Source organism: Engraulis encrasicolus, chromosome 16 (assembly GCF_034702125.1).
Source record: "Engraulis encrasicolus isolate BLACKSEA-1 chromosome 16, IST_EnEncr_1.0, whole genome shotgun sequence".
Lineage (NCBI taxonomy): Eukaryota > Metazoa > Chordata > Actinopteri > Clupeiformes > Engraulidae > Engraulis > Engraulis encrasicolus.
In genome coordinates, this window is record NC_085872.1 from 41,243,491 (window position 1) to 41,315,579 (window position 72,089).

Here is a 72,089-nt window from a genome sequence, read left to right on the forward strand (position 1 = left end):
CTCCAAACATGACATTGTGTGTTCCCCTGAACAATTCAACGTTGGTTTCAACTTTTGTCTACAGAGTATTAAGGAGTAATTCTGTGAAGCATATAAATGCTTTTTCGCAAACCTCAAAGGTGCAGCAATATTTTTTTGGACAGAAACCCCATTAATTTTAGATTGGCAGAATGAATCCCATTTTTAGCTATTCTTGGTTACATCTCCTCTTCTGAGTATGGTGGCGGGAGCATTATTATATGCGGCTACCTTGCTGCCTCAGGCCCTTGACAGTTTGCTATTATCAGTGGAACAATGAACCCAAGTTTATTGTGATATTTTACAGAAAAAACGTGAGGAAGTCTGTCACACAGTTGAAGCACACAAGAGTATGAGTCCTGAAATGTGACAACAACCCATACTTTAGAAGCAAATCGACTTTAGAATGGCTTCATATTAATGAAATACACACTCTGAAATAGCCCTGTCAAAGCCCTGACAAAAAACAATTGAGATTATATGGCATGAAGTCAAGAAAGCTATGCACTCCAGCCATCCCACAAACATTGCTGACGAGAGACAGTTTTCTAAAGAAGAGAGAGACCAGATACATCCAGATTGTTTTGTTAATCTAATCTGCAACTACAGGACACATCTGGTTGAGGTTATTGCGACTAACTTAGGGTTAAAACCTATTGAATGCAAGGGTGTACTTACTTATGCCTTGCTGTCCTGTGAATGTTTACATCTTATGGCCAATGAAAATATGAAAACTTGTAAATGTTTGGGTTGAATTAGTTATATCAGACTCTGGTTGTTCCTTCTTGTGATTTCCGGGAAGATCAGACCATGTTTTATGATCAATTTTGACAGAAATGTAAGACATTTCAAAGGGTGTACAAACTTTTTCCTGGGACTGTATCTCTTCATTGATCATTGACAAGGATCATTATTAATAAATGCATGTTATTTTTGTATGTATATTTTCGCAAGGTCACTTTCCACATTCTATCATAATTTTCAGTTTTTATGGTGCCGTACACCCAAACAAGGTTTCCTGTGGCTGAGGCTGCCACAGAATGATGCATCCACCACCATGGTTAATTGTGGAAACCATCTTATAACGATTCAAGGCCTATCCCTTTCTTCACCTGACAGAAGCAAAATCCATGCATCAAAGCATGTGCAATTGAATATCATCAGATGAAAGCGGAGACGTTCAAAACTCATTTTTGACTTTCAAATGTTCACAGGCAAAGCTCAATACCACTCTGATATGCATTGCCTTTAGTAAAGGGGTTCTTCTGTGATGATGGCCCCAAAGCCCAATATGATGACAAGCCCTAACAACTGTCTTTCTTGGGGGGGGGGGGGGGGGACCTCCAGGTGAGGCCAGGTCAATAACAATCATCTGGGCAGGTGTCCAATGCTTCTTTGGTCTAATGAGGCTAAGCAGTTTCCACAGTTACACATAGTGGTGGGGCTTCAAGTTTAGTCTGTTATTCAGCCTCAGACACAGGGAGTCTGGGTCTGAATCTGGATTGCTGGGTCTTCCAACAACATTGTAACCCAAAGCATACATTTAGATTAGTTCAGAGGTTCTTCAAGGACACTAAAACCATGATATTGGAATCACCTGCTCATAGTCCAGTCCTCAATCCCACTGAGAGTATGTGGTTAATGTCTATGCTCAGCATCCATGCGATTTGGACCAGCTAGAACACTTTGCAGTGAAGAAATGGGCCAAAATCCCTAGTGGGGCATGTGCCAACCTAGGTAGCAACTTATCAGAGCCTGTTGTCAGTTTTGGTTCATAAATGGCACCATATTGACTATTAATGATCAAGGGGCTAATAATTTTGTCCTCGGCATTTTTGCCCTTTTTTGTTTAAACTCATCGTAACAATAGAAAAATCCAAATTCAACTCATTGAACATTATCTCCATCAGTGTATTTATTTCCAGAATAACAGAAACGGTTAATAATGGTCATTCTTACTGAGAAATCAAGAGAAATGTCTAATTTCAGGAGGGGGGCTAATAATATCGTCCTCAACTGTATGTATTTATAAATACATATACATATCTGGCAAGAAAAGAAAACTAGGCTAATTTTGGTTAATCATTTCCACATCAGTAACTAGAGTTCAGATTTTAACCAAGATATGAGTTGTCAGAAAAAAAAACATTTTTTGGTCTTTTTGAATTTCGAGTGCATTGCTACCGCATCCCAAGGGCATCTGTTATAAAGGCATCAAATAAAGGCCTATGTGTTGCAGGTTTTGTGCCTTGGGGCTTGCTGTAGAGTGCCATGCTGTGGAACAGTGTGCACCAGTTTGCTGCTGCCGCCATGCCATAAATAACTTATCTTGGACTGCCGGCCACTGTTAGAATTTCAGGTTAATCATTAACACTATGGCAAATGGAGCAGTGGCCCAGAAGCTTAAGGGTGAGCATTTCCGAAACGGCCAGAAAACCTTTCTGCTGCATGTCGCACACTTGACAGTTGTGAGTTGGCAATGACACAGGCCGTGATCAGGGGCCGCACCATCACTCAAAAGGCACTTGGCCCTAGGTGGAGCAAAGTGGAGGACAAAGTGGTTGAACATCGTTAACTCTACAGTCTGCATTTACATGATCATCATATGCACTAAAGGGCTGCAACTAACGATTATTTCAATAGTCGACTAATTGATAGATCTAGTCACGATTAGTCGCGAAACAAAAAAGACTGGCTCCAACCTCTGACAAACCTTCCTTGCCTCTAGCGCAGGGAAGTGAAAAAAATCTTACTGCTCACAATGAGATTTAAATCATTATAGTATCTTATTTACTCCAAGATACAACGTCCAATTCATACGTGCTGGGCAATTTTAGATTTCAATTAAGTAATAAAGCATTAGTAAAGTAAGTAAAAAAGCATTGAATTAAATGAAACGATTAGTCGACAATGCAAATTCTTATCGACAAATTTTTATAGTCGATTAGTCACGATTAGTCGACTAATCGTTGCAGCCCTAATGCACTAACAAAAAAATCTAAACGTAATGTACTTTCAATGTATTTAAATAAACATATACATATGTTTTCATTCAAACCAGCAATTTTATTTGATTCAAGACATGATATACAATTTTATTTTACAATCATTGAATAAGAATAAAAAGTCCAAGATGCATACATATGTTCTTAAGAAATGCTCGACCACTGGAATAATTTGCCGCTGATTTTAGGATTAGCTGTTGTCTTAAAAGTAGGAGGCACACGCACTCCTATGCTAGTTTTACTGTTAACTATACTTAAATGTGTCTCTTGACAAATACATTCAAGGTATGAAAAACACCCCGTAATCTGCAGCTTGTCCTTGTACTGAAATGTTTGTAGGCCTTAAGTCAAAAGTGTAAACTTGCAATTACATTCATACACATCTCTCTTTTTAAACTTCAAGTTTTTGTTTGCCATTACAGCTATTCTTCTTCCTTGTTATGAATTAATTTGGCAGTTGTAATGAGAAAGGTCAACATTTGACCCATCTTGCTTTCCTTTCACCTCTTCCAAGGCAGAGAAAATAAAGGAAAAAAAAACAAACAAACAAAAAAACAATTCCCTTTGCCTCTTTCAAAATGGCCACTGCTAAGCACTGACAGTACTATGCCGAGTAAGAAATCTGGAAGAGGCTCAGACAAAAAAGAGGAATCCAGATATCTCAAAAAAAGTATAGACATTCACACAAAAATGGTCGTTTTCTCTTAAACCCATCCACAAAACATGTCCATGGGCAATCATATCAAATACTTCAGCACACATTCTCTGAAGCTGCTTTCAGACATGACCCGAAGTCCTGAGGGTCTCCGGAGGTGTGAGAGGAGAAGTTTGCTAACGGGTTTAAATGTGAAACAGCAAATATGTGAACAGTAAACTTTGACCAAAGTATTCTTTAGGAGTTTAAGTCTGAAAGCAGCTTGAGTGTCGTTTCAGGAAAGTGCATCCTTTGAACACTTTTTGCTGCAGCAAAGCACAGCCATCACCATACTTATGAGAGACCCATTCTGAAAGTACCCGCTAAAGTAATCACATTAACATCCCCATATGCAAACCTAGGCAACACACCGATGATTGCTTCGGCAACAATATTAACAACACAGCGCGCCGCATACCTATAAAAAGAGGTGTTCAACAGTTCTTGCACGTTATATCCCCTCAGGAATGCTCCCAGCCTTCTTTCGTCCATCCAGCATGAACACTATTTCTACCAGGAGGAGAAAAACGGTCTCTTGCAGTGGAAGGTTTGAGTGAAGGCATTACCCAGCTGTACCACGCGCCCCTGGCTACCTCCACGGCTGCGCTCCACCACCACACGGGGCATCTGTACCAGCTGAATGGGGGTTTTGCCGTCCTTCAAGGCCTGGGTTAGATTCAGGATCTGGAGGATGGGGGTCAAGAAAAGGGGAGAGAAGAGGAAGTGAGAATGGTAAAGATGGGTGTGAATGACTCACACACAGTATGTTGTCAAAGTCATGGTGTACTTTATAGTGAAAAATCTACGTAACAGAGCATGTAGTGAAGGGGAGTAGGGTTGCCTTGCTGGGACTAAATCCCTGGTGCACTGGGGTACCAAACCATGGGGCTTACTGCTACATTAAAGAGCCAGGCTTGTTAGCGTGACATTGAGAGCACACCCACAACCCTAGTGGTGGTCAAAGGCGTTAGCACAGGAGACTGAAAATGCTTTTCACCAGTACAAACTAAGCATCCTGATACAGACATTAACCATAAACACACACTGACCTGTCCTCTCATGACGGACATCTGTTTTTCGAACATGGTCTTGTCAAAGCCTTTATCCGTCTGAAATGACAAGACAACAAATGTGACCATGAGCTGAATTCATGAAACGGAGTCAAAAAGGAAAGCACGGATATTTGAAGGAAGGCAAGTGGAGACACATTGGACAACTTGTATTACCTTGAACATTTCATACAGGTCCTCACAGAGATCCTGTACAAAGTTCATGTCTGAGATGCGTGGAAGCACCAGGTCTCTGGTCTCCTGTGAAAAGGGCACTTTAGCCTGCGGCAGCCATGCCCAGTGGAAGGGGTCTAATTACAGAGAGAGAGAGAGAGAGAGAGAGAGAGAGAGAGAGAGAGAGAGAGAGAGAGAGAGAGAGAGAGAGAGAGAGAGAGAGGAGAACACAAAACAGGTTCGTTTCAGCAGATAAAGACACCATTATACTTCATCATCAATGGTAAGTGTTCCCACTCTCTTTTTGCTTGTGCATATCCTATGACAAGTCACAAGCTGTGCACAACAGCACAACACTAAATAGGGGCTGACAAAGTGCAAGTTCATTCATACGTACACACACCACACTGACACATTAGTAGGTGTAGGGCTGCTGAACGCCATACTGTTTAGCTACAGTATATTTCCAAACAAATGTAACAGTGACCTGTGAAAGTCTCATACGGCTGTCAGCTAGGCTACACAATGGTATGTTATATTAGGGGTGCTAATATACTCTCAGCCCTGAACACTTACAAGCTCTCCACTCATCTGGGTGTTTGAAAGGAAAGGCCAGTCCATTGTCTATCGCGGCTATCTTGATGGCTGAGTCTTTCACTGAAGTCCATTCCGAGTCCTTGACAAAATGAAAGAAAATGTGGACATTTTAAACCATGTTTTTTTTTGTTGAGAAATGTGATGTTACCATAACATTTTTTTTTTACATTTAACTTGGAACTCATGGTATGTGATCGCCACCCAAAAATCCCCAAATCACTGCACGCCCCAAAACTCACCTTTTCAGAGGCTTCATCTCCAGGCTTCTCATACTTGATCAGCCAGTTATCGTTGCCTCTATCTATAGCGGGCAGAGAAAACAAAGATGTTCTGTTCTGCGTAGACAACGCTTACGGCTACCCTAATTTGATTTTGTGGGCAGAGGGAGACGAGCACTGACATTGTGCATTGACTTTAGTTCACTTCATAAACTGAATGCAACAACACAACGACCTGATGAATGAACAGAAGAAAAAAATGGAATAAAAACATTTAAACATTTTTTTTAAACCTTGTGTAAAAACAAACCTGTATTTCGAATGACGTAATCCAACACCACCAGCCTTTCAAACTGGGATTGAAGTTGCTTCCTCATGTTTTCAGGGAGGGGGTCTGCTTCGAATTTCCTCAGCCAGTAGTCAGCTTCATGGTAGCCCTCCACAAAGAGCTGGAAGGAGCCTACCTGCAGAAGCAGCACACATACACACCGGACATCAGCAGACATCAGCTTCAACAGACTGGCTTCACTTCCTCATGTGATGAAGTGACACCAAAGGGGGATCCACTCTATTTTCAACACAGTTAAAGTGAGAGCCAGCTTCGACCCACTATTGAAACACCAGAATATTTAACCCCCTCCAACTGCACATACACACACAGACACAACGTGGGACAAATCCAAATCAGCACCACATACTGTTCTTTGGGGCATAAAGAGGGATAACATCCCACAGAGTAAATGCATGTTTATCAATGGTGTCATGATGTTTGGTCAAATATCAAAGGGCACTGAAAAAGGATGATGACAAAATGTGGCACTGTCCTCACTTATATAGATACATATTTAAAATGCATGATGTGAATCTTGCAGGGCGTCTTGAAATATGCAAATGTTACCTTTGGAGGTAGCCCGATGCGGTGAAATCGCCGACCTACTTTGGGAACCTTCTCAAGTGCATACTTCTTGCCTCTCGATTTGGCCCGGTCGATGGCATTATAATGAAACGTCTCACTGACCAGATTAACAACCTGAATGAAACACGAAAGACAGAATTGAAAAAAAAAACATTCCAAGGCAAGAACATTTACAGGCAAGGAAAATACTTTAAGTTAATTCTCTGCTAGGATTTCAATCTTGATTATAAAGCATTTAAAACAAAGACTTTGAACATGCTAATAAATGTTCTCATTATCTGATATAACTGTTAGACACTCCCTGTTGCAGTCTCTCTCTCCCTCTCTTGCTTTCTTTCAGACGACAGTCATACAAAGCAATGACCTCACAAACGCAAAATTAAGTTAGGAGTGCCTCAACACCAAATGATTCTTAAGCCAACCTTTACCTTAGTTTTGGGAACCACCTCCAGCCCGAGTTTTTGGTCAACGAGAGATGCAGCGGCCTCCGAGAGGTAGCCCTGATTGGGGATGAGGCAGCCGCGGCCAAAGCAGCAGGGGCAGCACACTTTGTGAAAGTATTTGGTCCATTTGGGGTTCAGATGTCCATAAGGCTCTTCCGACTTTGGTTTGAAAACGCCAATAATTTTCTACAGAGGAACAAGAAGTGCATTAAATAATCCAGTGTTGCAGATATTGGACGAGTTTCACATTTTTTTACAATGTTATTTTCTGGTTAGTCATGAATTAGCTGAATATTGATGACAATTTACTTTTCAGCAAAAAAGCTGAATGGTCCCCATATAAAGTTACTATGGAAATATGAAGGCAATGGGTATTAATGTGCAGGATGGTCTGAAGCTGGGTTAACGGGGTATCACACAGCTGTTACACCAAGCATAACTGGAAGCACGGGAAGGCTATTATGTTCAACATCAGCTCCAGACACTCTCCTCTGAAAAACATCATTCTCTTTAAGACCTTCTCTTTTGGCATCTGCCACACTGGTGCTTGCTTCTTAGGTCTAAAGTGGGCTCAAGCGACCCTATCCTAAAAGATTTGCAAGAGCACACATGAGCTGGATCTGTGGTTTGACATGCCTCGCTTCCTTCAGTTTCTCTCAAACTCTTCCTGTTACCGCTCTCACACAGTATTCTTGGCACTTGTCAGGTTTTCTTTACTACAGGAAGCTGTTGGGGGCCTACGGGCTGACGAGATACATACAAAATCACACAGAAGAGAAACAAAACAACCTGCTCTCAGGGCTTGGAAGATTACAGACAAAAAAAAAACCTCTCTGAGAAAGAACGCAGCTGTCCCAATAGCCAAACTATCTTTCAAGCACAAACAAACGTGTACACCCCATTTTTTTAATATGATTTTTTAAACAACTTTGTCAAAACAAAATGCTCACCCCTTTGGGATCTTTAACAAAGTAGCTCCCACTGGAACCCTGGGAGATACGCTCTGGAAATACACCATTCTCAATGGCTTGCTCTGCCCGCTGGACAATCTCAGCAAAGACAGGATCCTCTGGGAAGTGGTTGAAGTCCCCACTGCTGCTTCCTGTCAGCAGAGAGAGGGAGAAAGAGAGTACAGAAACGGTTAATCACTTGACAGTTGCCACAGAGGTCAATATGTAATGAGGATGTAGCCTGTATTGTGTAGACACAGCTTTAAATTTAATTAAACTAATTCTTCCAAGTAGTCTGTATGATGTGAAAAGCCTTTGAAAGCAGCACCACATACATCCCTCATCATGTGACCAAAAAAAGCAGTGGGTAAACATTAGGCCCAGATCAGGCAGCAGAATTGAACAGTAACAGCTATATGTCGTTTTTATCCCTCGGTCAGCTGACCAGGAGTACGCTCCACACGGCTCCAATTAAAAACACACCGGACATGGCCCAAGGAAAGTCCCCGAGTGGAGAAGAGAAGACGCAGGCTGAATTATTAGGCTGCACCAGAAAAAGGGGTGGCCAGAATTTACAGGGGTATGGCGACAAAAGATTGAAGCGAGAATGAGGCAGATGAGACAGATAACACACTATGTTTGAATCACCACTGACTAGGCCTACTGCTGACAAGAGACACCTTATTACAGCAGTGTGAAAGTTCAAGAGGATGGTTCCACACACAGCCTATTTTCACTTGGCACTGTATCCAATGTGTTTGCATACTATTTTTGTTGCCCCATTTTGCATGAAAAAATAGCTCATGTTCTCTCATAAAGGCACAGTATTTTTCAACCTATTTACCAGCCTTTCTATCAGTTAGCCTGTGTCTTACAGTTTTTTTCTCGATTGGTTTGGCTCATTTTTCTTAAAACTGAGATTCCTATTACTATTGGATCAAACATTCTTACACTTCTGCACGACAGCTCAGATAACTCGCAAAATGACATACAGTCTCCCAAAACAGCTCAGTCTTGCTTCAATACTAAACCCTCTCCCACATAAATAGTCAGTACCATAAAAATGGCATAGATCCTTCTCAATTGCTTTGGCTCATTTGCATTCATTTAGCCCTTCTGTCAAAATAAACTGGATCCTCATCACATGCTCATATCGCTCCAAAAACAGTTTACCCATGTGTCAACACTAAATTTCTTCCTAAAAGAAATCATCAGTACCCCCAAAATACATTGTCCCTGCAAGCCCATTGTGTAAGCATTGCAAGTCAAAAGGATTAGATGTTTTGTCACTATGGGACTACGTCCAGCCAACAGATTTGGACTATGTATAAAATGAAAAAGTGAGTGAAACCATTGAAGTTTGACAACACAGAAAATGTACTAATTCTACCAAGGACATTGAACAGTAACTTTCTTGACTGTACATTATAAGCTTACATAAAGTAATGCCCATATATTAGAAGTTTCTCATTGGTTTGGTTCATTTCTCAAAACACAGATACAATTCTCAAAATAACATGGACAAATAAAAAAATCCCCAACAATTTTAACAAAATGTTGTTTGAAGAAATGTCAAGAAATCAGCCAAATGACAGAGAAAACTGTAGTATACACGGTTCTAAAATTATTTTCTACAAACTACTGAAATTGCATTATCACCTGACCTGTCAATTACCGTCATGAATTTACTGTTTCATGAAATTCTTAAAATATTATGTCCTTGACTGCTTTGACAATTGTGTAGACTATTTTGCATATGACGACTTACACAATGAAATCATGCTGACATGTTTGGGAGAGGGCAACCATTAGGCTGAGAAATGTCTAAAGCAAGATCAATTTATTTGGAAAATGTGCTAAATGTATGCTTAATGTGTTAAATGTAGGGTACTTGTACATAGCCATTTGCAAAGATGTACTTAACATTTGAGACATGTGCAAAGCATTTGAGATTTGATGAAAGCAATGAGAAATGCCATTCTGTTATGGAAAATGTTAAAGTTGGTTTGGGGATTTGTCCATGTTGTTTTGAGAATGTCATCACTGTTTCGAGAAATGAGCCAAACCAATGGAGAAAAACTGTAAACACCCAGTTCACCTGCTCCAGTCCAGACCGATACCCCAAATATCCTAATAATGGTAAAGTTAAGGCTACAGGAATTCCAGAGTCTATGGCATACGGCTTTCAGATGCAAACAGTATATTACTTTCATCGAAACAGTTTAACACCAAATGTCTCAGCATGCCTCTCAGAACATTGGAGCTGATGGTCAATACAATATAATCCACCATTCAAAGTTTCTGTGTTGGTGCGTCATATCAGAAGTTTCTTCAACTTGTCATGTACAGTGCCTTCAAAAAGTCTACACACCCCTCTTCAAATGTCAGGTTTTTGTGATGTAAAAAAATGACAGAAAGACGAATAAATTCACAGCTTTTTCCACCTTCAATCTAAACTATTAACCTGTACGATGCAATTGAGAAACAAGCATAAAGCTTTAAATGGAAACAATAGAAAATACAAAACTTCAATTAACATGGTTGCATAAATATACACACCCTTAAATTAATACTTAGTTGCAGCACCTTTGGCTTGTCTGGGCTATTCCAAAACCTCAATATTATTCTAGTGAAGCCATTCTTTAGTAGATTTAGGCGTGTGCTTAGAGAAATTGTCATTCTGAAAGATTAGTTCCTCTGCATCTTCACCTTTCTACCAGGGGGCCGAAGATTTTGTGCCACTACCACGGCCCCTGTGGAAATGTTCATAATTCCCTCCTCCCTAATGAAGGCCCCAGTTACAGCTGAAGAAAAACAGCACAAAAGAACAATGCTGCCACCACCATACTTCACGTTAGGTATGGTGCTATTGCGGTGATGTTTTGTGCCAAAAATACCTTTTGGAATTATGTCCAAAATGTTCAACCTCAGTTTCACCTGACCATAACATATCTTCCCACATGCATTTGGGAGATTACAGAAGTATTTTTTGAGAAATTTACCTCACCAAGATTGAACTTTTTGGTCATAATTCAAAAGGGTATGTTTGGCGCAAAACATCACCGCAATAACACCATACCTAACATGAAGTATGGTGGTGGCAGCATTGTTCTTTTGTGCTGTTTTTCTTCAGCTGTAACTGGGGCTTTCATTAGGGAGGAGGGAATTATGAAAATTTTCACAGGGGCCGTGGTAGTGGCACAAAACCTTCGCCCCCCTGGTAGAAAGGTGAAGATGCAGAGGAGCTAATCTTTCAGAACGACAATTTCTCCAAGCACACGCCTAAGTCTACAAAAGCATGGCTTCACTAGAATAAGATTGAGGTTTTGGAATAGCCCAGACAAGCCCAAAGGTACTGCAACTAAGTATTAATTTAAGGGTGTGTATATTTATGCAACCATGTTAACTGAGGTTTTTTATTTTCTATTGTTTCCCTTTAAAGCTTCATGCTTGTTTCTCAATTGCATTGTACAGGTTAATAGTTTAGATTGAAGGTGGAAAAAGCTGTGAATTTATTTGTCTTTCTGTCATTTTTTTTACATCACAAAAACCTGACATTTGAGGAGGGGTGTGTAGACTTTTTGAAGGCACTGTATACTATGTCAGTATTTATGTGAAGTATAATAGGTTTCCTATCGGTAAGCTTATTTAATTTTACAACAATATATTTTACTGTCACTTTTAGCTTTTGATCACTCCTCTTGTCATGTTACAAATCACAAAATGGGGCTTCAGTGAGGTCCTGCCCCCAGACAACTCAATGCACCTGCTGTGACGATTACATAATGTAACCCGATCACCTAGACTTTGAGTTTTCAACTTGCCACGTATTGACTAAACACTCTGCTAATGCCCTTATTATTTTACACTCAATTTGTCTGTGTAAAGATAAGTATTTAGTGTTGAGCCACCATGTGCATTCTTACACATTTTAGAATCAACTACTGTGACAAATAACAAAAAGTGGCATGGAAGAACACTAATGCTGCTGGTGAAAATTCACAAAGTACAATTAAAAGCCTTGATAATCTTGTCAACTTTAAGTTCTCCCTCTCTCCTTATCTGTCAGTTCAACTGGTCAGTCTGGCCGTGGCCTCCACACGCTGCAGTAAGTCCATTAGGCAAACACAGAGCTGCTCCAATGGGCATTAAATATTCATCAGAGGGCTTATTTAGGCCATGGCCACACTCCCTTTCTAATCCTCAATCCTCAGCAAAGCACTGAACCAGTTTGCCCGTTCACCTAGACTTTCTGAAACGTGGAGGCTGTTACAAACAACACCACAAGGCTTCAAAGTGCAGGCCAACTGATAAGTGGAGCAGGGGCGGTTCCAAACATTTATTCTTGGGGTGGCAAAGGGGTGGCGAAGTGTATTTCAGGGGGGCATTCTCCTACACTAAGGGAAAATGATAAACACTATATAATCGACACACACACTTATGTGATACAGTGAATCCCTTAAAGTGAAACCCTGCAACCTAAAGTTCTATGTCTGAAATGATGTCAAGCATTGGCTATTGGTCACAATCAGGACTCTTAATCGGGGTGGCAAATCATATTTCTGGGGGGGCAAATGACACCCCCTGCCACCCCTGAAGTGGAGTGCTGTTGATGTGGTGGTCTATATGACATCACTGGCATTCTGAACCAAATGTGCACTAGAGGGCAATACTGCACCTGCTAGAGATACATTTCAACAGCCTCATCAGTACTTTAAAAAGTACAACAAATAAAATAAAAATGCATTTATGAAATGATAAAATCATATTTTTGTCACAAGAAATAGCTTAAACACAAGAAGTGGAGTTCAACACGGTACACTATTTGCTCTACCAAGAAGAGCCACAAAGTGTAGCTATTCTTTACATGCACTGAAGCAAGAGACAAGACAGTAGTGTCTACTTGGGTTGGGTAAAGAGTGCTATGAATAGGAAGGTGTGGTCATATAATCAGGTTTTCTTAACTTGTGCATAACAGAGAAATTCCATCCAAACCTTTGTGTGCGGACAAAACAGTTGACAGAGAGAGAGAAAGGGAAAGAGAGAGCACATGACAGGATCTTGCGTGCTATAGATAAGGCTGATTGATTTACTGAGGGGGCTCAGAAAAGGGAATCGTCACAGGGTGTAACAACAGGAACAGGTATTCTTGGAAGATGCACTGTTGTTACTGGCAACTGTGGTTTGAGACTTCCAAGTCCAAGGTGTCCCCAAAATGTTTCCTGTAAGGTAATATCTCCCTTGTCCAATGCATCAGTGTTCACAGAGACTGGTAAAAGAATATGTTTCCCAAAAAGTGTTGTCTGTAAGTGTGGAAACTGTTCTGTTTATGTGACGGTCCAGCTGGGATAACAAAATCATAGGCTACATTATGCTTTTCAAGGTAGCAAAGTAGTACAATGAATCTAGTGGACTCCTACCTAGACAACATTTCCTTCAGCCATGACCATGCCAAGTTCAGTTCTGTTGGCAAAACAAATTGCTCTTTGTTGAAAGCCTTGCAATATAAGATTCCTGATCATGGAGGTAGGCCTATGCATTTATCAATCTTGATAAAATATGTCAGTATCAGTGATAGTGGTCAGTATGCATGGTCTTCCACCATAGCTTGTTTTGCAATAGCCTATATCAGTCTAATCATATGAAACTGCCAATAATATAAAGTCAGACCATGTGTGGTTACCATGGAAACGACCGAGCTCTATTTTGTTCTATCCAGAGCTCTCCATAGGAAGCTCTATCTAACGAGGTGGCAAGTCTATCCAATTTCGAATGCTACCGGTTTCTTTTCTATGCAGAATAAACATACTTTGTTCGTCAATTCAAGATTGTGAATGCAAATCTCTTTTTTTATCATTGTTGAAGCATGGGGGCAAATAGCTAAAATGGGAATTATTTCAAAATTTACCAATGTAAGACAATGACATCACCATGAATAACCTCTGATTCCTCTTAAAGAGAAACATGCATCAATAGCACCCAAGCACACACACAATATCAACTGCAGAAAGGAAATGTAACGAATCAATTATTTATTCGATGCTTTTCCCCGGGTTTGCGGTAAATTCAGGACATTTTCTACTAGGAAGTAACGTTACCTGGTGAAGCCAAATGTTCTTTATCCGAAGACGAGCTGTTCCTGTGACGTCTCGAGCGTTTGTCTTTACCTCCTCGAGGTGATACATTTCCGGCCGGACTTGGTAACAAAAGTGCCTCTTCGCCAGAACCATCCGCTTCGAGCTCGGTTAAAACACTTTCGCATGAGTCTGAAATCCGAACTGCTCCTCCTGGATTCAAAGTCAACCCCAGAGTAGGTTCAACACGACTCCTGTCAAACAACACCGACGAGACATCGGGCAAAGGAAAGTTGGTCTGTGCTTGTGATGCCTCCGGGCTGTCTAGCTCTTCGTTTTCATTCGGATTACATTCTGTCATCATTTTTGCTGAAAAAAATGTTATTATCCGGTACCGCAAGAACGTACGTTAACTTCCAACCCCGATTTAACGTTCTTTTATCGCTCCATTTCCTATATATTTACAGCACTTCATTACCTGCACATTGATAACGCAGCAGCAGGGTAAGGTTTACACCCGTTTCATGTCCACATCATCTGTCAGCCTGCTTGTTTCCTCTTTTTACTGCGTCTGCGCAGACCTTAGGGCAGGGGAATACCTGATAACAATTTAAAGGGACAGGCATCGGTTTAAAACTACAGTCACTGTCCCATCTGCTACCAGTTTTACACTAGGGACAGAACTACTGATTCCTAATAATTCTTTCACACTAAACGTATAATTAAAAAAATATTTGTTATTAACATTTTTGTGAGCTGTGTGAATAGTGAATCGGCCTACATCTGGTCTGTGGTGAATATTCTAGATCAGAGGTTCCCAACCTTTTTCTTAGGGGACCCATGTTTTTACTATTTTAAGCTTTGGTGACCCAAACACGCGAGCGCCCGCACGAGACGGAGTCACAAGATGCCCTCCGTTTCCTGTGATAACTTATTTTAGTTATTTTATTCCTCAATTCGTCTTTGGTCAAATATTGAAAAAATGTTTAATGTAGCACTTACAATTTGTTGCGTCTATGCATTTATTAGTTAAATGCTTTGTCTTTTATTCAACATGGGCTATATATATTTAAAACGAAACCCCTTAAAATCAAGAGGGCTCCGCGACCCCCTGTGGATCTTTGGCGACCCATAAGGGGGGTCCCGACCCATAGGTTGGGAACCACTGCTCTAGATAATACCATCTTTTTCAAAACGTGCTGCACTGAATGAAACCTGCTGATGTCTGAAAGTAAATGTAGTGGAATAACATTGTGTGACACCTGGACATTAAATATCGACCTTATCTTTTTAATTTTAGTATGCAGCGGTATCAACCCTGCCACGTTTGGATTACTCAGGGTCCATATCAAAGGTCAACATATAGGCTCTCTAGCTTTAGTCTCAAAGTTACCTGTGAAACTCCCACATTGGTGTCACAGCCAGTTGACTAAAACCAAAGGCTGCTGCAGCAGCTAAATTCTTGGCTGTCATTCTTTAGTCGTTGTGGTGTATTTTCTCACCATGCCTTGGAATCTTAGTGGGGGCTCTACTCCTCTCGGTCCACAAGTTTGAGTGTACTATTTTAATGAATGGCCAGCAAATTGATGAAAAATAACAACATAATAACCACAAGTCATCTACTGTACTAGGTGGCATCACACTTCAAAGCTATGGCAAAATTGCACAACATGGCCCTGCCGTGGCCTAACGAGCACAACACGGCCCTGCTGGGGCCTAACAGTGGGGCACTGGGTTACTGCGCTAGGGACCAGGTTCGATTCTGGCCTGACCAGGCGATTCTAGCCTGTACATTACATGTTTTTGTTTCAACAGCAATAAGCACACTGAGCACTTTCTCTCCTATAGGCCTACTGGGTAATATTTTTTTATGAGAAGTTTAACCATTACGATATTATCCCAGTGAAATATTTAAGCCATTTATTTTGATCATCATTTGCATTGAGAAGTATAAAACAAAACACCATTTAAAAACAAAGCATAAAAAATAATAAAAAATAAGTGTACAATGGCAATAATTCAACAGCATTACAGACATTCAGATATAATTCATTACTTAAATCCTCTCATTGGTATTTACTGTATAAATTTTAATATACCGCAGTTACATCACATGCACTCTGAACTGAATATTTTTTTAAAACGTTGTGGCCTGAGCATGCACACACACATACCCACCGACGCATAGACCACATGTTTTTAATTTACACCATCACTGGTGTGATGCTGCATCCTATGTTATGATCTATATTGTTTTTGTGTATTGGTTTGAGGTGATCAGAAATTCTTCTTAAAACTAGACCATGACCTCTAAGATAGTGGCCAAGGCAATTAGGGAAAACTTGAACAGTGCTTTGATGGGGTTTCCAGCTGTTTAAAAACATGATACTCTACCCTACCATAAAAAAATGTAGGAATTATAGAAAGTCCCACCACCCCATGAATGATTGTGAAAAGTACATGTCAACATATTTGGCACCGTTTTTACAAGTGACACCAATTATTGAAAGGCTGCTTTAACCTCAGGTCCATTCCCTAAACTACAGCAAAATGTTCAGGTATTTATAATCCTGAGGAATAGCAGAAGCATGTTTTGGCGGTTTGATGTTTTTTTAAATCATTAAAACAAAATCGTTGAAAATGCTTTGCATCACCGTAGACTAGAAAAGGACCATATTGCACAAGCTTGGAAACTGATATTTTAAAACCATACCAGTGTTAAGTAGTTTGTAATATTCTGTGGCCCTACACAATGGAAGTAGAATTGTACATCATATAAAACTATAGAGAAGCACCACTCCTCCTCTTCTTAATGCAATTATAGCCCCCTGAATGTGGCAAATCCAATTCAGAATGGCCCTTCACCCTATTAACTTGAACTACTGAAATTAATTACAGTATATGTGGCAATATGTGGAGTACCATGATATTTTGTGTTTATGTCAACAAAAATGCTTTTCTGGCTGTAAACATCTTGTGGCACTTCAGACATTTGAAAATGTCTTTGCAACCTTAGTAGCTTCACATGCAACCTTCAACCATGTCAAGACTGTGCACAATAGATACAATGGGAAACCAAATCAGAGGTGTGCACTTAGGAAATTGAAAAAGGAAGTTGCATTGGCTCTATCTTCATGGTCCAGTTACTCTTTTATATATTTTCTTAAAATCAGTAACAAAATATCCCTGTCCCACGCCTTTTGGCAATATGTCCATAGAGCTGTAGTGCTGATAATTCCACCCTTACATACAAAGAGTGGACAGTGTGAACTGCAGCCATCAGAGATCCAAATCACTGTTTCATAGTATTGATACTGGGAGATCAAGCAGTCTGATACAATCCATAGTCCCGGCAAAAATCTCAATGCTGTTCAGCAGAAGAAAAAAACAAACAAAAAAACAAAACAAAAAAAACAAAAAAACCCTGAAACGCTTCCACTCCACTGTCAAGCTCCAAATATGTTTTGTCACTTAAGGTCCTCATTCATCCAGAAACAAATATATGACCTCCTCCTTAAATCTTCCAGAAAATCTTCTTCCTATAGAGGATGTAGGAGATGAGTACCCATATGGATGTGGCTAACAGGTTTTGGGCCAGGTGCTCCGCGTGTGCCTGGCTGTTTGCCATTTTCCAGCGGAAGGGGAAGTAGTTCTCAAAGACCTCGTGACCCACATACACCAAGATGGAGTTCATACCTGATGGGACAGACAAGAAGAATCAGTCACTCAGATTTCAGCAACTTTTCTGAGTACTGCCCTTAGTGATCTCATGCAAAAGAATAATGGCAAACACAGTTATTCCATGCATTACAACACCAAAAAGGACACAGAAGCAATTTCCTATTAAAAAAACCCCACCATTATAGCCACCATTATGATTTACTTCTCTGACTGTTGTCCTGTACACCTTGCTCTTCTTCTCTGTTTTATCTAATTTATTACTGTCACAGTATTACACACTGGATAATGTAACAGCACAATTTGGGAGTAAAACACAAATACCTCGGGGCTCATTTATCATTTGTTCGTAGAATGCCTTCTAAATTGTGTCCTACAAGTGAAATATAGAATGGTCGCAAGTATAGAAAAATCGGGATTTATCAAACGTGCGTTGGCTGCTCCTATGCACACCTCTGCATGATAAATCCCACACCTTCCAAATCACTGTGCACACGCGCATTTGGGGTAATTTGCATCCCGAAACGCCTCCAAGTAACCATATATGGCATTAAAATACATTCAAATGCCATGTTAATTCGAAGGCGCCACCCTGTTTGGACACACATGAACACACGCGCCACTTGAAGCGCTGGCGGGAAGTGCGGAGATAGAAACATTTCCGCGGCAGAAATGGAGGTGCTTTCGACAGGGGGAGGACAGTGTTTCAAAATAAATAAAAGAAGGAGACACACATGGAAGAAAACACTGTCAAATAGCACACTGTCATACTCCATTGCCATTCAAAGCTAACTGTACCTTGCACGGTCAATATTATTTGCAATTTCATGTTTCTTCCACTCGCAAGCATGATCTCAGGTGTGCGTAGATTTAGGCACACTTCTATGTTCAAGTACATCTTCATAAATCCCACACTTTGCTCAGGAATGATCACACGCATGCTTTACGCACAGATCTGTGCCTAAGAACGCTTGATAAATGAGGTCCCTCGATTTTACTATGTGTTCTTATATTGTCTTCTGTTGTCCTGTCTTGCACTTAAATGTCTGCATGTCTATGCCTATACCTACTGCATGTCTATGTCGATGTCTGTCGCTGGATATGTTTATGTCCTTGCGTGGAAAAGTAAGAAACTTAATTTCAGTTCTTTGTCTGACGAGTGCATGTAAAGTTTAACTAATAACAAAGCTTTATAAGGTGTGAGTGGCAACAGGGACCTAAGAGGAATTGAAACTTGTGGTCAGTCACCTGGGTAGAAGAAGGGAGCACCAGACCACCATCTCTTCACGTCCACGAAGTAATACACCAGAGCAAGAGCAATGAAGGCAAAACAGCTTAGGGTGGTCACATAGGATAGAGACCTGCAAAAGACATGTCAACATTTCAGCTGGTATTGCATACCACTATTATACTGTAATATAGTATAGTATACTGTAGTATAGTATACTGTAGTATTAGTATAGTACAAGATAATATAATTCAGTATAGTAGCAACAAAGAGTTTAACAAAGATCTGAAATTTTAGGGTTTTGGTAACCAGATGTTTTGTGACACCATATATGACAATGACAAGAATGCCCATGTGCAGAAAAATATGGTTCTCACCTCAATCATGTTTCAATGTCAATCAGACAGTGCATTTGTTTGAATCATGGTTAACTTAATTCAGTGCTATTGTTTATATATAATTATAAAAAGGTACAAACCATAAGTTTTTATTGATGGGGATGAAACCGTGGTCTCTGGAACACTTAGTCAAGATAGCAGACAATACACCCTGTACAGCATGGAATAAGGTAAAGCAATGTTATTATTGCAATTACTTTTTTTCAGTAAGGTGTTTTCAGTTGTGTGATGCTTAATCAATATATAGAACATACAGATATTGAATACTGACTTGAACTTTAAGTTGTTTATAATGTAATGTTACAATTAATATCCTATTTAACTAACTGCCATCTACTCTGTGCATATACTGGCCTGCTATGAGTGACATATCTGCATACTTCAGTGATAAAGAAGGATCTAACTTCTGCTTCATTAGATGTGTATACAGATCACCACTGTTCTTCACATGCGTTCAGTGACACACTTGCTTTTAAACCATTGATGCCTGATGTTGTGTTGCGCAACATTGGCCCTGGTGCCTGGAGCTGCATTATGCAACATTCAGGCTCATGAGATTTGAGACAACTTTAAAAAAAATCTCTGTTTGTTTGAGATAAATGAACACATTCTAATGAAAGATGAGGGTCTTAGCATTTAAATGAAACTTAGTGCAATTTTTTATGTGCTTCAGAAGCTGAGATATTTAGGTTTGTATATGCTGAGGGCAGCTTTTCTTAAAAGGGCTCAGGCATTCAGCACCTTTTTTTGTAGGTACCTTAGGAGTCAATGGGTTAATTGCTTTTAAAAATGCCAATAAACATCTAAGGAGTAATATTTACCAGGATAAGCCCCCATATGAGAAATCTGGACATAATTCTGTTGTGTAGATCACGGTAGTGAAGAAGAATCTTTCCAGCCTGAAAAGCAATCAAAGCAATCAAATTTAGGTCATGGTGCAGATCAGCATACTGTTGTAATCATTGTTAGGGAAGCCAACTGGCCAACTGGTCAACTGACCTGAAGACCAAGGAACGCCATTAGGATAGAGTTTATGCTGCCCAACACTCCCTCTGGGTCATATGGCACTGTGGTCTGGTAAATAACCTGGAAAAAGAAACACACAGCGTTATTAACTTCTCAGAGGGGAAACTGGGCTAAGTATTATGGCAGATTTGATCAAAGGGAAATGATTCTCAACCTTGCAAGCAGAAACTGTGCAGATGGTGTGTGTGTGAAATGACAATTTGTATACCCTTGATGATGGCGTCTGGTAAATGTGAGATTGTCCCAGCAGCCAGCGGTCGATAAAGCCTGCAGCTCCCCCTGTGCACTTTGGGTATTGTCCAAAGTCGCCTATTCCACCTGGGCCAAGGTACCCACTGGTATGGAGTGAAGTAATAGATAGAACACAAAGACAAGAAGAGTGACACACATCATTAAGAGGAATTCTTGGATAGTAGCTTGGGTGATAACGCTGGGCAATTTGGATAGTGAACACTAACTCTGTAGTGAGATAGTGAATTACTGGTAGTGGTAGGTAAAAAATTTTCTACATTACAAAAGTCAGGTGTTGATTCTCAATGAGGCCTGTTGGCTGCTTTTGCAAACACAATAAAACCCAAAAGGTATGAATGGAATTGTCTGATAAATAAAGCAGTTCCCCTGTAGAGTTTCAGCCAAATATTTTCAAGATAATTACTCAAACGTCTGGCCAACAGAGAAACAGTGTCAGTGCAAACTGACGTATCCATGCCAAAAAGTCAAGAGCGGTCCACAACCGGAAAGTTGGTTTCTGATGCACACCAAAACACAACTTTTTTTTTCTCTGCGAACCCTGGCGACAACACAGGCATCAGCAGGTTCGTCCAGGTCACTCATGGAACCAACATTGTATGAACACGAGTTGTTCACTGGCAAGCACTCTGGTTCCCATTGTAACGGGTGTGGGAACCAGCACCAGCACCATCACCAGCGCTGCCCTTGGCAGCCTGAAAACAACTTGAGTGATGCTATCTGCACTTTCAAAAACCACGAGTTGGTTCAAGCTTGTTTCAGCAAGACTGAAGCTGGCGTGCATTGAAACAATACAAAGGCATCAATCAACAACCCAAGACTATAAAGCACAGACCATCATCCTGACACATTGTTTGCACAAAGCAGGGGTTGCTGCTAACTTACTTTGGGCAGGCTGGGACAGGAAGGAGGAACGTCAGGCATAACCACAGCACTTCTAGGATGATCACACACAGCCAAGCAGGCCAGTAAAGGAGGAAGTCACACACTGGGTACCACCAGGCATCCTGCAGTGAAAAAAATATAATATATTTAAGGACACAGTGCTAGTCTAGTTCAATGTAATGGTTAATGAAACACCACCTGCTACAAACTGAGAAAAATAAACCTCTTACCATTGGCAGGTTATCAAGCCGAACTCTGGCCACCAGAAGATCCAGAGAGGCAACAACAAAGTAGGTAAAAGCCAGCCGTTGTAGAACTCCAGGGATACGCAAGTTTTCCCAGGACACTGGAAGAAATCAAGTGCAACAAACACACCAATGTCACAAACAGATGAAATATGTAAAGAATCTGGTGGAGGGGTTTCGAAAACCCTTTGGGCTGTATCAACTGAATATAGTACATACACAGTAGACATGATTTATAAATGAAATGTACCAACTGACTATGCCAAGGTATCTGAAAAGAAGTAAAATAAAACATATATACAGTAAATCTAAAGGGTTGTGAATGTGTGGAAGGAGATGGATACCATGGAATAAAATCTCCCATATATGGCAATATTTCACAAGAACTGAGCAAGACTCACTGAAGCCACAACTTCCTGCTACTCACATGGCCCTTGGCAGTAGTTTGGATTGATGATGAACAGGCCAATGACAAAAAGCTGGGTGCTCCTCCACAGGCACTTCCCCAGTAACTGGGAGCGGAACGCTCCTCTGCGCAGTGAGCCACTGACAGACAGAGCAATGGAGGTGCCCATAATGAACACAAACCTACAGAGACAGACACAGAGTCAGGATGTGACCTGAGAAGTGGAGATACTTAATAGGTGGGACTACTTAAAGCCTGGGGTTATTTACACCTAACTCATGGGAAATTGTCCGGTGCAAGCACAACACACTTGCATGTGCTGGACATAATGCCAAACTCAGACTTACCATGGAAACACTAAATCTGCAACAGTCAATCCTGTTTAGAGACATAAAAAGGAGTTATTATACTAAATTAAGTGACAAATTCAGATGGAATTGAAGTGGACGATTTCAGTGCACTCACCATTCCAACTTTCATGTTTAAAAAACCAGTATCTCCCTCCTCCATAGTTCACAAATATCATTATTACCAGGGACAACCTGCAAAGACATGCAGAGTGTAACTGGCGGGAACCATGAGTAATTCGAAAGAAAACAACAACAATAACAACAAACAATGGCTGGTCAACAACTTAACAATAAGTAGTATCTGTCCATATATTTTCCACACATGAATTTGACTACATTAAAGAATGGGGTAAAAAAATGCAACACACCCTCGGAATGTATCCAGTGAGCGAAGCCTTCTTCCAGCAGTAGCTGGCATGATCGCTTCCACGGAGGGCTCTATCAAGGAACTTGATGGCCCAAGCTCCTATCGATGAGAGAGACAGTGTGTGTCAAAGAGTAAAAGAGTATGGTATACACTTGCCATTAATAATTACAGTAGCCTACTTAAGATGAAATCAGAGAACCAAAGTTACTTACTGAGTTAATGAGCCTGTCAGTCTCCATTGCGCTGCCCCAGCGCATAAAATGGGTTTTCACCACCTCAAGTCTGGAGCAAAGGAAAAGGAAGAATAAAAAAAAGAGGCTAAAGTTGTGCCATTGGATTCTAGTGAACCCCACTACTGAGAAGGTATGTGCCATTTATGGACTTGTCGTAAAAGGTAGTTATACAAAAAATGAAATCCAGGATGTTTTGGGATCACAACCTGGATGAGAATCTACAGTACAGAATTGAAATAAAACAACCACTCCCTCCAGGAGACACCTAGTCAGAAAAGTAAGGTCAGGCTATTTTCTTCCTGGCGGCTGTTTTGTAGAAGTGTTGACTGACGTTCCAGTATGAACTATCAGATGTATGTGTAGAGTGTGGTCTCATGTAATGATTTCTCAGGATGTGTATGCTTTGTCATTCCTGACTGCACAGTTGCATCTACTGTAAAACATTTACAACAGACTTAGTGTAAAATAGCCATGTATATTACCTACCCCATTATTGTATTTGCAATGGCCGCCAACATAAACAAACCGATGTAGCCAAGGAATGCAAATAATATCGCTGGAGGGAAACAGAATACAGAAACACATTTAAAACAGAATTCCATAATTAAATACCCAAAGGCTGTTAGCCAATGCAACAGAAGCAAGACAATAGAGCGATGGCTCTGGGGGACCTATCTTTCCTTGTGATCGACTGTGTCAGGTCTCAACCTCTCCTGTATAGTACACAATGTTGGCATCCATCTGTAGCTAAATGCCAAAGACGCTTCTCCAGCACCTCACATTATACATACTAGATTGCAGAGTCTTCAGATTAACACAACATTTAGTTTTTTTTTTAAATAAATGGACAAAGACACTTGTTTTCAGTACAAGCCATGTTGGTTCTTTAAGTAATGCAGAGATAGCCGCGTCTCCAAAACCATTTGAGGTAGGATGATAAAACTTTGTATTCTTTCAGTTGCCATGACAAGGTGCCTGTCTGTGACAAATCAGGAAAATCTAAGAGGGTCACCTGGGAAGGGCATGTGAATTGACATGGAATGACCATTATGTAAACAGACAGATCTCATACATCACATCACCGTATCTGGGTCTACTGCCATCTACTGTTCAAGCAAAGAAACAATTTATGCTGTTGCTTTGGTTGATCAATAGATTGCAGTAGAGCCACATACAGAACTGCGAAAATATATTTTTTCTTGTCTTAAATGTTTGATCAAGTGTTTCTGTACATGGGGGTCATTGAGTGCCTACATGGTTAAATTGGGGCATGAAGTAAGGGGTACTGTAGGGTGATTTTGAGCAAATCATACAAACTGACATGGAATGAGTTTTTAAAGGAGATTTCTAAAACTCATGTAAACAAGAGGCTGAAACAGATGTGTTTTCAAAAATGTCCACATATGTGGAAACAGCGTTTGTGGAAGAGGTAATTCTGATGATTAGTAAAGCAAAGATTTTTTTCTCAAGAGAAACAGATCATTACATAGAAATAATCCCAGGAAATTATGGAAGACCTTGGTATAGATTAGATTGTAGGGTATAGATTAGAAATAGAGTGAAGACAGAATCACTGATAAACAAATCAATTCAGTTAAAGGGACACTGTGTGAGATTTGTAGTTGTTTATTTCCAGAATTCATGCTGCCCATTCACTAATGTTACCTTTTTCATGAATACTTACCACTAGCATCAAATTCTAAGTTTTCATTATGACTGGAAAAATTGCACTTTTCATACATGAAAAGGGGGATCTTCTCCATGGTCCGCCATTTTGAATTTCCAAAAATAGCCATTTTTAGCTGCAAAAATGACTGTACTTGGACCATACTAGAAAATATTTGTTTATTACTTGGTAAACTTTCATGTAAAGATGAAATCTGGCAATAGGCAGCCCAGTTTCAATGAGCAGCATAGTTGCAGTACCTTTTTTGACCATTTCCTGCACAGTGTCCCTTTAAATCAAATAAAAGTAAGCCACTACATTTGGAATAGTGACTACATGGGTGGTTGACGTTTAAGGGCGTAACACACACACACAAAAAAAAGTTTTTTCAATTCCTGAAAAAAATGATGGAAAAAATTTGAAAAAATAAAGCTTTTAGTGGTCCGTGGAATTTCGCCTAATTTTTGCCATTTTTGGGGAAATGTGCCCTTCGGTGTGACATCCTTGGTGTGATATTTCTGTAAGATACAATAAAATGATTAATATTCTGCACAAACATATTCCCCATGCTCTTTGTACTATTGTTCGTTTAACCTCCACCCCACACACGCCTATGCATTGTACAGGCAGACGACTGTGATTTCACTGCATGGTTTCACTGTGGTACTTGTAATAATTGTGTGAATGTGACAAATAAATCTCCTGGTATCCTTATATCCTTGCATGATACATGAAAACCAAGTAAGGATTGAGTAACACATTGCATAAGCATGTCACACCGCAGGACATGAAGTCACACCACAGGAAATTCACTGCAGTGTGGCCATTTTAATCCTTTTGTATAAATGACTGACCTCTGAGTTCATGCTAACTAGATAATTATATTGTTTTGAATCTTAATATGTGTTTTCATTTATAAAAAACTGTTTTTCCTTCTATAAGTGCAGTCACACCACAGGACACCATAAAATGGACCTAAGCATTGCGTGACAGAAACATTGCAATATGTATGACATTAAGAGGTGAATAGTGACCTTAAACTTCCACACCACTCTCCAATAACTGAGGTACTGACTGGTTAGGAGCCTGTCTTTAAGACCCTTGTAGTAGCCCGTTCACAAACATTGACATACATGTCACCCCACAGGACGCAATTTGTGTTACGAAATTGAACTTGTAGTTAATATTACTGTCTTGAGTTTTTTTCACATTCACATATCTTAATACAAAGTTAATATTTATGCAATCATGCCAAATGCTTCATACATTATTCAAAATGTTGTTGGTTAATTTATATATATATACAGTGCCCTCCATAATTATTGGCACCCCTGGTTGAGATGTGTTTTTTAGCTTACAATTATTTATTTTTTTTTCTAAATAATATGGGACCTTAATGAAAAAAATCCAACCTTCAATACAAGTGCATTTATTCAGTGGGGAAAAAATCCCACATAAAGAAATAATTATTTGACATCAAATAATGTGTGTCACAATTATTAGCACCCCTGGTGTTAATATTTTGTACAACCCCCTTTTGCCAACAAAACAGCACCTAATCTTCTCCTATAATGTTTCACAAGATGGGAAAAGACAGAAAGAGGGATCTTCAGCCATTCCTCTTTGCAGAATCTCTCTAAATCATCCAGAGACCTGGGTCCTCTCCTCTGTACTCTCCTCTTCAGCTCACCCCACAGGTTCTCAATGGGGTTGAGGTCAGGGGACTGAGATGGCCATGGGAGGAGCTTGATTTTGTGTTTGGTGAACCATTTCTGTGTAGATTTGGCCATATGTTTAGGGTCATTGTCTTGCTGAAAGACCCAGTGACGACCCAGCTTCAGCTTTCGGGCAGAGGGCAACAGATTTTGATTTAAAATGTCCTGGTATTTCAAAGCATTCATGATGCCATGCACCCTAACAAGGTTCCCAGGGCCTTTGGAAGCGAAACAGCCCCACAGCATCACTGACCCACCCCCATACTTCACAGTGGGTATGAGGTGCTTTTCAGCATGCGCATCTTTCGTGGTACGCCAGACCCACTTAGAGTGTTTGTTGCCAAAAAGCTCAATCTTGGTCTCATCTGACCAAAGCACACGGTCCCAGTTGAAGCCCCAATACCGCTTGGCGAACTCCAGACGCTTGCGTTTATGATTGTGAGTGAGGAAAGGTTTTCTCCGTGCATGCCTCCCAAACAGCTTGTTGGCGTGTAGACAGCGCCTGATGGTTGATTTGGAGACTTTGTGACCCCAGGATGCTACCATTTGTTGTAATTCTGTAACAGTGAGCTTTGGAGATCTTTTGATTTCTCTTACCATCCTCCTCACCGTGCGTGGTGGCAAAATAAACTTGGGTCCTCATCCAGGCTTGTTTACCACTGTTCCAGTTGTTTTGAACTTCTAAATTATTCATCTCACAGTGGATATGGGCAGCTGCAGTTGAGTGGCAATCTTCTTGTAGCCTCTGCCTGACCTGTGAAGGTCGACGCACATCTGCCTCACTTGTATGCTGTGTTCCTTTGTCTTTCCCATGTTTAAGACTGGATAAGAGAAATGGCCTCGGTGTCACGTCATATTTATACCCCAGGGAAACAGGAAGTGATGAATTACTAATTAAATGTTCCTACATACTCTGGTAAACTTTGTAAACTACTGTAGAAATGACAGAAATGCTTCAATTATATTTATTTCCTGGGAATTGTTAAGGGTGCCAATAATTGTGGAACAGGTGATTTAATGAAAAATAATTATTTTTTAGTCAGGGATTTTTTTTATTTTCTTACAATTCATTTGAGTTCAAGGCTACATTTTCCTACAATTTTCAGTGTGACAGTATTCTTCTGCAATAAACACTGAATTTATTTTAAGGCTTTTAACACATCTCAACCAGGGGTGCCAATAATTATGGAGGGCACTGTATATATATATATATATATATATATTATATTACAGGTTTCATTAATGTTACAGTCACATCACAGGATATTTGACATATAAACCTTTAAATAAATCTTAACAAAAATGTTTCTTCTCATATAAGACTCATATGAAACATAATGTGCCACATCTTCTTTCTTTGACATTTGTTTTTAAGAGGAAAAATACAGCTTTATAGGTTTTTAACCAATGTTACGAAAAAACAAGGCGTCACGTCAACCACCCACATATTGAATAATATAATTGACCTACAATTGAGAAAGTGTTAAAAGAACAATACTCACGCAAGTAACTGTTAGCAGGTTCTGTTTCAGTAACTAAGGTGCAGTTGACCTCTGAGGGATTATTGAGATTCTTCACCCACAGTGAGTATTTCCCATGCTCACCAAAATGAAAATGAAGCCTTGGGGGGAAAATGATCGAGAGATGATTTCAGGTAGCAATCTAGCCAGCTAGTCAAATCTTTCTGTTTATTTTTTCATGCAAACCATTTTCCTATGTAGCTCACTTATAAAATGTTTGTTTGTGCAATAGCTTGGCTTGAGTTTCAACAAGGAATCCATAAAATCCTCTGTATCACAATACATCTCTTTGGCACAGGAACTTCAGAGAAAAAAAAACTTGGAATAATGCAGTGATAATCCACAGACTGTTTTTAAGCAGGGGCAGGCCTATGAAGAGGAGTGAAGTGATTGTAATGTACCATAAAGCTCATATGAGACACAACACAAAAACGGCTACTGCTAACTTCCATATATTTTAATGCAGGAATGCAAACAAAACACATGATGAAATAATGGGATTTCAAGAAGTAAACTTCTCCACGAACAGCGAAAAGCCTAATTCTCAACTGCAAGAAAAGACACCAATCCTGGTAATATGTGTTGACCACACAAACTCCAGTGAACTAAAATGATTGGCTATGTATAGGCCTTGAGAGGACATGTCTTCAAGAAACTGTTGCATTTATGAGGCTCACATGTTTACAACTCAGACAACCTCAGCCTTGTGACAACAGTCCCCACCACTGCCGTGTCTCATTACATCTCAACTTAAGCATGATGGCTGACCTGCACTGCTCGAGGTTGACAGGAGAGCTGTTCAGTTGAAGAGTGATGGGATGCTGAGTCCCCACGGTTAAGTCCACCACGCTGGGCTGTCCAGCTTTTGGTCCTGCTGGTACTACACCAAGAGGCTGGAACAAGCACTGATAAACCAAGACACTTATTTACACACACCCCTTAGGAAAAACAACTATGGCCTATTTCTATGGCCTACTGCATTACAAAAACTGCCACTTAACTGCAGTGTTTTAGCAAAAGACTACTATTATACAAGTGCATTGGAGATGAAACAGACTGCGCAAAATTGCAATGCTGCATTTTCTTCCATTTGGAACAACATTTGGTTTTTAAGCTAGTAGAGGGGCTTATGCCACATACAGCTCCAGGCCTTTTTATTAGAATACCATGAAAAAGTTGATTTATTTCCATAATTCCATCAATAATGTTAAACTGTCATGGATTGTAGATTCATGGCCCAGTTTTTTAACTATTCCAATCATTATTTTTTTTCTTTTTATATACGTTGGCCTTCCAGCTCAAAAAACTCATGAATTGGGGAATTCGCATTATTAGAATATTGTTATAAAATCACATTTTTCTTCATCAAAATTCGGGTCACATTAAATCAGTTGAAATTTGGTACTTTCTACATAACATGCAATGGTCAATACTTGGTTAGGACATTCTCTGTCTTCATAATGGCCATGATGCGTTTAACATTGAAGTCAATGGCAAAAACAGCGCATGGGAGTTATGGAAGCCCAGATATCCTTGATGCTTTGCTGTCAGCTGTTCTTGTTTGTTGACCTGGTGCCCCACACTTCCCTCTTCAATATACCCAAAGATTTCCATGCCACGTTTTGGTGTTAACTCACCAGTTTAATTCTAACTCAACAGAAATTAAACCCCATTCATTTTCAATGGGGTTTCATTTCTGGTTATTTAGAATTAAACTGGTGTGTTAGCGCCAAAACGTGGCATGGAAATCTACAGGGTATATTGAAGAGTGAAGTGTGGGGTACCAGGTCAACAAACAAGAACAGCTGACAGCAAAGCATCAAGGATATCTGGGCTTCCATAACTCCCATGCACTGTTTTTGCCATTGACTTCAATGTTAAACGCATCATGGCCATTATGAAGACAGAGAATGTCCTAACCAAGTATTGACCATTGCATGTTATGTAGAAAGTACCAAATTTCAACTGATTTAATGTGACCCGAATTTTGATGAAGAAAAATGTGATTTTATAACAATATTCTAATAATGCGAATTCCCCAATTCATGGGTTTTTTGAGCTGGAAGACCAACGTATATAAAAAGAAAAAAAATAATGATTGGAATAGTTAAAAAACTGGGCCATGAATCTACAATCCATGACAGTTTAACATTATTGATGGAATTATGGAAATAAATCAACTTTTTCATGGTATTCTAATAAAAAGGCCTGGAGCTGTAGGTATGCAACTATTTAAATGTTACAGAAAGTATATCTGGAAACTTACATAGGCGATTCTATCTGTAGTAACCTACCTGATAACAGTGGTCTGACAGCCACGAGACAACCATGTCACTTTCGAGTTCATTACTGACTGTCAACGTCGCTTCGTCCATCTTTAGCGAAGAAGATTTTCGATGAGGATGCGAGGCTGAAAATGTGCAAGAAGACCAACAATTCAAAACGGTCAGCTTGGCTTGTGATGTGTGTCTTGCATTTGAACTTTCACGCGTCACGAGTGTCAAATGAGGACACAATTTGCATTATGTAGGCTACATAACACACGCGACACTCCAACTTTCACTGACTTGAACTACGTAAAGTCAACAGAACTCTCCAAGGGGAAAGCATTACCTCCATCGGTAACAAACGTCATCTGAACCCATTATGCTAAACAAATGGGACGGGGCAGCCTTTGATCTATGGCAGCTCACCAACCCAACAAAATCCAATTCTGATAAATGTATTCACGCACCAGCGGAGGGAGGTTGTGCTCATCACCGGCATGTTCACGGTTCTATAGTTTTATGCTTATGAATGTTAGTAAGCATAACTCCTAGCCTATTTTGACGAGTGTTTCAGGTTTGCATGTGAAGATCCAAAGGGATTTTTGGCAACGCCAAAATTCCATTCAATTCCATTTCACCTATTTAATACACATTTAGTTTTTCTATCACTTTAGTTAATTTCTGTAACTCATTTTAGAGTTCCTTAAATTGGCTTCAACATTTACTTCGAAACCTGGGCGAGGGTTAATGAATTTAGCCGAAGACTTCAAAAACGCTTCAAAGCTGTAACTTCTGATCTGCTTGAGGCTGTCATCTGACTTACCAGGAGTAAGCACCGCAGAAAGTGGCACTATGCTCATGGCACATATAAGTACAGTCACGGCAGATATATACAACCGCGTTTCTCCGGTTGATTGAGCCATTTCAGGCAGTTTTCCTTCTGCCTTTCGCCCCTCTCCTTCCCGATGCTTCTGCTTTTTCTTTATTTTTGCACTCCTTTCCATAACATCCACTTCCTAAACTCGGGTAGTGGAAGCGCCGAGGGTCAAAGTACAGCCGTCTCAATCTCGAGAGGCCGTACCATACACAAAATTCGTTTTCACAAAACAGACGAGGAAAATCCATAAGTACAAGTGGTAACTACTAGGACCATGCATCATTGAATTTCTATGGATTGTATCTATTAACATCGTTAAAACAATTAAATGGAATGCAGCGTATTTATTGGCGTTGTAGTAAATCTTTCAGGCACTGATTGTAACTCGTCGGTTGCCGTATCTCTATCACTGCAGCATCTGTGATCCTAGTCCGACTGTGCACCACCGAAGCGCGCCTCTAATTCATCCATAACGTTTCAATACTATATTGAAGGCGGCCACGGCCACCTAGAAAACAGACCCCATCACTAGGTCCCCTGAAAATATAACTTTGTTGGCCCTATTGCAACTGTAATTTCTTTGTAATTGCTTTACAAAATGTGTCATACTTCATGTGAATCTACCTTTAAAATTAAATTATGAATGGCCCCCCGGGCAATATAGAAATGCTTTAGCCATGCTTTAGAAATGCTTTAGCCATGCTTTAGCTCAGGGGTGGGGATCCTTTTTCATTCGAGGGGCCACTTCAAATTCCTCCAAGGGCCGTAAAAGTCCTCCACAGGGGTGATAGTGAAAAAAAATCCTGAGCCTGAACTTTTTTCCCTGCTCTTACGACGACGACAAGATACTGCATAGTGACGTAACGAAGGCCTATTTTGACAAATTATTCAAACATTTAATAGCCTGTGTATGACCATTATTCAAGCCTGCAAGTAGAAGAAAACCCTGAACCAGTAACACTTTCTGAGATAAGAATAACCTAAGCTCTGTCAAGCCTGAAATCAGGCATGGAGCCTGAATACTATCAGCCCTGCCTCCAAGGGCCACTATGAACAAAATCCAGGGACCCTCCCCCCTTTAGTCCTATAGAAGGCAGCCACCTTTAAAACAGATCCTTCTCTCTGAATATCACTTAATTGTATTGCAAATGTTATTTCTAAGATTCCTAAAAACTATGCCATATTTCACGTGAAGCTGCATAACATAAAAAAATATACCGGGGGCCGAATAAAATGGCCTCAAAGACCCTCGAGATGGTTCCCCACCCCTGCTTCAGCTGATCAGGTCCGTTTGACTCTCAATGATGGAGTGTAGCATGGGTTGGCTGTTGTTGTCCAGTAGGCTATAGAGCAGTGGTTCCCAACCTATGGGTCGGGACCCAGCCTATGGGTCGCCAAAGATCCACGGGGGGTCGCGAAGCCCTCTTGAGTTTTAAGGGGTTTCATTTTAATACCATATGTAGCCCATGTTGAATAAATGACAAATGCATAGAAGCAACAAAATTTAAGTGCTACATTAAACATGTATTCTGTTTTTGAACAAAGACGAATTGAGGAATAAAATGATGACTAAAATGAGTTTTCGGAGGAGACAGAGCGTATCAAGTGACTTCCTCTCATGCGGGTGCTGGGTCACCAAAGCTTACAATAGTAGAAACATGGGTCCCTGAAGAAAAAGGTCGGGAACCACTGCTATAGAGTGCAGCACTAGTCTACTCTTGTCAGCTGTAGTAGAGAGTCTCCAGGTCTGTCCAAGCCCCTACAGACCCTACTTTCCTCACCAAACCAGGTGTCCAGCGTCTTTCTTCATAATGCTACCACCCCAACAAGGCCCTAACTGTAACAGTGCTCAATACAAGGTGGTAACTTCATCTACAGTAGTTGCAGGTGAGGCTCTGTTTTCATTCTCAATCATTTGTGCTACATATTCTCTCATAACTGGTCAGTATTATTATTTTTTGAAAATAATTTAAAGGTGTTTTTCTAAATGAAATGTCAAAGCTGACAATGAAGTTAGTGGTGATAATGATGATGACGATGGTGGTGGTGATTAAGAAGATGGTGATGATGATGATGAGGGTGATGAGGACGAAGGGCGGTGGTGATGATGATGTTGAGATGTAGAGCTTATTGCACTAAAAGATATGATGAGTGGCCAACTAAATATCACATGTTAAAATATCACGTTATGACAGTGTGTCCTCTTATGACTGTTGTTATGACTGTATGTATATGTGTGTGTGCACTTTCTCACATGAACCCCGGATAATTGGCGCCATACGGCAGCCTCTAGAGCTGGTTGGTGTATGAATGTGGGAATGTGTGTGTACTATGTGTATTTGAAAGCACTTTGAGTCAACTGTATAGTATGTATTCTGCCCTGCAAAGGCAAAATGCAGTAACTACAGTACCTACATATTTTGTCAAAATTGAGTTTAGACTGGAAATGGTCTTCATAACACCTCCTTTATTTTGAGACAAAGCCGTATGGTCCAAATGTGTCCCCTTTAAGAGATATTGCCCAAATGTACAGCAACTACAATATCCAACCAAATACCAAGACTTTGACGACTTTTATCACGTGACGAGATTTGCTCAGTTTCCCCGCCATGTCAGCGATTTTCTTTTGCCACAGCAAATTTCTGTTGCTAAACGCAAAAATGCTCTGCTGTGTCCTGACCAAAACCATCCCTAAACCTAACCTGTCAGTAAAGCAATGTTTCTGTTGCTTTACTTTCAGCCAGGCTTACACTCTGCGACTTTTAGCACGATTTGGCACTCGCACAAGTTTTTGGGAGTCGGGAGATTTTTTGCTCAATCGCAGGTCAATTAGCTGGGGATCTTACCGTCCAAAAAGGGCCTAATCGTTACGCGCTGGATAGAAGCACCAAAATCGGTGTAGACCTTCCTTAGGGTGTTCTCCATCATTTCAGAAGGGGTGCCCCAAATTTCAATGTCATTAAGGTCATTTTTATGGGGTAAATCCAAGATGGCTGCCCAAAACAAGCCAATAGTAGTAAAATGCTGTTCTGCCTGGACATAATGGTGTCATGGGCCAATCCACCTATTTGTGTGTGATGTATACAAACTGAACTTTGAAAATATGTGCAAAACTTACCATAAAAACAATGTTATATATGTCTTATTTAGATTCAAAAACAGGAAAATCATAAAAACCATGGTCAGAATGAGATCACTCTACAATTGAGAGCTCATTTCTGGGCATTTAGCTATTGAACCAACATTCATTAAGAGTTTTAAAAACTTGCAGTGGGTCATATGTATAACACCCTAAAAGAAAATTGTGGTTAGAACATTTAGGGGAGAAGAGATAAACCCTTGAACTGGGTCACACATAACTGTCCCAATGTTAGCATGCTAGCATTAGCAGGTTCAGACACTCAGTCTGCTCTTATGATAAAGATGGCAAACAATAATTTTAATCCCACTTACACATCTGCACACACACACAAACTACTACTACTTCCTTAGGACCCCCTCAATGATTTAAGCCTACGAGTCCAACTGAAATATTCATATCAATCAAGTCAATAAAATACATGTAGGCCTACACTCTAAGAAAATTTCTCTGCAAAATAACGGCAGTTACTGGCAATTATATTTACCTGTAATTCTACTGTTATTTCACACCAAAAATCTAATACAGCTCATTGCTGTTTAATGTATCACAGTATATAACATTTTATCAGCAGCAATTGAACTGTTAAATAACAGTACTCTACAGAACGTTCACAGTATTAGTATTGTTAAACTAAAAGTGCTCTACAATATTTATGCAGTAGTATAAGTAAAATAACAGTACATTTCAGTTAAAAAGTTGAATTGTACCGTGTGATGACAAGCAAATACTGGGTCATAGTTGTATTCATGAATATGGCCATGGCAGCTTCCCACCCCACCCATCATTCTCCATAACTGTGGTACCCTGGCCATGTTACCACCCAACCCTCCCATCGTTCACCATGACTGCAGTGCCTTGAGCATGATACTATGGCGCAATGCTGTATTGAGAAAATGGTTTGCGGTGGTCCTTCGAAAGTGTGGGGATGAATAAAATTTCAGAGTACGCAGTGCTATGTTACAATGATAGTGTGCGAGGTGGGCTTTTTACTGTATCTCTTGATGAGCCAATGATGAATATAGCATTGGTCAGTCTTTAAAAAATTAATTTGCACCAAGTAGCACAGCAAACAAGCAGCACTACAACCTAGCTCTCAAAGCAATGCCTAATTTGCAGCAGGCACATTATATGCAATAATGCCACAAATGATGCCACATACAGCAAGCTTTCACAAAGAGGAAAGTATGCAAGCATGTAAGCAAGCTTGTAGGCAAGCAAGTGCTATGCTGTGCCATGCAGGCCAGCCAGCAGGCAGGCAAGCAACTGAAGTTCTTCTTCTTCTTCTTCTTCTAGGTAATGGCGGTTTACAATGTAGCTTGTATATCGCCACCTACTGTACAGGAGTGTGTGAAACGATCATGAAATCATGGCAGGGCATAATAAATTAAAGGGAAAAAAAAAAAAGAAAGAAAGAAAGAAAGAAAGAAAGAAAGAAAGAAAGAAAGAAAGAAATGTGTGTCGGTCTATATTCTGTCCATCAGACCTGTATAACTTAAATACCTCATAAGGCCTTTCACTCTAGTGCTTTGCATTCCCTCTTCTTTCAAGATGGTTTGGATATCATCCTCTCCTTCCTGCTCTCTCCAGTGTGACCTGTGTTCAGAAAATTTACTACAGTGAAAAAGAATGTGCTCTACATCTTCTTTAACTTGACATTTAGTACAAAGTCCATCACTTTTACCCAAGACATGTAATGTGGCGTTGATGCCAGCATGCCCCAGTCTCAGTCTTGTGAACACAACTTCCTCCCTTCTTCCCAGCCCCACTGATGTAATTCTTTTCCCCCCAACCTGCGGTTGCACATTAAAGTACTTCCTGCCCTTTATGTCTGACTCCCATTCATCCTGCCACATATTCATGATTTCTGTCTTGATATAAGATTTAGCTTCTCCTTTCCCTAGTGGAACATGGATTGAGATACCTTGGTGGCCTAATGCATCTTTGGCAGCTTTATCGGCGGTGTCATTACCCTTGAGGCCCTTATGAGCTGGGACCCAGCAAAATTGGACAATGAGCCCTAGATTACTAAGTTGAGCCAAGAGCTGTCTTGTTTCAATAATTAAGTCATCTCTTACTGCATGTCCAGAGATAAAGCTTTCCAAGACTGAGAGTGAATCTGTGCAGATGACTGATTTAAAAGGCTTGACTTCTTCTATCCATCTCAGGGCAGTGATTATAGCAGTTAGTTCTACTGAATATATGGATAAGAAGTTATTCAGTCGGTACCCATACGTCCTTTGGAATTCAGGTATATAGATTCCAATACTACACTGGCCAGTTTGAGGGTTTTTTGAGCCATCTGTAAATATATGCAGGAACCCATAAAAAGCAGACTTCAGATATGTTTTACAATGTATTGCAAATCCATCATCATTAGGGTGGTCTTCCTTCACTTTCAGTAGCTCTGTGTTAACATCTGGGGCAGGAAGGATCCATGGGGGTACATTACTCATTACCAATGCAGAGTTAAATTCAAGGCTTTTTAAACCAAACATGCTTGCATCCCCTTCAATGTTCCACCCAAATCCCTTTCCTTCTTTATAATATTCCCAACAATCTTGGAGCACTGACATGGCTGGGCTGTCGGTGCTACACTGTAGCCTGACCCAGTAGGTCAGTGCCAATTTCTTAAAGCGCATCTGAATAGGAGCTTCCTCTGCCTCCACTTGCAGGGCGCTAATGGGAGTTGTCTTAATGGCACCCAGGGCTATTCTCAGGGCCCTTGAGTGCACTCTTTCAAGCTTCATGAGGGACGTTTTACAGGCAGCTCCATAAACTATACAACCATAATCAGTATTTGACCTAATCAAGGCTCTAAAAATATTGAGTAAAGATTGTCTATCTGCGCCCCAGCAGAGACCAGAGACCATACGCATTAAGTTCAAGACCTTTTTGCATTTTGTTTCTACATATTCAATGTGTCGTTTCCAGGTGAGTTTATTGTCCAACCAAAGACCCAGGTACTTGAAGTCATCTCCTCTTTTGAGAGGCTGGTCATAAAGTAAAATTTCATGGGCTTCTGACACGTTCTTCCTTGTGAAATAAGTCACTTGTGATTTTTGCACAGAAAACTTAAAACCCCACTCCATTCCCCACTGTTCTAAAATATACAGTTCCTTCTGTATTGTTTTAGTGATGTGCGGGATATTATTCCCCCTCCTCCATATGACAGCATCATCAGCATACAGTAAACCATTGTTCATATTGCTCAGTTTCTCAAATATGTCATTAATCATGAGATTAAACAAAATTGGGCTTATCACACTACCTTGTGAAATTCCCCCTTCCACAGAGAATTCATTGGAAAGGACCTCACCAACCCTAACCCTCAGTGTACGCTGTGATAGGAAATTTAAGATGTAATTATACATCTTCCCTTCAATGCCCATTTTATTTAGTTTGATTAAGAGTCCTTCTCTCCACATTGTGTCATAGGCTTTTTCGATGTCTAGGAAGATTGCTACCATTGCTTCCTTCATAGTCAGTGCTTTCTCAATTTCATTGGTTAGTTTAACCAGGGCATCAGTAGTTGACCTTTGTTTTCTAAATCCAGTTTGATAGCCATATAGTAAATTATTATATTCCAGAAAGTAGTTTAGTCTAGCCACAACCATTTTTTCCATAAGTTTGCCCAGGTGAGAGGTGAGGGCAATTGGTCTATAATTACCTGGATCACATTTGTCTTTACCAGGTTTATGAAATGGGAGGATTGTTGATCTCTTCCATGCCGCTGGTATTGCGCCCTCCTCCCATAAGCAACTGAAGTGTTGATAGTCCAGATTTATATACAGGTGCAAGAGTACCATGTGACCAGAGTCATCAGGCCCTTGGCAGGTGACGCCCGTAATTGAATAATGGCATAACAGCCCTACTCAGGTGAGGCCAGGCACTGATTAGCAGATTGGTTTAGATGGGGCTGCTTGTTGCAAGAGTGTTCAAATTCTTAAAATGTTTCAGCCATTCACACTTTCATATCAAAATCATAGTGATGAAAATCATCATAATGTGCTGCATCAAACACTTTTTAAGTATTGTAGTTTCCTTAAAAATTGTTTAATGCTTGTTAGTATCAGAGAATATTTAACCAGTGAGAATGACTTAAGTTCTTCAGGTGGTAGGCTATTGCAGCTTGATGGCGATCACGGACAAGTGGAGGATGATAGGGTTTCAATGGTGCTGCCTAAAATATTTTGGTTGCTTCCACAACGGCCAATGCTGCTATTGTGCAGTACTTACTGTTTACGCTCAATACTTGACTCAAAGTAGTATTTTCACAGTAGTTGTCTGTTTTTTAAAAAAAACAGTAGAATGCTGTTGCAGAATTGCCCTAAATTAACAGCTATTTGTTACAGTGTACATATCAAGTGTCAGTGACAGCTTGGATGATTTACTATTGGCCATTACAAAATAAAATGTATGCTGATTAATGTTCAGATATGTATATCTCAGTCCTAAGTGTACAATGGAGTGATAAGGGCATTTATGCTTAGGAAATTATGAATAATCAATATGCAATACACCATACATACAGTATATTGACAGATATTTTATGTTTTAAAAGAGTAAAATGGTAACATGTCTGTTTTTCATATAATGTTGGCTTTAATCTAGATGACATGTTGGCTACCTAACCACTTAATTTATTGTTTGCTCGTTATTTTTTATTTGTGGGTGTGGTCCTTTGTTTAAAACATGTCTGCCTGCCTTCCCTTTCTCACATAGGCTACTAAAATAGTCTTTCAAAAACTTAAAACAACCGCATGTAGAAATCCTATTGCTAAAAGTCATCAAGACTATACTGTACTCTACTGTATTGCACTGTACTGTACTCTACTATACTGTACTGTACTGTAATGTGATATACCGTACTGTACTCTACTGCACCGCGCAGTATGGTACTGTACTGTACTGTACTGTACTTAACTAGACTGCACCGTACTGTATGCTACTGTACTGTACTGCACCGTACTGTATGCTACTGTACTGTACTATACTCTACTGTACTTTATTATACTGCACCGTTCTGTATGCTACTGTAAAGTACTGCACTCCACTGTACTGTACAGTACAACTACATAGAACTGAAACATGTAGAGCGGTGGTGCTCAAACTGTGGTACGCGTACCACTGGTGGTACTTGAGACATCTCTGGTGGTACTTGGAATGCCATTATGAACCTCTCCTGTACTGACTGGCAAAAGTGAATATGGAAGGCCTTTACTGTGATATTCTAATGTTGGTTTTCAAGGTGGTTCTCTGAGGGCTCAATATTTTCTCATTGGGTACTTCACACAAAAAGTTTGAGAACCACTGATGTAGAGCATTCTGAGGACATGTACAATATTATGCAAAAATGTGTAGTGGGAATGAGTTATGTTACTGTTACCACTCAAAATCTTGAAGGTTAAATAAAGACTTAAATAAAGTCTTAAAGAAAATCTTGAAGGTTAAATAAAGTGGCATTTTGTTTGGGGGAGGGGGGAGGGGGGGGGGTTGTATGATAGACTATCCTTCCTCCCAAACTATTTGTGTGCCTTGCATATCAAGAAAATGAGTACAGGTAATGATTTACTTTCATAGTATATACCATATGAGAATTGTTGTTCTATATAGATACTTCTCCTATGGGTAAGGGTGGCAAAAGACCTACAGTACATGTTGTCCATCAGCTGTCAGTTTTGACAGCAATTTAAGTACTCAATGATTACTGAGCTAATACAACTTTTGACACAAGTACTAGGTGAGGACTTGTCTGCAAATTAAAAAAAACAATTAACCTCTGTCTTCTTACTCAACATATACTAAGAAATCATTTCCATTTAATTTGAACTGAAGCCATACTGTGGCCTATATATATATATATATATATATATATATATATATATATATATATATTAGGGGTGGGCATAGATTAATTTTTTTAATCTAGATTAATCTCACTGTAATTATGAAATTAATCTAGATTAATCTATATCAAAATGGCTCATTCAGAATAGGCACGATAGCGAAATAATGCCGAAAAAAACCTTGGGGTTTCTTAAGACAGATGGCGCATTAGACCAGAGCTCATCTTTTTTTCCAAAATGCATCTCATCTTCAAAAAATGGTCATGTTGATACTTGGAGATGAAAAAATCACAGCAATATGTGTAAAGTGTGTCCAATATGTTAGGAAGCATTTACAGTTATAAGATACTGAAATTTCAAAATGAACAGCGCTATAAGTTGTAGAGGCAAATACAGATAAATCTATCAAACATTTAGGCTATTTAAACAATATTACCTCAACAATTCAGCATTTCTAATGGGCAGAGAGAGAGAGAGAGAGAGAGAGAGAGAGAGAGAGAGAGAGAGAATCTGCCACTGACTGTTAAAAGGAGCAGCGGCTCCTTTAAGAGAGGGAGGAGCTCTGCGCGTATCTCTCGCGTAGCCCTCCCAGGCTACTGGATATGCCTCCTATCTAGGACCTACAGCACTGGCACACGGCGATTTGACAGTTGTTCTCAGAGTTAGAATGCCAGATGAGTTACAACTCGACATGAATTCAGTTTGCAAAAAAAAAAGTCAAGCGCGACAACCGCGAGGTTTATTACCGTCGGACATGAGAATATCTCACTGAATCGCAAATGTGCGCGATTGCAACACAAACATTCAGCGAGAGTAGATATTGACAGTTTCAGTTTGACAATCTTCAAAATGCATAGGACTATCACACGGAATGTTTTGCAATTATATCACAGGCAAGATTTCTGGAAGTTGTTTACCTATGTATTCTATGCAATGCGCGAGGAAATGTAGGTTATGTCGGGCTGGTAGCTACTCACACACAATAATGTCTCTCTATGCTTCACCTCAAACAATAACGTCTCTTTAGTCTACCACTTGTGAAAAAGCACTCAAACAACAACTAGGCCTACCACGGCAGAGGGATTAATGTTTTCAGCATGCAAACACTTCATATTTAGTAGGTCTGCTGAAACAACAGGTGGAGAGAGGAGAAGCGACTGGAGCGCAGTCTAAAAGCGTCTGTCAATTAAATGCTATGGTGACGTGCATACCCAAACTTCAATCCTATATTTTGAGAATAGATTAACGTGCGATATTTTCTATATCGCGCGACAAGAGTCTCACATTATCGCAGCACGTTAACGCCGATAACGGCCCACCACTAATATATATATATATATATATATGTATATGTAGGCCTATATTGAGTAATCTGTAATGCCATTCTAAAGATGACTGAAAACGCTCTCACAATATGCACAATGCCTTGTAAAAATATAGAATTAGGTGATCTTATGGGGTTCTTCATACATATGGAACCTGCTACCAAGGGCATCTTGCACTGACACTATCCCATTCAGATCGAGCATTAGCAGCAGTCTATTCTCACCATAGTTTTAGTGTGGGCAATGCTCATTTTAATTCAGACCAAGAATCTTCTCAAATCGTTCACAATGTTACATGCTGTCAAGCACGTAAGCACAGACTCACCCATACTTTCACACTATGTACATTTTGTAGTTTTATCAATCTGGTCAAGCAGGCTACCCTTGCTTCATCCCTGCTGAGGACTATATTAACATTGTCAGCTAAGTATAAGGTCATGTAATAACAATGTAATGCATTACCAACATGACATATTGTATATGACATGGTAGACAATTTTTTTTCAAGGGGCACCCCTTCTAGGATGTCTTCAAATCACTCAAGGAACATGTGTACCGAATGATATGCTTCTATCCACCGCGTAACGATTTCTCGGCTTAGAGTCCCTACTAATATGGGTCTTGTCTCACACTAGAGGATGACATTTTTCAGGAATTCCCGTGGGTCCACTCCCGTGTCATGCTCTATCTCACACCTCTACACAAGTTTGCGCAGGTCCCCATTTCAGCTCCTCCTCACTGCCTGTCCCCCCACTCCTCACACGTGGTGTGTTAGTAGAGCAAATCGGTGCGAGATCATCGTCTCGTTCATATTTGTGGCCGACTGTAAATGCGCTGTATTTAATAACACCCACATCGTGACAACAAGTTCTCCCTCACGTGCTTCGTCAATGTTGGTCGACAGCAACACAAGTCGTATGGGCCTACTGTTATGCCTAGCCACCATTGCTCGTCTTCCATGTGAGGGTGAGGTGGGCAGGCACAATTTCGAAGGGGGTTTCTATGGGTGCGGGTATGGGGGGGCTGTTTGCACCTTCGGGACGTCATTTTGGTGTAAAAACGGGATTGGCCGATTTTTTGGCGCTAATTCAAAAAAGGGGGAGTACTTGAAACAGAGGTTCTAACCATTTCTGGCACTTTGTGTGTACTCCCCACGGTGGGGAGACTGACCTAACAGTAAAAGCGCGAAAAATGTGATTTTGATTCTCTATCCCCTCTAACCGCAGAGATACACCAGCGGCGACGCGATTCAAGCGACAGAGTGTAGCAGCAAGCGATACGAGAGATTGAGGAGACTAGAGTATGTCCGTACTGGCAGAAGGCAAAGCATTCAAGCATTCCCATTGGCTGTGGTAACTGACCTCTATACAGTCATTGGCTGTCGCGGCTTGTCGCCGAACCGCGTCATAAAAAGTTGAAAAGATTTCAACTTCAAATTGTCGCGCTCGTCGCGCAAATCGCTCTAGTCTCCAGAATCGCTTTTGTCTCTCGACTCAATACAAAGTCAATTACTTCCGTCGCTCGACTCGCTCAGATCGCCGCTGGTGTATCTCTGCGGTAAGTATATTACACTATGCATTAAGATGGTATCACATACTGAATAGACAGTCAGTATATTTTAGGGGGTAGGCTACCTCAGGTATGCCTAGGGTTAGGTAAGCTTCGAATCACTGTTGCCAAAGTCGCTATGGGCTTACTGAAAAGACGCTAGATGACGTTACGTATGACGTCACAATGTCACGCACGGAGCGCTGATCTACAGAAAACGTGCCCACATGCCTTCGTCCACAGTACAAATAGGCGGAGCTCTACTTTTTGGAGATCAGAGCTAATCTGCAGCCCTGCTTAACAGTGGGAAACGCTTCTGACGGCGGCGCAGAGTTATGTGGAAAAACGATGAATTTGTCACTGAAAATGCACGTTTCAAAAAGCCGCAGATGCACCAAAAAGGCGCTTTTGTCGGTGCGGCCAGCCTGCTAGTGTTCATTTAAATTTGTCATATGCATATCCCAAGGAGCCGTTGTGGTAGCTTTTGTGATACGCACCGGATTCTCATGCCCCCTGTATCTCCTTGTAGGGTAGACCGAGTAAAGTTAAGTACAGGGTACAGTTGAGGTAAATCAAATATACCTGTGTAACAACAAGACTCTGATCTAATTCCAAAGTATAGGCATAACATAAATGACAGTCCCAAAACATTTGGTGACCATATGGAAGACTGTGTAATCTCAGTTTATGTTGACATTCGGTTCCTGCCATATCTTAGTCCCATATCGCTTGCCGTAGCCTCTTACAAGCAGATGTACATGTGCATGAGAATTCCTGTGCGTATCACAAAAGCTGCCACAGATGTAGTGCATCATGTGTCACGTCTGTCTCTACCCGCCACTGAAAATGCATTGTGTGGTGTCGTGGGGAGGGAGACTGATTTGCCTCTCACAAGACAAGCGAAATAGTCACCAGATTCGGCCAGATTGAGCCTGAAAAGATTTTTTTTTTTTTGTCGCCAGAGGTGGCCAAAAGTCGCTAAATTGGCAACACTTCTTGGAATACTACAAATCAAAAGTTGGTGTTACTTAAATACAAATCGAGCAACCTACAATAGTTCTGGCAGACCACGTAGCCAACGCGCCTTTTTGCCTATTGGCCGACGCTAATCCAACCCATACAACTCTGCACTAATCAGCTGCTACTCGCAATTGGATGCTGACCTTTGGCGCGTTTTATTTAAACTACCGTATTTGTTTTTGTATTTGTCATTGCTTTTTGCTGCTTGTTTTGCTCCCACCAGACTAATCATTGCTAAACAATGTCATACTGTTGTTGCTTACTCTGTTCTAGGGGGTATGTCGCCTTCCCAGCTAAATGGAAGCAGTGTTGCCAATTTAGCGACTTTTGACCACCTCTGGCGACAAAAAAAATCATCTGGCGACATTTCAGGCTCAATCTGGCTGAATCTAGCGACTATTTCACTTGTCTTGTGAGCAAATCAGTCTCCCTCCCCACGAGACCACACAATGCATTTTCAGTGGCAGGTAGAGACAGACGTGACACATGACGTGACACATGATGCACTACGGTGTGGCAGCTTTTGTGATACGCACAGGAATTCTCATGCACATGTAATCTGCTTGTATGAGGCTACGACAAGCGATATGGGACAAAGATATGGCAGGAACCCAATGTCAACATAAACCGAGATTACACAATCTTCGATATGGTCAATTGTTTTGGGACTGTCATTTATGTTATGCCTACACTTTGGAATTAGATCAGAGTCTTGTTGTTACACAGGTATGTTTGATTTACCTCAACTGTAGGCCTACCCTGCATTTAAAGGGACAGTTTGGTCAATTTCAACATGCAGTTGTATCGCTCACGCTACCCTTGACTTGTCAGTACCTGGTGATGCCACATTTTTCGGCTCAGCCCTTTCCGAGATATGAGCAATTCTAATGGGGGCAGCGTTTGTTTACATTTTAAAAAAATGAAACATAGGCCAACTCCAAATATTTTCCCAAAAGGTACTGCTGTTTGCTAGTTGTCTGCTGATGTTTTATAACCTTTTGTATGTTTTTGGGAATAAATAAAAATATTTTTTTGAAATGTAAACAAAGAGCTGCCCCCATTACAATGACCAGGATCTCGGAAACGGCTGAAGAAGAAGAAAAAAAATCTCAGACACTGACAAGTCCAGGGTAGTGTGAGCATTACAACTGCATGTTGAAATTGACCAAACTGTCCCTTTAACTTTAGTCGGTCTTCCCTACAAGCAGATAGGCTACAGGGGGCATGAGAATCCGGTGTGAATCACAAAAGCTACCACGACGGCTCCTTGGGATATGCATACCGGTATGACCAATTTAAATGAGCACTAGCAGGCTGGCCGCACCGACCGCAGTGAATCCCGGGCACTGGCGACAAAAAAAACTAATCTAGCGCCTTAAGCGACTTTTTGGTGCATCTGGTGACTTTTTAAAACGTTTTTTAAACATTTCCTGTGACAAATTCATTGTTTTTCCACATAATTAATGTGTCTCCACAAGCGCCTCCTTTTTTCATTATCTTGAGTAGCCTACTAGCTGACCACTGTTGGGAAAGTTACTCAAAAACTGTAATGCACTACTTATTACATGTTACTGTCATTTAAAAGGAATGCCTTACATTACAACATTACATTTTTTTAAAAGTAAGGCATTACACTACTTTTGCATTACTTTTAGTTACTTTAGCCAAAATGACTGGAAATAAGGATTTAGCAATCTACAGTGCAAATCTATGAGGTGGCATGACTTTCACCTGCCATCCACAAGTCGTTTTGGAAGCCTGCAGACTGAAAACCAACATTTTCAGGAATTGTGTCTTACCCACATACAATAAGGCCTAAGGAAAATAAAAGTTCTGGTTGGTTGTCAGGTTTGGTCATCGTCCGGTCTGATTTTTTTTATTATTTCCAATTTTTTTTTTCAATTTCTTTTTTTTTTATGTCCGACCCCCCAACCCCCCACATGCGCAGATTTTGTCATAAACGTTGTTGAACAATGCCAAGGACGATAGTGGAGTTGAGGCTTGATAAGTACAGCTGAAGCTACAATGAAATATAATAAGCATTAATGAGCCAAATGGCCTATAATATTTTATTTCAAATTGATTTATTTCAATTTTAGTGATGTTTAGTTGAACAAAAGTGAGGGGGGTGCAACTTACTCATCCCCCCCCGTCGGATAGCCTACCCTGCCGTGTCCCTGTCTCGTGCGAATGGGATGCATCCCCTCCTTTCCTGACTAATTTGGTGGTGCTATGGCACCTCTTCAAATCGTCAATTTTTTTGTAGGCTACTGTTTTTCGACGTGGAAAGCGGTTTGGGCTTCAAGTACAGTGTGCATTTAACTTAAATGTTCTTGGCGTCTTTATTTTCAATGGAGTCAAAGTAGTGGGCATACCCATCTTGAAAACGAGCAAGCTGGATCTTCTGGATCGGTCATCCTTTGTCAGCCTGCCATTTCGAGAGACGAAGCGTGAAAGAGGAAGCAATGTTCTGCGTGAAACTTTAAAATCTCTGCGCGGACGTAGGCTATAGGCAATAGCTGATCTCGCGGTGATCCGCGAACATTGTATAAAGAAAACAAAATACCCACACAAAATTTAGGTGGAAAAAATGCATTGTAATGTGCAAGTTACTTGCATTGTAACGAGGACATATTACCGATTTTCCCCCCTGTAATCAGTTACATCACTGCGTTACTCAAAAAGGTAATGCATTACAGTAATTAGTTACTTTTGTAACGAGTTACTCCCAACACTGTAGCTGACCAGGCTAAACCTTTAGCAGATCTCTGCCCTGACAGTTAGGTTTAAAGAAGGGGGACTTCTGCAATGTTATATGTTTCACCAACAAACGTTTTTAGTTTTGGAGATTATGCCAAGTCTAATTCATAATAGTGTGTTATACTGTTCAGCTAACCTGTAAGTCCTGGAGGGGAAATATTTTCTTTCCTCTCCCCGTGACCTCTTGAGGTGATGGCTGTGCTGCTGCTGCTGCTGCTGCTTGGCCCATCACCCGTCTCACCACCTCTGCAGCAGCCACAGAATTTTGTTCCCTTTCTACTAGTCTGCAACACAGGAGAGACACAACAAAATACAAATCATTATTTTATAAGTCTTTTGTTTGTTTCCCAACAACAGCAGCAACAACAATAATGTAGTTACCTATAGCTCCTGGTGGGAGCGTACCAATGTTCCCACGCCCCATTGGTCCCACAGCCCATTGGTCCCACGGCCCACTGGTCCCACAGCCCATTGGTCCCACAACCCATTGCTCCCATGGCCCACTGGTCCCACAGCCCATTGGTCCCACAACCCATTGGTCCCACAGCCCATTGGTCCCACATCACTAAGACTTTTTTTCATTTTTTAGGCCCATTGGTCCCACAGCCCATTGGTCCCACAGTCCATTGGTCCCACGTTGCTTTTTTATTTGAATTTCTAGGCCCATTGGTCCCACGGGACTCACTAGTTCAAGGCTCTTTCGGTACTTACCGCTTACGTCATACGACCCTAACCCTAACCTTAACCCTAAACCTAACCCTAACCTTAACCCTAAACCTAACCCTAACCTTAAATCGCTTGTTTGAAATGTTTGATTATCATGTGAAGTACAGAGAGGGCGTTCAAACTAGTGGGTCCCTTGGTCCCACAGCCCATTGAAGTGTTTGTGATGTGGGACCAATGGACTGTGGGACCAATGGGCTGTGGGACCAACGGACCTAAAAATAAATTTAAAAATCTTAGTGATGTGGGACCAATGGGCTGTGGGACCAATGGGCTGTGGGACCATTGGGCCTAATTTTGAAAAAACGCAAAAGTCTTAGCAATGTGGGACCAATGGGCCGTGGGAACATTGGGCTGACCCCGCTCCTGGTGCCTATCTCTTCCCGGTGGGCCAAGAGGTCGGAGATGGACCATGCAGCCTGCAGTTGATCACTACTGATTGCCAATTGGACCCGGACATTGTCGGTGAACGACAGCAGGTTTCCGTATAGTGTCTCAGAAACCACCACTTTTGCTGGACCAATAGAGTCCGCAGTTTTATGTTTCATCACGGACACTACACGTACTCCCTACAGTGTCCAGGCCCGAAGAAGCTGCTCCACCGTCATGTTTGCCAGGTTGCCTGAGCGACTGGCATTCGCCAGGAGCACCTGCATCATCAGGTGGTCCCGCATATTGGCCTTGTGTCAGGTTGGGCCAGGGGAGTGTGGCCAGGAGATCCTCTGCCGCCCTGCTGTTTTGGTATTGTTGGACCGCCTCTTGTGTCCAGTGACCCCTTCTCCAGCTGCCTGCGGTTGGAGGCCTTTCGGTACGCAGTCACTCATCTTCCTACTGTCGCGACCATTTCTGGCCTCCTGTCGTCAGGGTTGTGTAGGTGGCCCTGGTAATTGAGCCAATGTTTCAAAGATCTCAAATATGATTTAATTGTCGTAGCCATGAATTTCATTTTTGTGCAATACGTGTCGAGGAACTCCGTCCTGATGAGCTCTTTGTCCATCAGGACGGCTGGGTCTTTCGACTGAGGGTCAAGCAGCCTCAAAAGTCGTGTAACGCGTCGTTTGTGCTGCCTGGCACTTTTGGTACAGTTCATGCCCGCATCTGCCGATGTGAGCCATGATTCAAAGTCGGCCAGTTCAGGTAGGTCCCCAACCTCTTAGGCCTCTTTCAAAAGCTGCCTATAGTGTTGGGTGTTCTCAATGTTGTGGGTGTTTTTTATGTGCCCTGCCATCTGTTTTACGCTTGTCCCACAGCCTGGGACAGGATATGGCCAGGGTTGCCAGATGAGGCTGGGGATTTCCAGCCCAAAAAATGCTCAAAACCCGCCTAGAAGCTCAAAATCCCGCCCAATTCTATTGATTCCTATGGCAAAAATTGGGCGGGTTTTTCTGCAAAATGCCATTTTTACCCGCACACGGCCATCCTAAGCAGCAAATTTCGGGAAATAGCACAATCTGGCAACACTGGACATGGCCGGTAATTGTGGCAGTCCTTTTTTTTTAGCTCCCCCTACGTTATTAAAAATGTGTTGACCACATTTTTCGCCTCTGCAGTACCCTATTTGTGGACTCGCCTCATATGGCGAGGCAGGTGCGTCATATAGCTCCCACATTTGGGGCACTGTTTATTTTCCCTTGACGCTTTGCCTTTCTTCTCACTTGACGCCTGGAGGCTGGCGGACGCTTGGAGGCTGTCGGATGACTGGAGGCTGGCGGATAGCTGGAGGCTGGCGGATGCTTGTAAGCTGGCAGACGCTTGTAGGCTGGCGGACGCTTGGAGGCTGTCGGATAGCTGGAGGCTGGCGGACGCTTGGAGGCTGGCGGATGACTGGAGGCTGGCAGATAGCTGGAGGCTGGCGGACGCTTGGAGGCTGGCGGATAGCTGGAGGCTGGCGGATGCTTGTAGGCTGGCGGATAACTGATGACTGGAGGCTGGCGTACGCTTGGAGGCTGGCGGACGTTTTGGAGGCTGGCGGATGACTGGAGGCTAGCGGACGTTTTGGAGGCTGGCGGATGGCTCAAGGCACTGGGAGCTGGGGACTGGAGGTCATGTCCTCAGCCTCTGAGCTGTCCAGCTCATCACTTCCATCAAAGTTAAAGTTCTCAAATCTGCCTTCCCCTGAACTCCACTCCATATCTGTAATAGAATACATTTTCATATAGTTTTCAAGTTATCATTTCAAAGGTATGCTACAGAAATTCATATGAGGTAATTTCCTTTTTGTAAATAGCCTTCTGTATAATAATAATAAAAATAATATAATGTAAAATAATAATAAATTTTTTATTTTTGAGCGCCTTTCAATCAAAATACCTAAGGACACTTTACAATCAAAACAAATACATAACACTAGCGCTCAGACTTCGGAATGCAGGGGACCTTTGAAGCCGAGGTATGAGGCAAAAGTTAGGGCTCATCATCACGTTTTAACACAACGTAAGCCATTTCACGCCGGATTACACCTTTAAATAGGATTTCCCTACGACTTTAAGGTGTATGGTGTGTCTGGGGAGGAAAGAAGCAGAGGTGAAGGTACAATGCGCTGTTGAAGCGCACAGAAGGTGTTACTATGCCTGTCTTTATAGCACACTCTTTCCACAGCCTGACTTAAACACATGGTGGCTTAAAGCCATAATATATATTATTAAAAGTTGTCTATTGACAAATTTGATTCTCATCATTCATAAGTATTACATCATCCGTTATTAATTACCTCTATCACAAAAGTGAGGTGTTCGTATATTCCTTATAGTCAGCAAGTGAATGTACACATACACAACAGTGTAACACTCCTCCAATTGGCGCTCCGCCATCTTAACTACGGGATGTCTAGAAGGACATGTCATCAATTTCGCCGTTTTCGTTTGCATTTCGACGAGAAAGTCGGAGGCCCACAAGTTCCACTCAAACTCCAGCCCAGAGGTGGCGGTAATGCGGTGGTTGCCGACTCCCATTATGGCCACAACAAGATGAACGAGAATAAGCAGCATCTCACTCGGATAGAGCGACTTAGCAAAATTGCTAGTTGTTGATCGACGTTATGGAGATGGACCATGATGATCCCTCGCCACTTCGCGGTTCACTTATCGCGGATTCGCTATTTCGCGGATTTTCATAATGCTTTTTTTTTTTTTTTTGGTGCATTGTGTTCTGCATTTTGATTCGCTAAAAACTCACTCCCGCTTCTTGTATCAAAACATGCTACGAATTGTGCTATCATTTTGTCGTCTCGTGCAGTTATGTGTACGTACATAAAACAGCTTGGCAAATTTACATTAACTTGGCCAAATTATCTTGTAATTTCGAACATCTCCTAAACCCATAATGTCGACGAAGCGGCCTGGACCGACAAAAGCACCTGCGGATGGGCCCAAACGGCGGAAGATGCTACCCATCTCAGATAAAGTTAAACTTCTGGACATGCTAAGGGAAGGTAAAAGCTATGCAGCCGTTGCTCGCCATTACGGAATCAATGAATCTTCCGTTCGTTACATAAAGAAGGAGGAAAAAAACATAAGGACGACAGCAGCAGTCAGTTTTAATACGAATGCAAAAAGGGTTGTAACTGTCCGCAACAAGACCATGGTACGGATGGAGACGGCATTAGCTCTGTGGATTAATGACTGCAGGAAAAAAAACATAACCCTGGATACAAACGTTATCTGCACAAAAGCGAGAATGCTGTATGAAAACTTTGCTGTCAGTGACGGGGAAGAGGGAGAGGATGCCGGGCCCCCAGCAAGTGCTGCTGACACCGTGGGAGAGGATGCCGGGCCCCCAGCAAGTGCTGCTGACAAAGTGCCAAGCGCATTTAATGCAAGCAAGGGCTGGTTTGAAAAGTTTAAAGGGACAGTTTGGTCAATTTCAACATGCAGTTGTAATGCTCACACTACCCTGGACTTGTCAGTGCCTGAGATTTTTTCTTCTTCTTCTTCAGCCGTTTCCGAGATCCTGGTCATTGTAATGGGGGCAGCTCTTTGTTTACATTTCAAAAAAACATTTTTATTTATTCCCAAAACCATCCAAAAGGTTATAAAACATCAGCAGACAACTAGCAAACAGCAGTACCTTTTGGGAAAATATTTGGAGTTGGCCTATGTTTCATTTTTTAAAAATGTAAACAAACGCTGCCCCCATTAGAATTGCTCATATCTCGGAAAGGGCTGAGCCGAAAAATGTGGCATCACCAGGTACTGACAAGTCAAGGGTAGCGTGAGCAATACAACTGGATGTTGAAATTGACCAAACTGTCCCTTTAAGAAACGCTTTGGACTTAAAAATGTTTGTCTGCACGGTGAGATGGCGTCTGCGGATACCGCTGAGGCAGAAGCCTTCGTGAACAATAAATTCAAGGCGATCATTGAGGAGGGGGGATATAAGCCCCAACAAGTTTTTAACATGGATGAGACTGCCTTATTTTGGAAACGAATGCCCTCCCGCACCTTCATCATGCAGGAAGAAGCCAAAGCCCCAGGATTTAAAGTTCACAAAGACCGTTCACCCTGGCTATGTGCGGAAATGCCGCAGGTTTCATGATTAAACCGGGGCTGATTTACAGGTCTAAAAATCCTAGGGCGCTGAAAAACAAAAATAAGGATGATTTGCCTGTTTACTGGATGTACAATGCAAAGGCTTGGATGACAAAAGTGCTCAATCTGGATTGGTTCAAAAACTGTTTCATCCCGGAGGTAAAATGTTTTTTGAGAGTAAAGGGACTGGACTTTAAAGTGCTTCTGCTCCTTGACAATGCCGGAGGTCACGGTAATGATTTGGCATGATGGTGTGCAAATCGAATTTCTGCCGCCAAATACTACATCCCTGATTCAGCCCATGGACCAAGGAGTCATCCGTGCTTTCAAGGCTCTCTATACGCGCAACACCCTGCAACATCTTGTTGACGCTATGGACTCGGATCAAGATTTCTCACTGAAGGACTACTGGCGTGGATACACCATCGCATCGTGTCTCCAAAACATTCAGAGGGCCATTCAGAAAATGAAAACGGAAACTCTGAAGGCCTGCTGGAAAAAACTATGGCCAGAGGCAGTGCAAAACGCAACCGGAGGCTCGCTTGACGAGGTCCACCACTCTGCCGTAGAAACAGCTGTGAATCTGGCTAAACAGATTGGAGGAGACGGCTTTAATGACATGAGTCCGGATGACATAAACGCCCTGATTGATGGAGACGCAGACGCACAGCCGCTGACCGATGCAGAGCTGGCAGAAATGACAAAGCCACAAAGCGACGATGAAAGAGAAGAGGGAGAAGAGGACACGAGAGATGAGGAGGAAGGACTAACGCTTGGTCGCTTAGCAACCATGGTGCGAATGGCCACTGAACTTAAGCGAGTAGCTGAGGAATGGGACCCTTTGATGAGCCGTTCTTTACACTTCTCCAACGTAATCGATGGTGGCATGTCGGTGTACAAGGATCTTTTTGCAAAGAAGAAAAAAGAGCGACAACAGCTGCCTATCACTGTGTTCTTCTCCCGAACAAACACACCTGCACCGCGGGCTTCAGAAGAAGAGAACACTGCAGAGCGCAGTCAGGATGCAGCGGCCCAGTCTGAAGAGCAGTGAAACGGCCTACACGTTAGTCACTGTATTTGTATACATGTAATAGTTGCTAATTGTAAAAAAAAAAAAAGTTTTCTATTTCGCGGATTTCACTTATCGCGGGTCATTTTCGGAACGTAACCCCCGCGATAAACGATGGATTACTGTAGTCGACCATCTGATTAACAGTTTCGCCCATCACTAAGCCCAGAAGAGAACCGGACAGAAAAAGATTTCGGTGAAGACGGAGGTCAAGAGTGGCTTTTGCAAAATGGAAGGAGCTGATGAGTGAGAAGGTGCTGAAGTTGCTTGTTTTCTTCTCGACAGGTAATTCCAAAAGCTTAGTTTAGCATTTTTATTTTGTTTTGAAAGTTGAAATCAGTATATTGTTTGACGTTTGTTGTTTTTTTTTATGTTTGATTGATAGCTCCCTGTACTGTCCAGTATATAGTCAAAGCTGTATAGCTAGCACAGATGTAGCTTTTAGTTTGGTCTTCCTGTATAGGGCCTGTCAAATTAGCCAATATAATGAAACATGCCAAACTTGTTGAGCCCATATAACGTGGCAAATGCAGGTGTCAAGCCAGATATAATGTTCTACTACCTGAAATTCATTTGTTTATCATTGCTGGTGCCATTCGGTAACTATTTTCGGGAGGTAGTTTTCGCGATTACATGTCCCCTGGAATGAAAAGGGTTTGGGGCAAAACATACCAAGGCGGAACGGAACGGTCGCGGGACGAACACGGTCTTTCTGCTTAGTTTCGGCCGGTGTGTTTTTCTCTGCCTTTCACACTGACAGCGTCGGCGTGCGCGGCCAGTCCTGTTCAAAACCCTCCCCACAGCCAAAGCTAGCATGCTACTCTGCCATTCATTTGAATGAGACACCGCCGGTCGCCGGCGTGAAAAGTTCTATTTTCCAAATGCAGCGCGACGCTTTACCGCCCTGGTGTGTAAGACCCCTTAGAACTAATGAAATATGTGATGAAAATATGATGGCGATTTCAAAGTCTAAACGTTGGGTGAACTAAGGTAAATTTAGGTAAAACTTTAAGTCTTCATATGGGTCTTGGGTATATTTCCATGTAGGAATTAGTTTTTAAAGTATAATATTTTATAATATATTAACATTTAGAGACAGTGAGACACCAACTTCGGTATGAGAAAATGCTATGTTAAATTGGGACACCCTGTAGCCTCTTACTGCAGATGGGGTCGCCGGCGACCCTATTCACTTGCTGAAAATGCTTAACTACATCATAACAACATTGTTATGACATTACAGAGAGCCCTCTGTTTGGTTATCGTTATTTGCGCAAACTGAAGAATAATACCGTTTTTCTCTTGTTAACAGTAGACTAGGATCTTAACTATTGAAAAAATGATATAACATCCCTGAAACATTTCCATTTCAAGAGAATATTGAAGGAGTAGGGCATGTGTGACTGTGGCCATGTCCATTAGCATGTGGATGCATATTACAATACAGGCCTATGGCGTGCTAATATGCTATCCTAACAGCTAACAGAAACCCATTATGTTGCTATGAGAAAACTGTCCCATTTTAGCTTAAAATATTGTCCCAAATTAGCTCAATCCACTATACTTACTGAAATTATTAATAAAGTAAAGACAAATGTCTAAATGTTTTGATATGGAGTTAAACCTTTAGTAAAACAACATATATTTAAATCATATTTTGTACCATATAATCACTAATTCAGCCATAAGCCTCGATCATGATAGCATAATCGACGTCAGCTAGCTCAGCTGACAAGTGTTGAATCCACTGTCACTTCAAACCTTTGCTCCTTCCTTTTATGATACTTACCAACAAATACAATTATTGTTCCTTATACATGATAGTTGGAGTAACAATATTACATCCCATTTTGTGATTGGCTGCTAATATTTCGAAAGAAGACAACCCAAAATCTTATTTGTCCCAATTTAGCTGATGTCCCAATTTACCTTAGTTCACCCTATATCACTGCTACAGCTGGCGTTTTGGTCAGACAGACCAAAGTTCCTAGTTCAAGGTTATACTTCAGCTGTGTATGTGGACCTAAAACCCTTCCTTCTTATGTGTATAGTACTAGCTGCTGTGGTAGGTCTTTCTGGGATGGGTACACATTTTTGGGGGGTGAAATTTAGTTGGTTCTGCCTTGTCTTTTAGCCTTTTGTATGTATTTTTGCTGACTGAAAATGGAGTAGATCAATTCTAAACAACATGAAGCACATTTGGAAAGTTCCTTGCCCTTTACTTTCTTTGAAATGGTTGTAGGCGGTGCTACATTAGCCTCGTGAGTCATCCTACGTACTTCCGCCAAAGGATTGGCTCCACTACTGTAGTCTGGCCGTGCTTCTCTGTGGAGTGCTTGGAGCAGTAGAATTTTGATTGCAACGCCCCCCCAGAAAACAGCCAATAATCGAATACGCCCCCCACGTGGGGACGAAAGGGGGAGAACGCTCGTGACAATGATGTACACATCTGCGCCAGAGCCATTGGTATGCGCTTTGTTGTTGTTGAGTAACTGCCGGCGATTGGGTGAGAGGTGTCCAATAATTTCGTAACTGAGTGCAAACTTCCTTCTTCTTGCAATCGCTTCAGAGCAAACAAATGCCAGACCATAAATACAAAATGAAATGGAAGTATTATGGGATGGTCAGGACCAGGCTAGTGCTACATAGCCTGAGTATCATCCTCCGTAGTGACCGCGCTGGCTCAATACTTTCGCTTGCTGACCACGGAGTCTGACCCTGCAGCCACCCCCGGCAGTTGGAATTCAGATATTCGTTCAGTATCTGAATAGCCAATAGGCTCGCTGATAGTCTAAGCCCCTCCCCAAGCCCTCTTACATATTCAACTGAAATACAACAACTTGATGATGGCGATGTGATGTCTGTAACCAGGACATTTGATAGTGCTTGGTGTAAACTGGGACATTGCCGTCCGCCAAGACCTTTGACGGGCTTTCGGCACTGACACTGCGCAGCTCTTGGGCAGTCACACTGGGCGTTTCTCTTCTGTTCACTTTAATGGTTTTAGTTGACAGTTAATATCTTCATAACAAGGTTGGAACAAGCGCAGCCCCATTTCAGTGTTACTTTTTTTGCTGTCACACTCGACGCATATAGCCTACAGACACAAACTGGGAAGGAGAGAGGGTGGGGGCTGCTCCGTGGGCTGTGCATTTGGCGCATATTAAACAACGCAACTAGTAGTTTCCCAATAAAATTTGAATCATAATGCCGTAGAACCAATACTATAATATCATATAATATTGTCCTTAAGTCTGAGCGATGCATTGATTATTTGTTTAGGGTACGTTTTCTGCCAGCTAAATGCAAGGGGGAAGGGGGCTATATTAGCAAACAAGACGATTGCACAGTTAGCCTGCTAATTTTAAATATGATCACCTGGAGCTAATAGCAGGCATGAAAACGGGTCAGGGGTGAAAAAGGTGAGAAAGGTGCGGCGTGGCGCGGTGGCACGGGGCGGCGCGTGTGCTGCAGCGGTGCGCGCGCATGTGTGGTGTGCAGTTGCGTTTTTGGGGGATAGTGTTGTATAAGAGTCATACTAGGAGGGTCTGGGGGCATGCTCTCCCATGGGAGAAAATTTAGCTAAAACAGTCTTTAAATGATGAATTCTGAGCATATTGTAGCGACCCAGGGACAGTGAACATATGAAGAACTGCCAACCATCTTCGTTACTTCATGATTGTCATGCTGTCATGTCTGATGAGGGGGGCAGATAGATAGATAAGATAGATAGATAGATAGATAAAATGGGTTTTGGTTCTCAGCCTTTAAAAAAAAATAATTCCCCCTTGACCTCATCATAAGCTTCCCATCACCCCATTGACCTCATCAAAACCCTGCCAATGCCCCCCTTAAAAATAAAATAGACTAATGTCCCCCAATGGCAAGTAAGCACCCCCTCCTCTCAACACTATCCAATGTCCCCTCAAAGCTTGCCTGGTTGTGATCTCGTTTGAACAGTTAATCATCATTTCAGACAACTTAGTAGGCCTAATACAAAAAAATCTTTGTCACAGTTTGGATAAACTACTGACATTTTATCCAAACTACTCAAAATTTAGTACATTCACCTAGAATATCTGTTTCCCTATGAAAAAAAATAATAGGAAAGCTCCAACTTTGACCGTGAAAAAAAAACAAAAAACAGTTTGACCGTGTTCCACTAAATATAAATCGGTAGATTTTTAATATGTCATTTAGATGAAGGCTACCAAGGGAGTACAAAAAACGTGGCATGATTCCTATAACAATTTGTCCCGTGTCAAACGATTGACTAAGTTAGGCTTCGCTCTTTCTCCCTCTCCCTCTCTCGTGCGTGCTATAAGAAGCCGCAGCATATGATTCAAGCATGATGTTGGATGCCTCGCGTAGCCTATGCGCTTCTTCTCCGTAGTGCCTACTAGATACTTTCGCCATTTCGTAGCGCACAGATCCGTTAAAATAGCCGTCAGGAAAACGTGCCGTAGGCCTACCCAAGCTTTCATTAACGGAGCTCTTTTGAGAATAAATACTTTTTCACGTGGACAGGGCAAATGCTGTTTCAAATTATTAGGAAAAACAGCTTACCCACTGTGGCTAAACTACATCCACTCACTTCTCATCGAAATGCTTGCGTCTTGATCTCATAACAAGTATCATGATCTCAAATAGCTACCTCTCTGGGAAACGTGTAGACTATCTGTGACAGATCGTTTGGACATTTGCTTATAATCAGAGATGTTCTAGAACTATAAAGAAAGATATTTCTGTATCTGATACAACTACGCCAGCCCCGCAGACCAAAGCGGCAAAACTGGGCTTTCAAAGAGAAATATGAAGGGCGGGACTTAGATTGTGCTCGTTCACGTTATTGGCTGTGCCGACAGCTACAAATGCTGCGATTGGTCAAACGTCATTGTCAGTTGTGGAATCTTTTTTTTTGTGGAATCTCTTCTGAAACTGCATGAAGTTTTCTGCGGTAGAGCGCTACTTAATGATACAGTAAGTTGGCGCTACAGTTTTCTCCTCGCTTGAGCCCCCCCCTAAATTTTTCTCCTCGGATCTACACGATTCACAGAAATGACCCATTTTGATTTCAAGCGGCGAATTTCGCCGAAAGGTGAGGGATTTTCATGCCTGTAATAGCCTTCACATGGCTTAATCCATCCCTGTTATCAGTCCGCTTGAGGTTTTTGCTTCGGGAAAGTGAAAAAATGAGGTCCTAATTAATCTTCAGATGGTGTCGGACCCTGTTGTATGTCTCCCTGAAATCGTAGGTTTTTGACGGACCTCGACAAGCAGTGTTGCCAGATGTGTCTGACCAAATCCCGCCCAAAAGGTTCTCAAAAACCGCCAAAATGCGCTAAATTCCGCCCAAATTCAACAAATTACATTGACTTCTATGGGCCCCAAACGGCTTAAAAAACCGCCAAATGGCCAATTTTTCCCGTTTTTGCCCGCCGACGCTCATCCCAAGTAGCCCAATTGGGCGGGCACCCGCCCAATCTGGCAACACTGCCGACAAGTTCTACACTCCTTAGTTACCGTTGCTGAGCTCGGATTGGTTGGCGGCCGTTTGTGGGAGGGGTTTTGCGAAAGGCTAATTCCCTCATTAAGTGAGATAATTTCCAACTGCCGGGGGTGGCTGCAGGGTCAGACTCCGTGGTCAGCAAGCGAAAGTATTGAGCCAGCGCGGTCACTACGGAGGATGATACTCAGGCTAGGTGCTACAATGGTTTACTGTTGAATTGGCCTTGCAAAGCATCAGTCTACTCTGTACACAGCTGCCCCACCATTGATTGTTCAGGCACTTACACATCTTTTTCTACAGAATGGGTGGGGCATTGATGATCCACAGACCATCGAAGAATTTGCTGTTGTTGGGGTTGGCAAGATGGTACATGACCTGCCTGCCGAGGAAGACCAGGAAGAGACTCTTCAACCCAGTTTCAACCTGTTTTCGGAAGTATGTCCACAAGTAGCCTACTTGTGCTTCAGGTACTTTTTTACATGGTTTTATTGAATATACAATACATTCTAATTCAAACCACTGTAAGATACATGCAGAGGTTTCAAACGTATAAAACAAATTCATGTTGCAAGTACAATACTAGCACATGATATTGCATAGCTGTTACATAGTTTATCCCACTACACCTAAAGAGATGGACTGGTGTTACTGAAAAACACTAAAACCTAACAAGAACCCACCTGTCCTTTTTCTTTTTTTAACTTCTAGTTTTGACACCTGTGGATATATGTGTCTCTGCTTATTTAGAGTAATGCAAAGTCTGCTTATTTAGATCAACATCGCAGTTGGAGTCTTTTCAGAATCACATACTCATGTATGCCAGTAAGCGCCACTCCTTCAGCCCACCGGTTTTGCTGGCAGCTCTTGACTACAACTTTCATTGTGACAGGCCGACGCTCACAACATCAGAGGGCCAACAAATGTAAGTTGTACTTGAAACTGCTTCATATTGATTATGCCATTTACTGTGAAATGATGTTTGATGCTGACGTGATATTTTTTTACAAATTGATGTGAATAATGTACGCGCTGGTGCGGTGATCCTTATCAGCCTATATTGACTGCTTCCAAACAAATGGTCAACTGGTAATTAGGCATGAATCAAATGCAGCACCTATACCTACATACCTGCACATCAACGTTTTATAAGTAAATTGTCATTCATTGGCCACTTGTCATATTTGAAAGACCGCATTTGTAGCATAAAATAGAAAACTCAAAGCTGTGCATCTACTAATATTACCTCAAACTAAACCATATCTGTTGGCAAAGTTAAACCCTGACACACAATTTTTTCAACAGGTTCCAATTTGTTTTGATCAAGATTCCATGTTGGCCTCTTTGTTTTAGTTTCAGACGGACAGAAGACATACGATTACATCCCAAATCTTCAAGGGAGAGTTGTCGAGCAAAGAGTCAGCAGTGGGGTGGAAATGCCCAGGACCAGGACGCTTCAACCTGATGACCCCCGGAGACTTGGTGTTGTGCCCCAGTCCCTTCATCAACAATGTAAGAGCTTGTGCAGACGCAAGTCAGCCGAGGTTTTGGTGTGTGTGATACTGTTGCTTATATTGACTTGCTCATCTTTGCACGCTATCATCTACCATAACACTTTGTGCATACATCTCTATTGTGCTTTCGTTCCACAGATTCGGCTTTCCAAGCAGCTGCTGATGACGAGAAATGATTGATGTACCACATGACCACCTCCATCCTCATGTGAAGTGGCAAAGATGATAACTTAGATTTTTACCTTTACATTGTTGTTGCGCTATGGTTGTGAGAATCTTTCTTTTCTTGGCTTCTTTATGTATGTATGCATGTATATTTTGAATATAAACACAGCACTGACAAAGGGTTATATTCCTTTATTTATTACTAAAACATAAGCAATTGCACTGAAGAAATATAATGTAACATGTACAAACTGTAAAAAAGTGTAAATATTGACCGTAAAAGTAAACCATATTTTAAATGAAAAAGTCTTTGCCAAAGATTTGAATGTTATAATCTATTTACAAGTACAAATAAAATAGATAAATGTAATAGTTGGTATGATCCCCCTGAGACACTGCAGCTAGGAATGACCCTCCTGTGCCCCAAGGACCCTACGGAAGGAAAATATACTGCAATATACTACCATTTATACTGCAATACATTCGAAAATATATCACAATATATCACAAACACGCTCATATATTTGAAAATATATAGCAATATATTATTGAACAACCTATTACTATATATTGATCCATATATTTTAAAATATATGGCTGGCAAAACAAAACTGTATTCCACTATTCGGTCTCTATTTCTTGATGTTTTTAGTTCAGCAAGCACATTTTGCACGACATTGGACATTTACTCGACATTATAAAGTCATTTTAGGTGGACCATATATGGCCATATGTAATAATATATTGATCAATATACAGCAGTCTCTGATTGAATCATCTCAGCTCTCATATCACGTATGACGCGCCTACGTCACGTCGTCACAACCTGAAGCTAAAGTGGCGAGAGAGCCGTCGGCTCGAGCGCGGTCCGGATTGTAGTAGCTCCACACAGTCGCCAGCCAGACTCCCCACCACAGTGACACAAACCAACCAGCCGCCTCGAGGTAAGTTATAAAGAGAAGTTTGTTCATTTGTTAACATAAATATACAAGCATATAGTCTGAAACGTCCACAGTGGTTGATGTGCAAAGTTTAGCCAAGTGGTTATCGAAGTTGGATGTTTGTTCATTTTTTCCCCCAAGGACTAGAAATAAGTTATTTTTTTTAATTTCCCGCGCTACCAAGCTGTTGTACTACTAGCGATATTTGCGCTGTCGAAATGGTGTGTAGTTCTCATTGACAGTAGATATAGTTCTACATATCTCGAAAACGTAAACGTAATACTTGGGTCGATATTATATGGTTGTAGTGGTCAATTTCAGGTGAGCCCACTTTATTTGGCTTGTCAGAGAACGTTAGCAACGTCTATCTGGCTAATACTGCTGAGCCCCAACGTCAGCCTAGAAAGCCAGGCCTCAGTTAATTAGCCGCCTAGCTTACTCGGCTAACGCAAGGGAATCAAAGCAGAAGTGAAGTGCGACAAGATCTAAATGCACATCGCTAACTTCCTTAAAAAATGGGCACTACAGTATAGTAAAATGAGGCAATGTCCTGCATTATTTTTGGTAAAGTAGCTGTTGCTGCTTCGGTTTTCCCATTGTGGTAACATCAATAGGTTTTTCTGAGTAACTTGCTCACGAACTAACTGCACTGTCCCGTTCTTGTAGAGCTATTGTTAGAGGTTAACGAAGCCTTGTCGTCAAATTGGTGAATTTCAAAACGGTACACGTCGTTGTCTTCAGCTACTCTGTGATAGTTCGGAGTTTGCTTTGCTCACAGCAATTGCATTCATTGAGTCATGTTGGTGTTCATGTTTACTCTTAAACGAATGCGCGAGTCATTCTTGTTCATCGGAATTCATTCTCGCCAGTTACATGCACGAGTTTAAGTCTTCCTTCGCTTCATCATCTTCATAAAAGAGTGCCTTCGTGCCAAGAACAGACGTGCAACTGTTAACGATGCTGGCTGCTGCGATTTCAATGTCTTGTCTTCCCTGTTGTCGGGACGAGACACAGAGTGCCACTACGACGCTCTGCGACTGCGAGCTAGAATGCTGTAGTTCCACCAGTCTACCGAACTTCTAGTTTGTCTTGGACGCGACATGAACTTGGTCCCCCCCGCCCCATCATCCTCCTGTAGTTATTTGATGATTTGCTGTTCATGCATAATTGCTTAATTGTATGACACAAATGTTTCATTTCACAGACCATAGCTTACACAATTCTGGTGTGTTTTTTATATCACTGCCAGAATAGCTCACAATTCTGACAATGATATAGAGGTGATGAGCTTGGTGGGTATCTTTGTGCCTATTTAAGGTTAAGTGTGTGAGGGAATGTTAATTTTCTGTTGCTCTTTTAACTTTTTTTGCAGAGGTTGCTGAAGAGGTATGCAGCGATGGTCTGGAGGAAAAAAATAGTCACATGGACTGATGTGCATTCCAGTACTTGAAATGTTAAGCGATACTGTGCCTTTACTATGCTCACTCACTGGTGATCATGCACTAAATGGGGAATACATCTATCTGAACTTTGGGAGGAGGTTCAAAAATTCCTTTATACCTCATTCAATCAAGCTACTGAATAAACAGGGAATAAGAGAGATTGAGTGGGACAAAATGGACCTCTGCAGCTAGTGTTGGTACTGCTGGTGGGGATGGAAGTTAGGGTAAAAGTTGGGAGGGGGATATGTAGACATGAATGTATCCCTGTTTTTATTATTTTTATGTTAATTATGGAATGGATGTAACCTAGTTATTTATTGCAGGGTGAAGGTGTGGTTGGTTGTAGGACGGTGTGTGTGTGTGTGTGTGTGTGTGGGGGTACTGAGCTGTGTGTGTGTGCGGTGTCTGGGGGGGGGGGTCTGGACTGGATGGGTCAGGGGCAGTGGGTTAGGACATCCAGATTTAGAGTTTACTTGAGCTACATTATTAACTGCACATTGAATGTGTGAAACTTGCTGATGTAACATGTTACATTCAAGGGTTCATTGGGCTAAATGTGGTTAAAATCATTGACCTGGGTTTACAAAGCTGGGCAATGTTGGGCACTTGTTTCAGACTATTGAAAGGAAGGAGTATGAGAATGTAACACAATGCTTAACATGAAAAATAAAACCCTTCATGAACCAACAGTGTATTTGGCCCCAAACTAGTGGCATACCCTTCAAGTTTCAACTGCACATTGGTCAAACACAATTTCAGCGTTCTGTGCACCTGTTCCATTTTTTCTAACAAGAAGTACACTTGTTACATTACATTTAGCTGACACTTTAATCCAGAGTGACTTGAAAGAGGTCATAGAGCATGAACTACTATTTGGCGGAAAATCACTGCTGAAAACCTGGGTCTGTGAAGGAGGGGAATGGACTTACTTTTCATTGTAGGTGGTGTGGTGTTTTATACTCCCTTTTTTACTTTTCACTTGCTATGTGGACTCTGTATGAGCATTGGTAGTCAGTCAAGAGACAAAATAAATGTTTCCGGACTTTGGTCCATATATTCTTGCTAGCTTAGCAACATTCTTCCTCTGAGGATATGTAAAACAAAACCAAAAATGAATAATAAGATATTTTACACACCCAGGTCAACAATTTTAAGTGTTACCCCTAAATAGTTGCCTGCCCTTTTAAAGATGCACTGTTTAGGATTGTTCCCAGATTAGTTATTGTGCTGCTCATTGAAACTACTACTACCTAATGTACTGCACAGCCATGGAGAAGATTAATCTTTCATGATTGAATGGTGTAATATTCCCAGCCATAGTGAATACTCTGTCTGAAATTGAAGGTTATGGTAAGCATGTAAGCAGGTGGGGGTTGGGCGTGTCAAGCAATGTTGCCATTGAAACCAAGTTTTTGTTTGTCCAGTTAAATAGTTGGCGTAAAGGGCAGAATGAATCCTCGTGCATTTCCTCCCAACAATTATATGTTCTCATATACTGTTTTATGGACATACATGGCTCTGCTGTCAAGTGTTTACCTACAATTACAATGTTGTAACATAACTCCATGAAATAACTTTCATTTGAAACCTCTCCCACTTGCTACCGCTTCATGGGACAAAGTTCAGTTTTAGTTACAATCCAGTTCCACATATTCCAGGTGACCTGTTTTTACCTGTCCAATTCAGCCTGGTGATTCGATGGTGGAATGATCACATGGTTGAATTAGACAGTTAAAACAAGGCCATTTGGAATGTGTGGCCATAGATTGTAACTGAAACTGAACTTTTTCCCATCACTACGTTTCATTAGCATATCTTTCAGCCGAGCCCAAATTTCCCGCCCGCTCGCCTCGCTTGTCTACGTCACCAGCCTCTGCTTCCTTGTCGCTTCCCAACGGAAAAAGAAATGGAACGTCTCGCCTGCACAATGGGTTAGAGAGTTAACATTCTTTTTACTTTACTTTTGCAGATGCTGTTGCTCAGGCACATCCAGGTGTGAGGATGGGGGAGATCCGGATGTCGCTAAATAAAAGAATCTGTGAACTGCTTCACCAAGAGAAAAAGAAGTCCATGGACAGGCCTATGAGCCCTCTTGTTGACCTTGAATGACTGAGGCTGCGGGCGGTCTGCCCCTGAATTCACCTTGACTTTCACTTCTTTTTTTTTTAATATATCTGAAGGTGTGTGTGTGTGTGTGTGTGGGCGCGGGCACGCGTATGTGTTTGTGTGTGTGTGTGTGTGTGTGGGCGCGGGCACGGGCACGCGTATGTGTTTGTGTGTGGGCGCGTTTGTGTGTGTGCACGCGTGCATGTGTGCCAGTGCTTTATGTGAGGTGTTTCGCTTACCGGCCACAGCCACAGTTTTTTGTTTTGTTTTGTTTTTTGTTTTTGTTTTTTGGGTTTTGTTTTTTTTTTTTTTAGAATATTTCTGCATTTACATTTTAAGTACAAGTTACTGGCCAAAGTGGGACACTGAAATTGTTACTGGCCACAGGCAAGTTTCACCAGCATTTGGCCTTGTCGTTGTCAAGTCGTGGTTTGTGTGCGTTTCCCTGCCTGTCTGCCCCTCTGTCTCTGCATGTGTGAGCGGTGGTGTTAAAGGGTCGGTTGGTTTCATGTTTTTAATAAACCAATGTCAACAGTTGAATGAATTGAATTGATGTTTGGTCATTGTTGTAATTACACTACTTCATAAATGCCTTGTATAAAGTACGTTACAGTATATTGTGTAGTGTAATGCAATACATAAGTCAATATATGATTTAATTAATAAGCCATATACTATGGGATATAATCCAATATATGCAACAGTATACTTTACAGTATAATGCAATACATTAATCAATATATGATTCATCAATAAGCCATATATTATGGGGTATAATTCCATATATGCAGTAATATACTGTACAGTATAATGCAATACATTATTCAATATATGATTCATCAATAAGCCATATATTATGGGGTATAATTCAATATATGCAGTAATATACTGTACAGTATAATGTAATACATAACTCAATATATGATTCATCAATAAGCCATATACTATGGGGTATAATTCAATATATGCAACAATATATTGTACAGTATAATACAATACATAAATCAATATATGATTTATCAATAAGTCATATACTATATGGGGTATAATTCCATATATGCAACAATATATTTCACAGTATAATGCAATACATAAGTCAATATACGAAAACGGCAATAATGTCTATATTCTCGTATACTGCAAAATATATCACTTTATATTGTGCAATATACTGCTGTACAATATAAAATGATATATTGGCAAACAATATATTGTAGTATATTATAATATATTTTCATTTCATATATTCAAAAATATATTTTCCTTCCGTAAGGGATACTGCCAAAAGATAAAGTGGCAGTGGGCAACATACTGGTATTTTTGGTTATCGTCCCCTGTCTGGCTCTCTAATGTCACCTAACCATGTCACACACAAACACACACACACACACACACCGGTACTGCCTGTGCACCCTCAGGTATGCCTTATCCAGGCAAAACTGTTAGAAGTGCCCAAGTATACTTGTGCAATACTGAGGGTCCTGTTCACAGCACAGCCTCTACCGGTCGGTTGGCAGTTTGCCCAGCTGCACCAAGGCACCCTGGTGTTCCAGCAGGAGATATTTTATTTATTTGTCATGTATATATATATGAAAGATGTTTCATATATATATATATACAATGAAAAGCTTCCCTGCTCTGAGAGTCCCAAAAAAGGTTAAAAAAAAAGAATATAAAAAGGCAAAAAAGTAGGGAAAAATATATATTTAAAAAGTTGAAAGCTGCATTTTTTTTTTAAACAAGTCCGACAGGCGGACCACAGATGCGTCCATCTATGCCAGTGGTTCTCAACCTTTTTTACTCAACTCTGCCACCTTATGGACACAAGAGGGAATCACAATTCAGAAACGCGTCACGGAGGGACGGACGGACCAACGGACGGACAAAGCCTCTTATAGAGATGCGTGAGACGTACCTAAAAAATGGCAGGTTGGAGAAAGGGGAGATGTGATGAGTGGATTCCTTCCTATGTTTTTAATTCAACAGTCTGATACATTGAGGGAAGAAGCTGTCCCTGAGTCAGCTGGTGTGAGCACGTAAGCACCTGTATCTCCGGGCAGATGGTAGAAGGGTGAAGTGTGTGTAGCTGGGGTGGTGCGGATCAGCTATAATGGTGGAGCATCATGCCTGTTCCGCCACTGCAGCAAGACTTTGAAGACCATGCCTGGTTGACGCTGGATGATCTCTGATGTAAAACAGTGGAAATCCTCCAATGTCATCTCCTGCAGTACTGCCTGCAGAAATAACGGGAATTTCATGTTGATTCAAATTGCCTAAGCCATTGTTGTAAAATACATTGTGAAGAACAACATTGAGTCAGTTAACAAACATGGGTTATTTGGTAATAGAAGTAATTGCACTTGCTGCATCAAAAGGTAGGCAGTTATGGCATTATAGGTCATCATAGATGCATAGATCATATTATGACCTTGGTTAGTTATTCTGTTTTCTAGTCAACTGTGTCACTTGAAACAGGTGGGCTTTAAGTCCCATATTAGGCCTACTGGCCAAACGAGCAAAACTTTTCATACATCTTCCCCATCATCAAAACTGAGTTAGTAGTTGTGGGAAATTGCCTTTTTTTTGTATGTTTGATTTCATACTCTGCTGTGTTTCTTGTTGATCAATAGCAACTTCACATTTAGTCGTGTGTTTCTTTCAGTGTCATTTTCAATCATGTACACTGATATGGAGTTATGTTGTAGCCTGTTTGAATAAACAGCTTTGAGCATCACTGACGCCAGTCATCACATTGTGCAGTTCTATACGCGCCTGTTCTATACGAGTTACATTTTCGTAAGTAGAACCATCAAGCGTAAGTGACCGACCTTATCAAAGTAGATAGGCAGCCTAGGTATAATTCATAAAATACAATGAAGAGGGGAGTTTCTGGGAAATCAATTTCAGCCGGAAAATGGTCAAACTATGGTAGCACGGGGGGAGGAGGACAGAGCTAGCCTGGGTGAAAGCGTGTGGAGCCAATATCTTTGGGATGCTTTAGGATTCCTTATGATTTTGGCGTTAATCATACATTATTTTGTACACATACGAACCTTCATGTCTTAGAGCCGACCAACCTCCTCTTGCGGGGGCTGTCCTCTCCCCTCCTCCCTCTCCTCCTCCCTCTGCCTCAAAGTGTGTTGATGACAGGCTCTAAAGACAAAGGGAAAATATATTGTGCAATCGCAGCAAAATGCTACGGCGCTGTAAGATATTTTGCCTTTGTTCGTTCATAGCTTGATTTGAGATATCAGAATCTGGATCTAGCCATACGCTAAGCGCATCAATGTCAATATATGGCTAGCTAATAACCAATCTCCGGAATGCTACCAGAATACCAAATAGTAACTGAAACTTTATTATATTTTACAAGCCACATTTAGACCCACAAAAGCTGCAAAATTATAGACCAGTGTCCAATCTTCCTTTTATGTCCTAGGTTCTTGAACGGATTGTTGCAGATCAGCTCACCACACATCTGACCCAAAACAACCTTTTTGATAAATTTCAGTCTGGCTTTCGATCTGGGCATTCCACAGAAACTGCCCTGATCAGAGTCACAAATGACCTGTTACTTGCAAGTGACTCTGGCCAACCATCTCTCCTTTTCCTTCTTGACTTAAGTGCAGCGTTTGACACTATTGATCACACTGTACTCTTAAGCCGCCTGACACATATTGGCCTCCAAGGTGCTGCCCTCTCCTGGTTTCAGTCGTACTTGTCAAACAGGACCCAGCGTGTGGCCATTAACAATGATAATTCTGTCTTAAATCTGGTTAAGTGTGGTGTTCCCCAAGGGTCAGTTCTTGGACCTATGCTGTTTTCTATCTATATGCAACCCTTGGGTGAAATTATCAGCAAATTTGGCATTAGCTTTCATTGTTATGCAGATGATACTCAATTGTATGTCCATGTTCTGCAAAACTCAGATACCCACTTCCTCAACTTACAAGCATGTGTGTCAGAAATCAAGAAATGACATTGCTCATTGTAAGACCACCTAAATGTAACTACCTTCCTGAGCATCTGTCTCTCACCTTTGACACTGAGAACAAAGTTGTTAAAAACCTTGGCGTCCTCTTTGTGGCAAGCTTAACTTTTCAGCCCTATATCAAGACGGTAACAAGATCAGCCTTTTATCATCTATCCAATATTGCAAAAATTAGACCTATGTTGTCCATGCTTGATGCTGAAACACTAATTCATGCATTTTACATCTAGATTGGACTACTGCAATGCATTATTTTCTAGAGATGCACCGGATCCAAGATCCGGTTCCGGATCCGGCAGGATAATAGGGTTTTTCACAGGATCTGGGTCCGGCAGGATCTTAAGCAGTGGATCCGCTATCCGGCAGTTACCTGAAAATCAGGATCTGGTGCATCTCTAGCCTAGGCTTTTCAGTCAGTCTTTCACAAACCCATTCGCTGCATGGAGTGAAAGCCCTTTTGAAGCGGCCGTTGCAGGCATTGTGGCAGTAAGCCAATGAGTCTAAAAAATGGTTTGAGCCAACATAATAAAAAGGGCCCACGTGTGCGAGTAGGCTATGTGTTTCAACCCTTTCGTAGGATCCGGTATCCAGTTCCGGATCCGGCAGGATCTTAAGCAGTGGATCCGGTATCCGGCAGGATCCTAAAAATCAGGATCCGGTGCATCTCTATTATTTTCTGACCTTCCATCTAGCACTACAAGTAGGCTTCAGCTAGTGCAAAATGCTGCAGCAAGGGTATTAACAAGGACCAAGAAATTTGGACATATTTCACCAATCCTAGCCTCCCTTCATTGGTTGCCTGTTCACATCAGAGCAGACTTTAAAATCTTGCTGCTCACATACAAAGCCCTACACGGCACCTACTTATTTGTCCGAGCTGCTCACACCCTACATTCCAGCTCGGTCCCTGCGGTCCATGCATGCTGGACTCCTATCAATCCCTGTGGTGCGGAAGAAGTCTGCTGGCCACAGGGCTTTTGCCTTCCGCGCACCCACACTATGGAACAATCTTCCCCTTAATGTGAGGCAGGCAGGCTCTATAGCAGGGGTGCTCAACTAGAAACTGAAAAGGTCCACTCGCCAAATTTCGTATGTTTCCAGGGTCCAAAAAAGTCGCTACGGACCGATGCAGAAAATAGCCTCACTCACTGGCCGCACTGGCCTCTTGCTCACTCACTGAGTTGTCATAGTGATGATACTTTTATTGGTCATAAGACTGGCTTCGCAGAAATACACCTATAGATCGCATGGCAACGAAATCTCATGTATAATTTATACATATTAAATACAGATGGATTTTGTCTTGGTCCGGATAACATTGCGTTTGGGTCCGCATCCGGACCTGGGTCCGCCAGTTGAGCACCCCTGCTCTATAGGGATCTTTAAATCCAGATTAAAAACATTTTTGCTTTCATCGCATTATGTTAAGACTCTGAAATGCATTGTTCTATTGTTAATAATTTTGTCTTTTGTCTTAGGTTCCTATTTCTATTGTAATTATTTTATTTTTTTCCACCTATACTTTTTCAGTATTGAGCTTGTTTAAATTACCATGGCCTACCTTTTGATTATTTCCCCATCATTTTTATTTTCCTCATCATTTTCTTTTATTATCTTTTAGAGTTAATTCATTATTTTATTTTTATTTTATTTTATTTTTGTTTTACAGTGTTTTGAGACCATGTTGTATGGTGATACTGCACTTTAAACAATAAAATTATTATTATTACTATAAGTTATTATTTTCAAACTGTAATGGAAAATGACAGCACGGACTACTGTAATTTAACCACACTAACCTCATCAACCGAGGGAAAGCTGCTGGATGTTTTGGCTGAAGCATCTCTCCCAATCGAATCGAGTCCAATGACGTGCCCGCCCTTTACCTAGTGTGTTCGCGTTCGGCTACCGTAGAACTGCTGCTTGCAGTGCACCAACGCAACCGATAGATGGGAGTGTAAATCACATATTGGGACTTTAAGGTTGTGTTTTGTCTCACAGCCTTGCCATCAGAGGTTACTGTAGTTTGCACTTTTTGCACTAAGCTCATGAAGTAGTAACGTGCTTCACATGGAGTAGGCTACCCCAAGCATGAATCAGTAACATTCTTCACTTGGAGCATCTGCTGGATTTCAGCACCACACACATGAACAGCTCCCGGCACACAAGGTCAGGTCACATACCGGTAGCCAGATATAAAGATGCCTATGATGGTTCCTTCAGCACCTTGGACAGCTCCGCTCAAGAGCAAATTAGGTGTCGGAGTGGTGGTATCAAAATGTGTCGGAATGGCCGAGTGGCCCTCCAGTGGTGCTAGGTCATTTGTTTAACGATTTATTAAATGGCAACATCGATTAATACTTGGGAGATTGGTTCATATAACTTGTCTACTTGCTGACCATACCTGTAGGTTTAGATCTTCATAAATAACAATATTTAGAATTTGATTACAGTTATAAAGCTGTAATGCGCTGAATTTGTCATAGACAGCTGTTGTATCTATCCCGAAGTGGGTCTCTGTGTTCCCACAGCAAATTAGTCCCACTCTCTGCTATGCAAAATTCGAATTAAGACATAGCTTCAGACAATTAAGACATAGCTATTACAATTTTGGTGACAGTAAGGTTATAGCATAGGCTCTGCGCTAAGGGGTTAAATTGTTACCACCATCTTTCGCAAATATACCGTAATGTGTAAAAGACAATGTGCCAAATTGTGTCACCACCACTTTCCAAAACAAATGTATAACGTGAGTGTATTTTCTAACCATGATTAGGCTTTAAAGGACTCTAGCTTTGAGGTTGTGCAACACAAGGCTCTTATATAAACATAGTCATAATGCACATTTTCCTTTACATGGTTACAGAGTGAAAAAAGACACAAAGAGCCAAAGAGGTTTGCAGGAGTTTTAATGTCAAAGTCAAACTTGTACATGTAACATACCAAAGCTTTCATTGCCCTCTTCGTCCCCTTAATATCAAATGCGATTCATCTCATAATTACACTTTGAGAGTGACAAAGTCTCTCACACAAGCATAAAAACTGAAACAAGAAAAAATAACAATTTAACATTAATTATCATAAGTGCAGGACTGAAGACCTTTTAGCATGCCTTTCTGGTTAAAAGTTTTCATCTCTCTACAAGGTAGTTTTAATATGGCAGGTGAGAAATAGGAGAAGTGGGCAGAAATGGGCATGAGTTTGTCATACAAAAAAG

At 41.2% G+C, this 72,089-nt stretch overlaps 3 protein-coding genes and 1 long non-coding RNA gene across 4 annotated transcripts in view; 1 reads left to right on the forward strand and 3 right to left on the reverse strand.

Moving 5' to 3' along the window:
* Window positions 1–3,069: 3,069 nt before the first annotated feature.
* Window positions 3,070–14,695, reverse strand: pi4k2b (phosphatidylinositol 4-kinase type 2 beta). The gene is made up of 10 exons (XM_063219631.1): window positions 14,163–14,695; window positions 8,065–8,216; window positions 7,100–7,300; window positions 6,654–6,785; window positions 6,066–6,219; window positions 5,777–5,838; window positions 5,517–5,616; window positions 4,944–5,077; window positions 4,767–4,826; window positions 3,070–4,401 (listed from the first exon to the last, which is right to left on the reverse strand). The coding sequence occupies exons 1-10, from the start codon at window positions 14,500–14,502 to the stop codon at window positions 4,228–4,230; spliced, it is 1,509 nt and encodes a 502-aa protein (XP_063075701.1). The 5' UTR covers window positions 14,503–14,695; the 3' UTR covers window positions 3,070–4,227.
* Window positions 14,696–16,043: 1,348 nt separating this feature from the next.
* hgsnat (heparan-alpha-glucosaminide N-acetyltransferase) lies at window positions 16,044–31,340 on the reverse strand. The gene is made up of 18 exons (XM_063219632.1): window positions 31,195–31,340; window positions 30,399–30,514; window positions 28,873–29,009; window positions 28,087–28,205; window positions 23,690–23,759; window positions 23,183–23,252; window positions 22,972–23,069; window positions 22,719–22,795; window positions 22,601–22,631; window positions 22,275–22,435; window positions 21,833–21,948; window positions 21,603–21,724; window positions 20,677–20,803; window positions 20,442–20,528; window positions 20,264–20,341; window positions 19,523–19,593; window positions 19,065–19,177; window positions 16,044–17,834 (listed from the first exon to the last, which is right to left on the reverse strand). Exons 1-18 carry the CDS (start codon window positions 31,292–31,294, stop codon window positions 17,653–17,655), a joined length of 1,875 nt encoding a protein of 624 aa, XP_063075702.1. The 5' UTR covers window positions 31,295–31,340; the 3' UTR covers window positions 16,044–17,652.
* Window positions 31,341–59,088: 27,748 nt separating this feature from the next.
* Window positions 59,089–60,669, forward strand: LOC134466587 (uncharacterized). Its single transcript, XR_010038338.1, has 4 exons — window positions 59,089–59,183; window positions 59,489–59,638; window positions 60,067–60,225; window positions 60,366–60,669. It is a non-coding gene; the product is annotated as an uncharacterized LOC134466587 (long non-coding RNA).
* Window positions 60,670–71,774: 11,105 nt separating this feature from the next.
* Window positions 71,775–72,089, reverse strand: part of pcdh7a (protocadherin 7a) — a 31,758-nt gene continuing 31,443 nt past the window's right edge. The window contains exon 4 of the mRNA XM_063219633.1: window positions 71,775–72,089. This exon is cut by the window's right edge and continues 3,352 nt beyond it. The gene's annotated coding sequence lies outside the window, so the exon portion shown is untranslated.

What these genes read in the sequence shown, in the direction of transcription:
- hgsnat (XM_063219632.1), bottom strand. Translation starts at nt 31,294, where the DNA reads ATGGCTCAATCAACCGGAGAAACGCGGTTGTATATATCTGCCGTGACT. An exon ending in CTGACAGGCTCATTAACTCA is followed by an intron (nt 23,070 to 23,182) that starts GTAAGTAACTTT and finishes TCTCATCGATAG; the next exon opens with GAGCTTGGGCCATCAAGTTC. An exon ending in GGCTTGATAACCTGCCAATG is followed by an intron (nt 21,725 to 21,832) that starts GTAAGAGGTTTA and finishes TTTTCACTGCAG; the next exon opens with GATGCCTGGTGGTACCCAGT.
- pi4k2b (XM_063219631.1), bottom strand. Translation starts at nt 14,502, where the DNA reads ATGATGACAGAATGTAATCCGAATGAAAACGAAGAGCTAGACAGCCCG. An exon ending in TTGTTAAAGATCCCAAAGGG is followed by an intron (nt 7,301 to 8,064) that starts GTGAGCATTTTG and finishes GTTCCTCTGTAG; the next exon opens with AAAATTATTGGCGTTTTCAA. An exon ending in TTACGTCATTCGAAATACAG is followed by an intron (nt 5,839 to 6,065) that starts GTTTGTTTTTAC and finishes TGCCCGCTATAG; the next exon opens with ATAGAGGCAACGATAACTGG.